Source organism: Pseudorca crassidens, chromosome 5 (genome assembly GCF_039906515.1).
Source record: "Pseudorca crassidens isolate mPseCra1 chromosome 5, mPseCra1.hap1, whole genome shotgun sequence".
In the NCBI taxonomy this organism is placed as follows: Eukaryota; Metazoa; Chordata; class Mammalia; order Artiodactyla; family Delphinidae; genus Pseudorca; species Pseudorca crassidens.
This window is the reverse complement of record NC_090300.1, coordinates 133,810,645-133,882,733: the sequence shown is the minus strand read 5'-3', so window position 1 is coordinate 133,882,733 and position 72,089 is coordinate 133,810,645. Positions and strand designations below refer to the sequence as shown.

General features: G+C 38.5%; 1 protein-coding gene across 3 annotated transcripts; it reads right to left on the bottom strand.

Annotated features, from left to right (window-relative positions):
• Window positions 1-30,927: 30,927 nt before the first annotated feature.
• MAP3K7CL (MAP3K7 C-terminal like) lies at window positions 30,928-70,778 on the bottom strand. 3 transcript variants are annotated; one of them, XM_067737291.1, is made up of 6 exons: window positions 70,437-70,778; window positions 69,847-69,900; window positions 68,324-68,432; window positions 54,901-54,962; window positions 44,145-44,260; window positions 30,928-32,091 (listed from the first exon to the last, which is right to left on the bottom strand). In XM_067737291.1, exons 2-6 carry the CDS (start codon window positions 69,880-69,882, stop codon window positions 31,911-31,913), a joined length of 504 nt encoding a protein of 167 aa, XP_067593392.1. In that variant the 5' UTR covers window positions 69,883-69,900; window positions 70,437-70,778; the 3' UTR covers window positions 30,928-31,910. The 3 variants fall into 3 exon arrangements, with proteins under 3 accessions (XP_067593392.1, XP_067593393.1, XP_067593394.1); XM_067737292.1 differs by lacking the exon at window positions 69,847-69,900 and having other exon boundaries at window positions 70,437-70,777; XM_067737293.1 differs by lacking the exons at window positions 69,847-69,900; window positions 70,437-70,778 and adding an exon at window positions 70,317-70,436.
• Between the last annotated feature and the right edge of the window lie 1,311 nt (window positions 70,779-72,089).

Sequence of the window (72,089 nt, the reverse complement as noted above, 5' to 3'; positions counted from 1 at the left end):
TCCTAGAAGCCTTAATGCCTTTCACATTTCTTACAAACCATAAAATTTCAGCACTGGGAGATTTAAAATGTTGAATTAATAACCTCATGCATTCAGCTTTTTCTCAGAAGTTTTCATGGCTTCTCTACTAAGCATACAATGCACATCTTTGTATTACATTCTTTTCCCATATTGGTCATTTTCACTTCCCTTTTGCATGATACATATTTTAATGTATTAATGCTACATTATTTGCTGATGTGGATAGATATTCATGTGAATATTACAGAAAAGAGAACTTTCAGGAACATTTTTGGAATTCTGTCATCTTAGAGTCTGATAAAACTAGAGACTTTTTATTTGCTTGGAACAAGAAAAATTATGAGTTTTGAATATTTTAGAGTTCATTATACAGCTCTTCTTCTCCACCAAAGAACAAGCTGAAGAAATCTTTGTCAGAGTTTAAATTTTTCTCTAATTACTTCCTCCGGAAAGACTTGGAAGATTGGGTCATCAAAAACAACATTCGTTGTCTAAGGAAGACATGTTCAAATCTCAGAAATTTTATCTAATGTTTAGCCAGAATATGTTATTTAATCTGTCCAGAGTGGGAAAATATGTGTTTAACCTATAAAGTCTCATTATGATTTTTTTTGAACTGTCAGCAGATTATAGGGAGACTGAAATGACATAGCTTCTTTATAAGCAATATGGCCGCCAACACAGAGCAACACTTCCATGTCCTCCTGGAGCACTGAAGCCCACAGGGAAACAATCTGGCTAGAGAATTCTACAAATGTACTTGTGTGATGTTTACTGTGGCTACCACTGCACGGTTCTGGCGCCAGACTTCTGAAAATAAATTATTGTGGGAGGACGAGGGGAAGATGGTGGAAGAGTAAGACACGGAGATCACCTTCCTCCCCACAGATACACCAGAAATACATCTACATGCGGAACAACTCCTACAGAACACCTACTGAACGCTGGCAGAAGACCTCAGACCTCCCAAAAGGCAAGAAACTACCCACGTACCTGGGTAGGACAAAAGAAAAAACAGAGACAAAATGATAGGGACGGGACCTGCACCAGTGGGAGGGAGCTGTGAAGGAGGAAAGGTTTCCACACACTAGGAAGCCCCTTCGTGGGTGGAGATGGCGGGTGGCAGAGGAGGAAAGCTTTGGAGCCACAGAGGAGAGCACAGCAACAGGGGTGCGGGGGGCAAAGCGGAGAGATTCCCGCATGGAGGATCGGTGCTGACTAGCACTCACCAACCTGAGAGGCTTGTCTGCTCACCCGCCGGGGTAGGTGGGGCTGGGAGCTGAGGCTCGGGCTTTGGTCTGAGCACAGGGAGAGGACTGGGGTTGGCGTCCTGAACACAGCCTGCAGGGGGTTAGTGCACCACGGCTAGCCGGAAGGGAGTCCGGTGAAAAGTCTGGACCTGCCGAAGAGGCAAGAGACTTTTTCTTCCCTCTTTGGTTCCTGGTGCGCGAGGAGAGGGGATTAAGAGTGCTGCTTAAAGGAGCTCCAGAGACGGGCACGAGCCGGGTCTAACAGCACGGACCCCAGAGATGGGCATGAGACGCTAAGGCTGCTGCTACCGCCACCAAGAAGCCTGTGTGCGAGCACAGGTCATATCCACACCCCACTTCCGGGGAGCCTGTGCAGCTCGCCACTGCCAGGGTCCTGGGATCCAGGGACAACTTCTCCGGGAGAACACACGGCGCGCATCTGGCTGGTGCAACGTCATACCAGCCTCTGCCGCAACGTCATACCAGCCTCTGCCGCCGCAGGCTAGCCCCGCACTCCGTGCCCCTCTCTCCCCCCGGCCTAAGTGAGCCAGAGTCCTCAAAGCAGCTGCTCCTTTAACCCCGACCTGTCTGAGCGAAAAACAGACGCCCTCCTGCGACCTACATGCAGAGGCGGGGCCAAATCCAAAGCTGAGCCCCTGGGAGCTGTGAGAACAAAGAAGAGAAAGGGAAATGTCTCCCAGCAGCCTCAGAAGCAGCGGATTAAAGCTCCACAATCAACTTGATGTACCCTGCATCTGTGGAATACCTGAATAGACAATGAAGCATCCCAAATTGAGGAGGTGGACTTCAAGAGCAAGATTTATGATTTTTTCCCCTTTTCCTCTTTTTGTGTGTATGTGTAAGCTTCTGTGTGAGATTTTGTCTGCATAGCTTTGCTTCCACCATTTGTCCTAGGGTTTTATCCGTCCTTTTTTTTCTAAAATTTTTTTTCTTAATAATTATTTTTTATTTTAATAACTTTATTATATTTTATCTTACTTTATTTTATTTTTATTTTACTTTATCTTCTTTCTTTTTTCCTTCCTTCCCTCCTTCCTTCCTTCCTCTCTCCCTCACTCCCTCCTTTCTTTCTTTCTTTCCTTCTTTCTTTCTTTCTTTCTTTCTTTCTACTTCTACTAATTCTTTCTTTCTACTTTTTCTCCCTTTTATTCTGAGCTGTGTGGATGAAAGGCTCTTGGTTCTGCAGCCAGGAGTCAGTGCTGTGCCACTGAGGTGGGAGAGCCAACTTCAGGACACTGGTCCACAAGAGACCTCCCAGCTCCACATAATATCAAATGGCAAAAATCTCCAAGAGACCTCCATCTCAACACCAGCACCCAGCATCACTCAACGACCAGCAAGCTACAGTGCTGAACACCCTATGCCAAACAACTAGCAAGACAGGAACACAACCCCACCCATTAGCAGACAGGCTGCCTAAAATCATAATAAGTCCACAGACACCCCAAAACACACCACCAGACGTGGAACTGCCCACCAGAAAGATGAGGTCCAGCCTCATCCACCAGAACACAGGCACTAGTCCCCTCCACCAGGAAGCCTACACAACCCACTGAACCAACCTTAGACACTGGGGACAGACACCAAAAACAACGGGAACTATGAACCTGCAGCCTGCAAAAAGGAGACCCCAAACACAGTAAGATAAGCAAAATGAGAAGACAGAGAAATACACAGCTGATGAAGGAGCAAGATAAAAACCCACCAGACCTAACAAATGAAGAGGAAATAGGCAGTCTACCTGAAAAAGAATTAAGAATAATGATAGTAAAGATGATCCAAAATCTTGGAAATAGAATAGACAAAATGCAAGAAACATTTCACAAGGACCTAGAAGAACTAAAGATGAAACAAACAATGATGAACAACACAATAAATGAAATTAAAAATACTCTAGATGGGATCAATAGCAGAATAACTGAGGCAGAAGAACGGATAAGTGACCTGGAAGATAAAATAGTGGAAATAACTACTGCAGAGCAGAAGAAAGAAAAAAGAATGAAAAGAACTGAGGACAGTCTCAGAGACATCGGGGACAACAGTAAATGCACCAACATTCGAATTATAAGGGTTCCAGAAGAAGAAGAGAAAAAGAAAGGGACTGAGAAAATATTTGAAGAGATTATAGTTGAAAACTTCCCTAATATGGGAAAGGAAATAGTTAATCAAGTCCAGGAAGCACAGAGAGTCCCATACAGGATAAATCCAAGGAGAAATATGCCAAGGCACATATTAATCAAGCGTCAAAAATTAAATACAAAGAAAATATATTAAAAGCAGCAAGAGAAAAACAACAAATAACACACAAGGGAATCCCCATAAGGTTAACAGCTGATCTTTCAGCAGAAACTCTGCAAGCCAGAAGGGACTTGCAGGACATATTTAAAGTGATGAAGGAGAAAAACCTCCAACCAAGATTACTCTACACAGCAAGGATATTATTCACATTTGATGGAGAAATTAAAACCTTTACAGACAAACAAAAGCTGAGAGAGTTCAGCACCACCAAACTAGCTTTACAACAAATGCTAAAGGAACTTCTCTAGGCAAGAAACACAAGAGAAGGAAAAGACCTACAATAACGAACCCAAAACAATTAAGGAAATGAGAATAGGAACATACATATCAATAATTACCTTAAATGTAAATGGAGTAAATGCTCCCACCAAAAGACACAGATTGGCGGAGTGGATACAAAAACAAGACCCATATGTATGCTGTCTACAAGAGACCCACTTCAGACCTAGAGACACATACAGACTGAAAGTGAGGGGATGGAGAAATATATTTCATGCAAATGGAAACCAAAAGAAAGCTGGAGTAGCAATTCTCATATCAGACAAAATATACTTTAAAATAAAGACTATTAGAAGAGACAAAGAAGGACACTACATAATGATCAAGGGATTGATCCAAGAAGAAGATATAACAATTGTAAATATTTATGCACCCAATATAGGAGCACCTCAATACATAAGGCAAATACTAGCAGCCATAAAAGGTGAAATCAACAGTAACACATTCATAGTAGGGGACTTTAACACCCCACTTTCACCAATAAACAGATCATCCAAAATGAAAATAAATAAGGAAACACAAGCTTTAAATGATACATTAAACAAGATGGACTTAATTGATATTTATAGGACTTTCCATCCAAAACCAACAGAATACACATTTTTCTCTAGTGCTCATGGAACATTCTCCAGGATAGATCATATCTTGGGTCACAAATGAAGCCTTGGTAAATTTAAGAAAATTGAAATTGTTATCAAGTACCTTTTCCGACCACAAAGCTATGAGACTAGATATCAATTACAGGAAAAGATCTGTAAAAAATACAAACACATGGAGCCTAAACAATACACTACTTAATAATGAAGTGATCACTGAAGAAATCAAAGAAGAAATAAAAAAAATACATAGAAACAAATGACAATGGAGACACAATGACCCAAAACCTATGGAATGCAGCAAAAGCAGTTCTAAGAAGGAAGTTTATAGCAATACAATCCTACCTTAAGAAACAGGAAACATCTCGAATAAAAACCTAACATTGCACCTAAAGCAATTAGAGAAAGAAGAACAAAAAAACCCCAAAGTTAGCAGAAGGAAAGAAATCATAAATATCAGATCAGAAATAAATGAAAAAGAAATGAAGGAAACAATAGCAAAGATCAAGAAAACTAAAAGCTGGTTCTTTGAGAAGATAAACAAAATTGATAAACCATTAGCCAGACACATTAAGAAAAAAAGGGAGAAGACTCAAGTCAATAGGATTAGAAATGAAAAAGGAGAAGTAACAACTGACACTGCAGAAATACAAAAGATCATGAGAGATTACTACAAGCAACTCTATGCCAATAAAATGGACAACCTGGAAGAAATGGACAAATTCTTAGAAATGCACAACCTGCCAAGACTGAATCAGGAAGAAATAGAAAATATGAACAGACCAATCACAAGCACTGAAATTGAAACTGTGATTAAAAATCTTCCAACAAACAAAAGCCCAGGACCAGATGGCTTCACAGGCGAATTCTATCAAACATTTAGAGAAGAGCTAACACCTATCCTTCTCAAACTCTTCCAAAATACAGCAGAGGGTGGAACACTCCCAAACTCATTCTACAAGGCCACCATCACCTTGATGCCAAAACCAGACAAGGATATCACAAAGAAAGAAAACTACAGGCCAATATCACTGATGAACATAGATGTAAAAATTCTCAACAAAATGCTAGCAAACAGAATCCAACAGCACATTAAAAGGATCATACACCAAGATCAAGTGGGGTTTATTCCAGGAATGCAAGGATTCTTCAATATACACAAATCAATCAATGTGATAAATCATATTAACAAGTTGAAGGAGAAAAAACATATGATCCTCTCAATAGATGCAGAGAAAGCTTTCGACAAAATTCAACACCCATTTATGATAAAAACCCTGCAGAAAGTAGGGATAGAGGGAACTTTCCTCAACATAATAAAGGCTATATATGACAAACCCACAGCCAACATCGTCCTAAATGGTGAAAAACTGAAAGCATTTCCACTAAGACCAGGAAGAAGCCAAGGTTTCCCATTCTCACCACTCTTATTAAACATAGTTTTGGAAGTTTTAGCCACAGCAATCAGAGAAGAAAAGGAAATAAAAGGAATCCAAATTGGAAAAGAAGAAGTAAAGCTGTCACTGTTTGCAGATGACATGATCCTATACATAGAGAATCCTAAAGATGCTACCAGAAAACTACTAGAGCTAATCAATGAATTTGCTAAAGTAGCAGGATACAAAATTAATGCACAGAAATCTCTGGCATTCCTATACACTAATGATGAAAAATCTGAAAGTGAAATCAAGAAAACACTCCCATTTACCATTGCAACAAAAAGAATAAAATATCTAGGAATAAACCTACCTAAGGAAATAAAAGACCTGTATGCAGAAAACTATAAGACACTGATGAAAGAAATTAAAAATGATACAAACAGATGGAGAGATATACCATGTTCTTGGATTGGAACAATCAACACTGTGAAAATGACTCTACTACCCAAAGCAATCTACAGATTCAATGCAATCCCTATCAAACTACCACTGGCATTTTTCACAGAACTAGAACAAAAAAATTCACAATTTGTATGGAAACACAAAAGACCCCGAATAGCCAAAGCAATCTTGAGAAAGAAAAACAGAGCTGGAGGAATCAGGCTTCCTGACTTCAGACTATACTACAAAGCTACAGTAATCAAGGTAGTATGGTACTGGCACAAAAACAGAAAGATAGATCATTGGAACAGGATAGAAAGCCCAGAGATAAACCCGCAAACATATTGTTACCTTATCTTTGATAAAGGAGGCAGGAATGTACAGTGGAGAAAGGACAGCCTCTTCAATAAGTGGTGTTGGGAAAACTGCACAGGTATATGTTAAAATATGAGATTAGATCACTCCCTAATGCCATACACAAAAATAAGCTCAAAATGGATTAAAGACCGAAAGGTAAGGCCAGAAACTATCAATCTCTTAGAGGAAAACATAGGCAGAGCACTCTTTGACATAAATCACAGCAAGATCCTTTTTGACCCACCTCCTAGAGAAATGCAAATTAAGAAAAAATAAACAAATTTGACCTAATGAAACTTCAAAGCTTTTGCACAGTAAAGAAAACCATAAACAAGACCAATAGACAACACTCAGAATGGGAGAAAATATTTGCTAATGAAGCAACTGACAAAGGATTAATCTCCAAAATTTATAAGCAGCTCATGCAGCTCAATAACAAAAAAACAAACAACTCAATCCAAAAATGGGCAGAAGACCTAAATAGATGTTTCTCCAAAGAAGATATACAGACTGCCAACAAACACATGAAAGAATGCTCAACATCATTAATCATTAGAGAAATGCAAATCAAAACTACAATGAGATATCATCTCACACCAGTCAGAATGGCCATCATCAAAAAATCTAGAAACAATAAATTCTGGAGAGGGTGTGGAGAAAAGGGAACAGTCTTGCACTGCTGGTGGGAATGTGAATTGGTACAGCCACTATGGAGAACAGTATGGTTGTTCCTTAAAAAACTACAAATAGAACTACCATATGACCCAGCAATCCCACTACTGGGCATATACCCTGAAAAAACCATAATTCAAAAAGAGTCATGTACCAAAATGTTCATTGCAGCTCTATTTACAATAGCCCGGAGATGGAAACAATCTAAGTGTCCATCATCAGATGAATGGATAAAAAAGATGTGGCACATATATACAATGGAATATTACTCAGCCATAACAGGAAACGAAATTGAGCTATTTGTAATGAGGTGGATAGACCTAGAGTCTGTCATACAGACTGAAGTAAGTCAGAAAGAGAAAGACAAATACCATATGCTAACACACATATATATGGAATTTAAGAAAAAAAAATGTCATGAGGAACCTAGGGGTAAGACAGGAAAAAAGACACAGACCTACTAGAGTATGGACTTGAGGATATGGGGAGGGGGAAGGGTAAGTTGTGACAAAGCGAGAGAGAGGCATGGACATATATACACTACAAAACCTAAGGTAGTTAGCTAGTGGAAAGCAGCCGCATAGCACAGGGAGATCAGCTCGGTGCTTTGTGACCACCTGGAGGGGTGGGATAGGGAGGGTGGGAGGGAGGGAGACGCAAGAGGGAAGAGATATGGGGACATATGTGTATGTATAACTGATTCACTTTGTTATAAAGCAGAAACTAACACACCATTGTAAAGCAATTATACTCCAATAAAGATGTAAAAATAAATAAATAAATTGTGATGAAGAATGTTATTTTTCATATATGCAGAATTTTTTTAACTCTTACGAAATTTTTTAAATGGAAAGGGATGATTCATACACCCCTCCACCCCCATTTCTTATAGTTAAAGAAAGACAGAGAGACTGACTTTGGAAAACTAACGGACAATATTCAACAATTTGCAAAATGTTTATTAATTTTCTAAAGTTTACTGCAGTCCTGTTAGTATTATCCCAGACCCGGCATGGCTCTATATAAAATAAACCACCAATGATATTAGAATCCAGAGGAAGGAAATAGTATCAAAAGTTTGGATTGAAATGAATGGTCAAGGTTTTGAATTTCCAGGAAGGGCAGTATTGCAATGAATTCTAGATGGAGTAGGCAGGGAGAGAAGGAGGTGACAGGAATGAGCTAACCTCTGTCAGGAAGAGTAATAATGCAAAATGCTGTCATCAGTGATTTCAGACTTTAGAGTGCACAGGAATCACATCTTTCCAAAATGTAGCTTTTGATAAAATAAGTCTGGTTTAGAGCCTGAGAGTCTACATTTCTAACAGACTCCCAGGTAATCCAATGCTTTGCTTCCATAGACCACATTTTGAGTAACAAAACTGTGATAGATTCAACTACAACAGTCACTAAATAACTCACATTTATATTGATGCTTTGTTGTCTAAGATTGGCTTTCACATGTTTTACTTCATTTGATTCTAAATGAATGAAACAGGATTCTGTGAGTATCTGCTCTTATACGTCATCTCAAATCTTCTACATTGCCTTTCCCAAACTGGATGTGATTAGATATACCGGCAATAAAAATGCTCCACACTCAAAGAAGTTTGAAAAACGTTGAGTTAAACACAGTTAGATAAGTTCCTTCACTACAAGCCTTTCAGAGCCTTAAACACAAATGTACATTATGAATCTTCAAGAAAGAAAATTGATCACACATAATGCTTTCTTCATCGTAAGGTTATTAATACTTCATGGAGTAGCTTCCCTATGCTGTGAATAATGAGGTTTTGAATACAAGTTCTGAGGTCTCATTGGTTCTTAAGTTCGTAGATACTACTTTGCTCAGTGCAAGTGGTGACCTATACTGAAGTGAAAGTCACTGATAAGAGAGTTTTCAAAGATGACCAAAGCATCAGGTTAGAAATAATGATCACCTTCGGGCCAGTCAGAGCAATCTTTGCAATCAATCAGATGAGGTTGAGCAGAGAGCGACTTCTGTAGAAAATACTGGAAAGAGCATGGTGCTGAGAATGTACAGAAGACATGTTACAAAATTAGGATGTTACCATTTCATAGGGTACAACATAGCTAGAACCTGTGAAGAAATGATGGTAGCAAACAGAACAGACCAGTCTTCTGTGTACCAAACAGAAATGGACTGACTCATGAAAAGTAAGGCACGAAGTGCCCAACCCAGGGATATGGTTTAAACAGAAGTTTTCCAATTGTGCTGCATAGTGCCTTGTAATCATTGCCTTTGCAAGCGAAGACTAAGAGCAAACGCTTTGCAGCACGAGATTTGGGAAGTCTGATCTCACCCCTGCCCACTATGATGACTGGATAAGAAGCTTCTAACTATATAAAATATGTGAAACCCAAAGCTTCAAGAAATACTCCTCTGGCATTTACTTGGACTGGTCATGTTGAACTAAATGGTAGATTGAGGGTTTGCCTACAACAAATGGACACAGGGTGCTGATGGGCCACTTCCTTCAATGAATTCTGAGTAAGCCAATAATGAACTTGTTCCTTTTAACATAAAAAATGAAAAGAGCTTCAACCAAACTGGCTTTATCTTTTCTGCGTATGTAGAATTTTATGCTTTCAAACTTCAGGAGGAAGTAGCAAATATACTCTCATGATAGCTAATGAGGATCCCTGATGTCAAAGTCTCATCTATATGGGACTAGAATGTGATGATTCTCAACATTTAACTGCATCAGAATCACCTGGAAAATTTTTTAGACACAGAGTACTGCAGCCCACCCTAGAGTTTCTGATTCAGCAGGACGGGGATAGGGCCTGAGAATTTGAATTTATAACAAGATCTCAGGTGACGCTGCTCTGCTGGTCCAAGACCCACACTTTGAAGAAGACTGCTGGAATGGAAGGAGCCTTAGTGATCACCTGGGCCATCCCCTTTACCTTACAGATGCAGAGTCTGAGGAACATAGAAGAACTTAGCACCCAAGCTGGGGCAAGAAACCATCCCCTTGACCACAAGTCATGTGTGCCATCCCTGCAGTATACCCAGATCTCTGCTGCTTCAGTCATGTCCAGTTTCTCAGAATGTCACACAGCTCCTGCCTACACTCTCCTTCTCTCCATTCCTGTATCAGGAAAAATTATGAAAGACTTTGATGTGGGCAAAAAATTACTGGGTGTCCTGTTCATCTACCTTTCTAGTCTATCTTTGCCTTTTAATGTCTTTCTGCTATTTTATGACTCTAAAAGTTGCAGAAAACTGATAATAATGCAAATGATTCTTGTCTGTAAAAATGCAAGTGAACTGGGCCTTGTGAAATAAAATTGATCATTGTGTTATTAACCAGATATGCCTCTATTTGTAAAATTATTTCAGCATTCTCAGTTGCCTGTGTGTATGTGTGTGTGTGTGCGTGCGTGTGTGTGTGTGTGTGTGTGTGTGTGTGTGTCTTTTAATTCTCTCTTGATTCTGTAACACCTTACTGGGTCCCACATTAAGTAATGAGTTAAGTAAAATCACTGGCATGTGCTCATTTCATATTTGTATGATTTGTGTATCACAATTTTACTTTTTTTAAAAAAAATCTTTTAACATCGTAAAAAGGGGGAGTCCTCTTGAATGACAGATTAAGGATCTTCAAAAATAAGCTACTTCATAGAAGCAATAAAAGCAGTGGCAAAAATTGTCCAAATCAACTTTTTCCGGAAGTCTGGAAATTAACTAAAGGATTGCAAAATTCTAAGGAGTGTTTATCAAGAAAAATCGTTGAATTTTGGTAAGAACAGCTAGCTGCTTTGTGGCATTTTAACTTGACCTAATCCCATCTTCCTCTCCCCATCTCCATGGTAGCCTTGAAAACAAAAGGCATCACAACTATGGTAGTTGTGCAAACTAGCAGTCTAGCAACCACTGGACAGTGTAGAACGGATTTAGAGCTTCCCAAAAGCCCTGTAGTTGTTAAGATTTGACCAGTGCAGCAGCTCATTGAAAATCCCCATTCTCAGGGCTTATATTTATTTGACCTGACTCAGGACATGCTCTGGGCCAACAGTCCCATCTCTAGGGAATTTGCTGGAAAAAAACAATCAGTGACAATTGTTTAACAGTGCAGCTGCCTGGGATGATGTTACTGGGTAGAGTTAACCAAAACACTTAAAAAGAACAACTGGGGAATGAGAGGTCCATGCAGGACTTTTAAAAGCTCACGCATATTCTTAGGAATCTAGAAGACCATCATAGGGCTGTGTGTTTGCACAGGAAAGACCAAAGAAAGTTCTAAACTCTCATTGTTAGCTTGCCTTGAGGCTCTGCACAAGCAGAAAGTAAAGGCTAAGGTAGAGTTGTAAACTGCCTGTAGGATCATTGAAGACATACCCCAACACACACATATAGCCAATCAACAAAAGCTGGGAGAGTTACTGGTTCAAAGCATTTATGAGAATCTCTTCTAATCATTAGCTGAGACTTCAATGGCCACACATGACAAAGAATACAGACTTTATAGAATTAGTCCAGGAAAGTCACAAACAAATGAATAAACAAACAGCAACAATAATAACAAAAACAAAACTAGCAACAACAACAAATCCTGGGGACAAGACAGTGTCTGATTGTCAGAGTCACAGCAATACATTATTTTAAATGTTCAGTTTTCAACAACAACAAAAAATGAGATACACAAAGAAATACAAATGCATAGCCCATTCAAAAAAAATAAATAAATAATCAGTCAATTCTCCCTGACAAAGTCCAGATTTGGACTTACTAACCAAAGACTTTAAGATGATTTTTTTTAGTGAACTAAAGGAAAGCATGTCTAAAGAATTAAATGAAAGTATAATAATTCAAAAATACAATTAAGAAGACAATTCCATTTAAAAGAGTATAAAAAATAAAGTATTTAGGAATAAGTTTTTTTGAAGCATAAAACTTGTACTGAAAATCTGTAAAACATCATTGAAAGAAATTAATATCTAAATAAATGCACAAATATCCTATATTCATGGATCAGAAGACTCTATCCTTAGGATGGCAATATTCCACTAATTGATCTATAAATTCAACTCAATCCCTATCAAAATCCCATCTTCTCTTTTTTGCAGAAATTGACAAGTTGATTCTAAAATTTACATGGAAATTCATGGAAACTGAACTACACAAAGCAATCTTGAAAAAGATGAAGAAAGTTGTAAGATTTAGACTTCCCAGTTTCAAAACTTACTACAACATTACAGTAATTTAGACAATGTGGTGCTGGTGTAAGGATAGACATATAGATTAATGGAACAAAACTGAGTTCAGAAATAAACCCTTACATTGATGGTCAATTGGTTTTCAGCAAGACAATTCAATTGATAAACAATAATCCTTTCAACAAATGATGCTGAAACAACTGGATGCAAAAGAATAAAATTGAACCCCTACCTAAACACCATATATAAAAATTAACATAAATTTGACCATGACATTGGGTTAGGCAATGGTTTTTTAGATATGACACTAAAAGCACAAGCAACAAAAGAAAAAATAGATTAATTCAATTTCATAAAAAGTAAAACCTTTTTGTGGTTTTATTTTACAGTAAAGAAAGTGAAAAGACAGCCCACAGAATTATAGAAAATATCTGTAAATCATATTATATATCTGATAAAGGGCTTATATCTGGAATAAAAACAAAACAAAACTCTTACAACTCAACAATAAAAAGAACACAACAAAAAAAGGAGGAAGAATTTCCTCCTTGTAAATGATACTCATGAAAAGATACTCACTATTAGTCATTAGGAAAATGCAAATCAAAATCATAATTCGATACCACTTCATACCCACTAGATGGCTGTAATCAAAAAGATCAGTAAGAACTATTGAGAAATATGTGGAAAAGTTGAAACTGTCAGACATTGCTGGAGGGAATGTAAAATGGTGCAGCCACATTGGAAAGCAGTTTGGTAGTTCCTCAAAAAGTTAAACATAAAGTTGACCCAGCAATTCCTAGCTATATACCAATTCCTACTCCTACCCAAGAGAACTGAAAACATAGGCTCCCCCCAAAATTTATAAATTAATATCCATAACAGCATTTTCATAATAGCTAAAAAGTAGAAACAACTCAAATGTCCATCAACTGTTGAATAGATAAAATGTGGTATATCCATGTAATGGAATATTATTCAGCATGAAGTACTGATACATGCAACAACATGGATGAAACAATATTTTTCTAAGTGAAAAAACAGATTCAAAAGGCCACATATTATATGATTCCTTTTATATGAAATGTCCAGAATGAGAAAATCCATGGAAACAGGAAGTAGATTAGTGGTTGCCAAGGGTTGAAAAAGGGGGAGTAACAGCTAATGAGTACCAGGTTTCTTTTGGGGGTAGTAAAAACATTTTGAAATTGAGTAGTGGTGATAGCTGCATGACTCCATGAATATACTGAAAATCACTGAATTGTACACCTTATTTTTTCCAGGTTTATTGAGATATAATTAACATATAGGATTGTTTAAATTCAGGGTGTACAGTGTCATGATTTGATACAACTATGTACTGTGAAATGATCACCACAGTAGGCTTAGTTAACACCTCCATCACCTCATAATTATCATTTCTTTTTGGTGATGAGAACACTTAGATATACTCTCTTAGCAACTTACAAGCATATAATATGATACTGTTAACTATAATCACCGTATGGTACAGTAGATTCCTCAAAACTGATTCATTGTATAACTGAAAGTTTGTGCCCTTTGACCAAACTCTCCCCATTCCCCCGCCCCCTGCCCCTGACAACAATTCTACTCTGTTTCTATGAGTTTGATTTTTTTTTTTTAGATTCCACATATAAGTGAGATCACACATATTTCAAGGTCCATCCATGTGGTCACAAATGGCAAGATTTCCTCCCTTCTCTGGATAAATAATACTATATATTACAGCTTCTTTATTCATTTATCTGTAGACAAACACTTGTTTCCATATCTTGGCTATTATGAATAACGCTGCAATGAACGTGGAAGTGCATATATCTCTTCAAGATCCATTTCCCTTGTCTATATGCCCAGAAGTGGGATAGATGGATCATATGATAGTTCTATTTTTAATTTTTTGAGGAACCTCCATACTATTTCCCATAGTAACTGCACCAATTTACATTCCCCCTAACAGTGCAGAGGGATTCCCTTTTCTCTACATCCTTGCTAATATCTTATGTCTTTTGATAATAGCCACTCTAACTTGTGTGAAGTGATACCTCATCGTGGTTTTGAGTTGTATTTCCCTGATGATTAGTGATGTTGAGCGTCTTTTCATGACACTTTTTGGAAAAATGTCTATTCTGTTTCTCTGCCCTTTTTCTTTCTTTTTTTTTTTTTTTTTTTTGCTATTGAGTAGTATGAATTCCTTATATATTTTTATATGAACCCCTTATCAGATATATGGTTTGCAAATATTTTCTCCTACTCTATATGTTGCCTTTTTATTTTGCTGAACATGTCCCTGTTAACCAAACTGGAACACTGAATGTATCTTCCCCACAGAAATAATACTACACGTACTTCAGCCACTTGGCAGTAGGATACGCTTGGTGGGCTAACCCTGGAGCCCTCCTAACAATCTTAGAGGATATGTAAGAAACAGAAACTGCATTCCCACTTCCAAACAACCAGTTTATAAATAAACGTTTAGATCAAACTCATTCTTCTGTTCTTCAGCCAAAGATTTTTTATGTCTGACCTTCTTTCTGTTTGTAAGCAAACTGATGCTGCAGTTCTACAGGAAACTCCTGAATATATGTTCTGAAAACTTGGCCAGAGAGAGCACAAGAGGAAGATGGAGCAGGGGTTTTCCTGAGGGTGTGGCAATAGTAATGACTCATGCTACTTCCTTATTCTAACATTTTTCCATCAGTGGGGTGGAGAAAGCCCAGTCAGGCCTGGGGGAAGCCATCTTTATTTAGAGGGTGCCCTTTGTATCATGACTGCTTTTTGTTTTCCTTTTGCCACAATGCAAAGCAGGGAAATTAAAATGCAGAACAAGATAGAGTTTAAGATGACAAGAAGAGTCATCTGTTAAATAAATGCAACATACACTAAAATTAATTCCCTAGTGTATGCAAAAAAGAAAGGCAAACTCAGCATATTTTTGTGTGTGTTTGTGTAGTCAGGTACTAAATGACTCTTGAATCATACAAAGCCAATAAAGAGAAAAGAGACCAAGAGGAAAAAAGAAGAGAGAGGAGTGCAAAGAAGAGGATAAGTGTGAACATAAATTAGCTTTCCAATGTGGGTAGTCTAGATAGTATCTCAGTTCCCCAAACGATGTTTGTTTTGTAATTTCACTGCATTAGTCTTTCAGATGTTTTCTCTCTGGATGGCTAGAGGTCCACAGCTCCAGACTCTAAATCTGTCTGTTAAAGTAAAGCACTGGTGTCCTTTCTAGGTCACTCCACTCATAAAAAGAGGGATAATTGAGGTTTTTATACCTTGAGAGATTTCTCAAAGTATTGCACAGAGATTAAACATCAGCAATTATATAATGCTATCCATAGCTTAAAACTGAGGGGAAAGAAGCCAAGCTGTTGAAGAAACCAAAGCCAAAAAATGATTGCCCTTTTGTTCATTGAACCATACTGGTTTTGAAATACTATAACTCAGATCATTCAGTGAAAGAAATGTTTGCTTAACATTTTTTCTTCTTTATTAAAAAGAGAGACAGAGTAAGGAAGGCATGAATTGCTGTTCCATAAAACAGGTATAATTACACCCACTGTATGTGATGTTATAAAAATTAAATTTTAAAAATTATAGGTAAAAAACTACAGATAAAACAGTGTCTGACACATGTATCAGTAAGACTTGTCTGTCATAGTTTTTACTTTTATTGTTCTTACTCATTGTTATTATTATAGAGGTGGATCTGAGAGTGACAGAGTGCCTGCAGTAAATGGATGACTGATCCAAATCATTCAGAATGCTTGTGTTGTATCTCATGGACCATGTACAGAAAAGAGAATGATATTTCAGTTTGTATTTGAAAGTATAATTAGTTGATACCAGACCCTCAAAAGAATCCTTTATGTTCATGTTATTATCCAAAATGAGTTTCAGTGCCAAATTCCTGTATGTGAATCTTTGACCGCCCCCAATAATGAATTGTATTCACTAGCTAGTTTCTGAATCTTGAATTATTTATAAATACAAATATGTAAGATGCACCAAAAGCACTTTTTAAAGAAAAAATATGAGAAAAAAATTGTGAAAGATTTTGAAATTTACTAAGTGTCCTGTCCAACTCATATATCTGGGTTATTTAAGCCTTTGTTTGCCTCTAACTAGGCTATTTCACAACCTTTTAGATACAGAAGTTAACTTAGAGAAAATTAATTGTAGTGCAAGTAATGCCTGTCCATAGAAATGCAAATTGTGTTCCTGTGGATATTGACCAGTTTTACCAATTTTGCATCTATTTATAAATTCACATTCTTTATCTGACTATAAATGGGTGCTTCTCTTTTGCACTGCTTGTAGAATCTATTGGTCTCTCATTAATTCCTGAATTAATATTTGATACATGTACATTTTATATTGTATGAAAGTCATGATTTTATCCTCATTGAAAATTTATCCTTTAATATGTATAAGCTTCAAATTTATATGACTCTCTGAGGAGCACATCTGAAATTCAATCAAGTTACCTCCCTTGCAAACTGGCTAGCCAAGGTCAGAATTATCTTCTTGTGGTTCCTGAACAGTCATTGTTAGAAAATCAGTAAGTCAAACATGGTTGTCTGAGCTTACTAAGTAAAGAGCAGTGCTCTGGGCATTTTGGGATAGCTTCTTCTACACACACAAACACACACACACACACACACACACACACACACACACACACCTGCAAAGTTTCTAAGGCAACATACAAATAGTTTAACCAAAATGAGTTAAGATCTGTCTAAAGGACTTCCTGGAGAGAAGATGTGGAAGCTACATGTAAGTTAAAAGAGGACAGCAATATTTGCCCATCTCACAAGACTTTATTCAAGGCTACTACTCTTTGATGTTTTAAATTAAATTTTAATTAGTGTCTTCTGAGATAGAAAAACATTGAAAACATTTTGTTCTCATATTTTATTATTATAGTTGTATTTTTTTAATATAAGAATAGAACTCTTCAGCCTTTCTCTAGGAAATAGGTTGCTAAAACTTCAGACCTTTCTTTTTACTTATTTTAATCTTACATAATTACAGAATTGAATATTTTACAACTATAATACAATTCCAGTTAAGTAACATTTTATATAATTGAAATAATTATATGGGAGGAAGTTGGTCAACCCAACTATATAACTATTCCTGTAGGTTAAAGAATTGTAAAGACATTTAAAACATATTTCTATGGGAAGGTGTAGTGTTTCTAACAAAAGTGGTATCAAACTATAATCATATGAGTAGCTGAAGATTATAAATAATGACCTTTTAATGATTATGACTAATGATATTAGTGGGTGTTTAATAGAAAAAGGGAGAAAGTACGAGAATTTAATTGTGTGTCATCGATGTGGAGCACTTAATAAAAGATTACAGAAACCTAGAGAGAGCTTTTTAGAATGAGCTGCAATATCTGTTTCTAAAATTATTAATACTTCTTTTACTTGTGAGTATTCTTCATGCATTGCCTGTTATTAAACTTATTAGAAGGTGAAATAATTTTGTCAGTCACTACTCAGGCATCACTTCCCCTGCAAAATAATCCTTGATGTCTACAAGACAGAAATGTTCTTTCCTTTCTGCTCACACAGTGTATATGCCACAAGTGCTCAGTAATTGCTATTTATACGTGGGTCTATATCTATAAGCGTGGTATAATGGAAACAACATAGAAGTTGGAGTCAAGTCAGAATGAATTCCAAAATAATTGCTAGTTGAGTGATCATAGATGAGCAAATAAACATTATGAACCTCAGCAAGATGTGCATAACAATTGTTATAGTATTATTGTGTATACTTATACATATATACATATATACAATAGTATTATAGTATTATCGTCAAGATTAAGGGAAATTACATATGTTGTTACCTGGAGCATAGTGAGTGCTCAATAAGATTATACAAGTATTTCCACCGTACTTATTTACATCATAAATAAGCTATTTTTGTCTGTTTCATTATATATTTTCCATAGAGCGTATTACCATATTTACTATAAAATGCTAAATAGATATTATAATAGAAAATTGGAAAAACCTAACATTACAACATTACAATACTAACGTTGTTAGTATTGTTAGTATTTCTCACACCATCCCTCTTGTTTTGATAAGTCATCATTAGTATTCATTTTTTCCTCGCCTTCACTAGAAATGGTGTTTTGACACCAGTGTTTGAAACAAATGAAAATGGTTGAGAAATTCATGATCATTGCAAAATGCTCCTGGTGTTTCTTCTTCATTATTTACAGAGAGAGACTAATGCCCAACTTGCTGAGCTGGGTAAGGATGAAACTTTCACCCAGGCTCCATCCTGCCTGTTCACAAACTTTGGCCTAGGTGAAGGGGGCAGGGGTGGTCAGAGGAGTGAGACTCTGACATGTGAGGAGTCACCCAGCCTGACTCAGCCATCTAGCTGGGTGGTGTCTCACCACCCAGCTCATGCATTCTCATAATGGTCAAACCAGATTCCAGCCAGTCCTGAACCTGCCACTGTCTTTTCCCCTGAGATGTCGTCTACCTGAACTCCATTTCCTCACATTTCGGCCTGCGTCCTTTGCAGCTCAACTTACTTTCCATCTTTTCTAGAAAATCTTTCCTGAATTATCTCCCTTTCTCTAATAACCCCCTTGCGCTCCCCACCCCACCACAAGAAACAAAAATAATCTCTTGTAGGCCATATTCCTTTCTCGTAGTGTTGACAGAATACAGGAAGTCCAGTCAAATCTTAATTTTAATAAACAATTTAAAACTTTTAGTATTAGTATGTCCCCAATATTCCATGAGATGTATATATACTATTTGTTGTTTATCTTGAACTCAATTTTAATCGGGCACCCTGTATATTTGTTTAGTAAATTGTGTGCCCCTATTCTCCTGTCTTGCACTATAGTATGGTACTATGTCACTTGTCTTGTATCACACCATGAGTCATAAGTGTTATCCAGGCTGCAGGCTCTTGAAGGCCAGGAATAGTGTCCAATTCCTTTGTGTCACCACCACTTTTACCTCACCCTTCCTGATGCTTCACACCAGTGTCTTAAATGCCACTGAGAGAGCAGGACTAGGGTCCTCATTCATTCTTTCATTCCTTCCTTCAGTTAACAAATATCCATTAAATACCTACCAGCTGCCAATCACTGAAGTATATTCTGCAGATACAACTTTAAACAAGATACAACTACTGTCCTCAAGGAGCTCCCAGCTCATTCAGGCAGACAGGCATGTCAGGAAGCCATTTCAATCAGTACGATAAATTCTAAAATAGGGTAAGATGTGAACACAGGGGAAAGGCACCAAACCCAGTCTTCAGGGGTCCAAGGAGACGTCTGAGAGGAAACAGCAGGGAGGCGGAGACCTAATCATTAATAAGAGTTAACCAGGGGATGGCAAAGAAGGCTTTCCAGACAGAGAGAGTGGCATGAACAAAAGCTGAAAGTAAGAAAGAACATGGCATCAATGTTTAATCACTTAATTAAATCTTCCTTTTAGTTCAAGTTTTTTCTGACCCATGGATACCACTGTCTTTTGAGGACTCAAGCCTCTTAACAGGTTTTCTCAAGGAATTCAATGATGACAGCTTTTCTTTCTCTCTTACCTCATCACCTCTAGGCTGGTTTCTTTTCTCCTTGTAATCCAAGCATTTTGTTCAGTAACGTAGAGCTAAAAGTGACCAACTGTCTTGGCTTCCTCACCTTCCTTTCATCAGTCTCACTCTCCCTGCTCCATCCAAGGTTCTTTCTTCTTTTTCCCTCTGTTTACTCCTTCCAGCTCTTGTTCTCCCATGGAGACTGATGCCTGTAACCATGCTACTTTCTAATCCTCTTTAGGTGATTCCACTCGCCCCTCATTCTCTCTTTTCTACATAACCCGACCGTACTCCATATAGTAGTGGTGAGACATTTGTAGGGTTCCAACACTAAAAGTGCAATCACAAGAGAAAAGAAAATCACATCCCAGGTGAGAGGGATAAAAAAAAAATGAAGAAAGGAAGTTTTCAGGTGAAACCCATTGAAGTAAAGCTGCTTCTTGACAATGCCTTTTGGATTAATCAGCTGTTCTTAGGCATTTCCACAACCCTAGCTTGTAGCACAAAGCAAGCACTCAGTAAACTGTTGATGTGAGAATTTACCTTTTTCTAATTCTCTAATTTACCTTGTTCTAATTAAATCTTCAGTTATGGCAAGTGGTAGAATTGAACAAATATGATGAACAGTAGCTAGCTGTCTGTATAAGTGTGAAGCTAGGAATTTGAATATAGAATTTGTGATGACACGGTATTTGTGATGGTTAATTTTATGTGTCCAGTTGACTGGGTCGCAGGATGCCCTGATATTTGGTGAAACATTATTGTGGGTGCTTCTATGGGGGTGTTTGGGGATGAGAGTAACACTTAAATTGGTAGACTGAGTAAAGGAGATTGCCCTCCCTAATTGGGTTGGCTTCGCTCAATCACTTGAAGGCCTGAATAGAGCAAAAAGGCTGACCCTCCCCCAAGTAAGAGATTCTTCCTGCCTGAAAGTTATAAAATTGGGACATCAGCCCCTCCTATGTCTCAAATGTGCTGGCCTTGGACAAGAACTACACCACTGGCTCTCCTGGTTCTCAGGCCTTCAGACTCAGACTGGGATGTACACTACCAACTCTCCTGAGTCTGCAGCTTACAGACTCACCCTGAAGATCTTGGAACTTACCTGTCTTCATAATTGCATGAGTATATATATATATATATATATATATATATATATACACACACACACACACACATATATATGTATATATATATGTATATATATATATATATGCTATTGGCCCTGTTTCTCTGGAGGGCCCTAATACAGTATCACAGGAAATAAGGTAATCAGAAGCTACTTTGATTATAATACCTGCCTCTAATTTGTCTTATAGATTTTTCATGATCCAGGTACATCCCTTCTCCCTGGGTAATTAGATCACTCTTTACTACATGTGGGTGATTTGATTCTTATAGGCCATTTTTCCATACTAAATGTCAAGATCCTTTGAAGAATATTCTTAGTTTATTTGGCAGGAATCGATCCCTTACAAACAGCTCCACAATGTTTGCCACTTGTGTATCCATGACAATAAAGCTGCCTCAGGTACCGCATCGTATAAGGGGTGGTCAGAAGACAGGGAAATGTCTGTGAGTTCTGATATTCAGGAATAGAAGGTAAAAAACTAGGTTAAAACCAAGTAATACTTTCTCATCAGACACTCTTCTGTCCCATACTGTTATACAAAAGTAAAGATTGCAGAAGTAATAGAAGATGCAAGGACATGGGATGAGGGGATGAGGTGAGAGTTTAGTGAGGACTTCAAGGACATCAAAGTGCTAAACGTACAATGCTAAGCAGGGCCAACATCACAGAAGTGCCGTCTGCACAGATGCTCAGAAGGGCCCTGCACTGACTTTAGTGCTCTACTGTCACCATCTTGAGACTCTTAATAAGTTTTGAAACAAGGGGCCCCAAATTTTCATTTTGCACTTGGTCTTGCAAATTACAAAATTGGTCCTGATGCTAAGTAAATCTTCCTTTAAGTTTGGTAACCAGTTATAAGTTCAAAGTAAATGTTTATTCAACTTTCCACCTACTGATTATTCTAATGGTCTTATGTTAGGATCTAAGAATAATAGCAAACCAAACTGAAATCCCATCATCCCATGCTCTTCCCACAGATGGAAAGAACAGCAGGCAAGAAAAGGCCTTGAGCAACAGCCATGAGGAACTACGTAACAACCAGTCCTCATGCAGAGCTTGAGAAGAGATGCAAGTTAATTAGCAGTATTTACAAGAGCTTGGATAACTGCTTCTAAAATCAAGGACTGAACCTCTAATAATGGGATGATATTGGCCCCCCGCCAGTGAAATAGCTTCAAAATGCCCAGTAATTTGGCACCATTGTCAAAACCTTCTTTTGCCATCCTTCACTCTTGACAAACTTCCCTCGGTGTAAGAAAAAAGAACTGCCTACAATCTGCAAGTGTATTACTTGCTATACAAAAATAATCACCCTGACTTCCATTTCAGGCATTAAAAGAGACCAAATATCGTATTTCCAGGTTTTAGACAACACATTCATATAAACACAAATGTGCATCAGAGCTTTCCATTTGTTGAAGCATTTGTATTTAACATACTCTGCATAGGCATTAAAAGTGAAGGAATTTGTATATGATTAATATCTTCCAAGAACTCTCATCTGGTGGGACAGAGGATGGCACTGCCACCCAATTTGATAAATGGAGAACTTGGCCTGCTGATTTGGCAATACTTCTGACCAGCTACCAAAATAAAAGACAGCACCAACATCACTGCTGACTCACAACTGTCCTGAAGGTTTGAGTTTCCCTCCTTTGGCAGAATATCCTACTTGTACCCTACATGTTTCACCCCCTATACTTCTCTCCTTCTTCAATGCTAAGTTCCAGGCAATAAGATTGTATTAGTCAGAGTTTGCAGAGAAACAAAACGAATAAACATACATATATAGAGAGATTTATTAAAAGAAAATGATTCAAGTGATTATGAAGACTGATAAATCACAAATCTGCCATCTGCAAGCTGAAGACCTAGGAAAGCCAAAGGTGTAGCTCCCATCTGAAGACCAGCAGGCTTGAGACTCAGAAGGAGCCAATGTTTCTGTTCTACTCTAAAGGCAAGAAACAACCGTTGTCCCAGCTCAATGCAGGCAGGCAGGAAGAGTCCTCATAGAAAAGTCAGCCTTTTTGCCCCATTCAGGCCTTCAACTGCTTGAGTGAGGCCCACCAACATTAGGGAGGGCAATCTGCTTTATTCAGTCTTCCAATTTAACTATAAATCTCATGCAAAAGCACCCTCACAGACACACACAGAATAATGTTTGCCCAAATATCTGGGCACCCTGTGGCCCAGTCAAGTTGACACATAAAATTGACCATCTCAGGATGGTCATTGGAAGCATATTGTGGCAGCTCCCAGGATAATCAGTCCACTCCTAGACTGCTCCCCTTCTTTGTCTCTTCCTCCTCCAGCTGCCACCATCTTGGACCATGACAACAAGGGACATACCTAAATAATGGCAGAAAAATTGGGTGCTCTGAAGATTTCATGGAGCAGAAACACCATGTCAGCCCAGGACTTTATATCCCCAGTCTTCTACATCAGAGAAGAAAGAAACTTGCACCTCGTTTAATCTGCTGTTATTTGGTGATGATGTTTTGTGGAGAAGGAGGGGATCTGTGAAAGCTGATGCTAATCCTAACTGATATATCTCCCTTTTTCTCCCATTTCACACTGCAGGAGAGAATGATGGATTGGGCAACAAATTAGCTAAAATACCTATGACTAGAAAGAGAGAAAACCCTAAGACCTGTGTAGCCCTCAGCTCTACAGTGAAGGTAACAATCAAACTTTATACAGCACAGTAAAGCTTTTGTGCAGCCTTTCATGACATTATATCTTTCCAAAAATAACCTTGTGAGGCAGAGAAGCCTTATGTTTTAATCCTCATTTTTCTCTCTGAAAAACCTAGGATTGTCCTTGCTTAGATGATAATTTGGTTTTGAATTCTTCATATTAAGCTAAGCAAAACCATGCAGTATCAAGTGGGCAACAATATCTTATTCAATAGAATTCTATCCCTTTACAAACATTTATGGGGAGCTTTAAAACTTCTTTATAAATGCAAATTAAGTCTTAAAGCAAGATTATAACAGTGAAATTCTGTTTTAACCTGATGGACACCAAAATGACTTTGCTAAATTTAAACTGCATTTCAATGGAAACCCATGGTCACTGTGGAACCAAAGGGTATTGAGCCTGTTGTTTGTTTGCTGTGATCGTTTGCAGATAAAGCAAGGGAACACTATTATTTGTGTCACAGTGCATGTTAGCCTTAAATGCTGGGAGAAATCCTACAGCTGCAAGAACTCTTTAATTGAGCCCAGAGTTTCTCAAACTTGTGTGACCATGAATCAGTTTTTTGTTTTTTATTGCTTTTTTCTTTTCTAGTTTTGTTTTTTATAAATACTTTACATTTCAAACACTGGTGTTGCAAGAGCGTGTTTTCGGAAGCACTATACCACTTTCTACTTTGAGGGCATTTTCTTCTCACTAAACATACTGCAGGGTAGGACAGGGTTGGAGGGGGCAGGGGACGGAGGATTACGTGGCTGCACTTGCGGATTTTTCTCCATACCACCCTCCTTAATTAGGATTACCAGTATTAGCCAATAAGAATACAGGATTCTCAGTTAAAACTGAACTTCAGATGAACAGCAAAAATGAATTTTTTTTTGTATAAGTATGTCCCATGTGATGTTTGGGACCTACGTATACCAAAAATCTATTCATTGTTTACCTGATTTCTGAAATTCAGTTTAACTGGGCACCTTGTACCTTGTCTGGCAACCCTACCCCTAATCCATCGCCAGGGAGGAGGAGCTTCTGGTCGTCCTGGTTCATATTTCGAGGCATTTAATGGGGCTTTATGACTAAGAAGGAGTGCTGGAGTCAAATCACAAGCCTCTGCCCCCAAGTTTGTAAACAGTCTCTCCATGAAGTTCTCTTATTTCGGCCTCTTTTTGTGCTACGCTTCCTTACAAGGACCATGAGTAATATCCTGTAAGACTAAGATTTAGGACAAATGGAGATGCCTTGCCTGAGCCTTAATCCTAAATCTCAAACTCAAACCTAGGTTTGCAGAAAGTCTTGCTTTGGGGGTTTTCGCACCAACAATAATGAGGTGCCCTTTTTCTTATTTCTGGACCAGCTAGCTATAGATCAATGCATGCCACTCAGTAGGCTTAATATAAGCTATTGCAATCCCTACAACTATTATTCTTATTAGCACCCTAAATATCTGTATTGACAATATTGCAATGGTTGTGTAACGGTTTGGGGGTGGGAGTCAGTGTACTCAAATGCCATCAACACTCATCTCTCTCTACTTTAGAGAAAAGGAGAACAGACCACCAAATAGAGATTTGCACACAGACCACAATGACCCCGTGGTAAGTCTTGGGTCTTCTTTCTTGCCTGGGATCTGGGAATTGACCACTGTGTTCACCGTGTTAATTTCTAGAAATCATAAAACCCCAAAACTTGATTGACTGACCAGATGTTCTAAGAATACTTAGGGCTGGACACAGGAACAAGTTAATTTTTTTTTTAATCTTAAAAAAAGAAAACACCCCAACTTACCCATAATCGATTTCTTACTTTTTTTCCCAGCTATTTTTAAATAATCAAATCACCATAGTCTCTATAGCATTCTGGAGATTACAGGGCTTGTGAGTCATATCCTTATTTACAGGAATGATGAGGGAAAGTCAGCACTTCAGCATTTACTCCATTTTTGAGAAGTGAACAGGAATTAAAAAGCTCAGGGTGGCAGGAGGAAAGCTGTTTAATACATAATTTTACCTTGTCCTACTATTTCTTTATCTTTCCCTTTTCAAGACTCAGACCTGAGAGAACTGCCACTGCCCAGACACGTCCAGTGACAGATACAATATGTTAGTGTAGCAGATGGCAGACACATATTCTTCCTTGTTTGGCTGTTAAAAAACTTGATTCCTCCTTTTTTTCACACTAGCTCAGTCCTTCTGCTCAGAATTTCTTGTCTTAAACTTCTTAGTCCAAAAGAACAAAAAGTTTTTAAAAGAGAAACTGCTTGGGGAAAACTTTATTTTCCAGCTTGTGTGACTCAGACCATCACCTCATGGCCGTTACTTACTGTAGCCTCAATAATCTACTCTCATAAAAGCCTCTTCTTTTATCTCCCTTCCCCAGAGCTGTCTGAGAAATGTGAAAATAGGAGGACTGATTAGGAACATTTTCAAAGTTTCAGGGAGCAAATTGAAATCGATATGATTTTAACACTAGAACTTAAAACCCCCCTGAGTATATAAGACACTTTTCTTTTGGGGAGCATTTGTTTCTAACCATGGGAAATAATATATTCCCCGTTAATTAAAACATAGAAGGTTAGAACTGGAAGGGTGTTCAAAGAAGCTAAAGTTTAAGGCTATCAGCTTTGTGGGTGATTTCATCTCTGCCTTGTGAACATTTCACATGTGTGACATGATCTGCACGTCCATCTTTGATTATTACCATTCTTTAAAAATAACATGGACAGGTGGAAAATATTGTCTCAAAAGTTCTAACTGCTTAAGAATATTCTCTTACGAGCTGTGAGTTTGGCAACTTTGAAACATGAAATAAACATTAAAAAACAGATCATAGAAATCTTCATTAAAAGGCAGGATTATTAGTGTCACTCAATTAAATATGTTAATGATGACAGCGGAGGTAAATTCTGTCTTCTATTCTAAGCCAGGCCACATGATACAATTAAGGGTTTACCTTCTCTCTAAGGAGAAAAATAGTCACTAAAATGACTTCTCAAGTAAAATGTATATAATACCCTATACAAATAACCCTATCAACTGTATAGCTAGCTAAATCTGTATAGTATAAATAACGCCATACAGTATAGCACTCTAAGCAACTTAAAATGAAGTAACTTAACAAAGAAAACCCTTGAAACATGTTACCCTAGAAGATAATGTGTTAACATGTTGTCCCTGTCCTTGAAAGTCTTCAGTGGCCTCCTATTGTTTCTAGGATTAAGGCCAAAATTCTTAATGTGATCTTCAAGGTCCTGCCTTATCCTGCAACCTCATCTTGTACCACACTCTCCATACCTCTTGGGGCTCCCTCCAAGTCTTTGAACATGCCCCAGGGCCTTTGCACATGTTTCACTCTGTCTAGACACCTTCCTCCTCCTGCCTTCTTTGCCTCTTTAGCTCTTACTCATCCATCAGATCTCAGCTCAGTAGTCACCACCTTGAGAAAGTCATCCCAGACTCTAAATCTCAGTTAGATTCTCTTTTGTATATGAACTCATAGACTATATTTCTTTTCTGTTTGGCACTTACCTCATTTATTTGTTGTATTTTTTTATCTATTGCCGCATAAAAAATCACCCCAAAATTTAGTGGCTTAAAACAGCATTTATTATCTCAGAGTTCCTGAGACTCAGAAACAGGAGCAGCTTGGTAGGTGGCTTTGGTTCAGAGTCTCTCACGAGGCTGCAGCCATTTGCAGCTTCACCTGGGATTGGAGGACTTGCTTCACAGTTCACTCATGTGGCCTCAGGTCCTTACCACATGGGCTTCTCCGTAGGCCTGCTGGAGCCTCTTCAGAACACGGCAGCCAGCTCATCCAGAGCAAGTGATCCAAGAGAGAAGGGAGGAGAAGGAAGCTCTGTGTCTTTGTGACCTGGGCGTAGAAGCCACATACTGCCACTTCTGCTTTATTCTGTTTGTCACAAACAAGTTAAGTCCACCCCACACTAAAGGGGAAGAGAAATAAGCTCTACCTTTTGAGGGGATTTTTGGATATATTTAAAACTACCCCAGGTAGGTAGTTAAGTAAATGTTTACCTTCCCTACTAGACTAAGGATTCCTTGACTACTAGACCCACATTCCTGTTGTGCACTGTTGTGTCTCTGACATCTTCCAGAATGCCTGGCAAAGTACAAGCATTCAGAGAAAGAAAGAAGGAAAGAAGGAAAGAAGGAAAGAAGGAAGGAAGGAAAGAAAGCAAGAAAGAAAGAAAGAAAGGAAGGAAGGAAGAAAGAAAGAAAGAAAAGAAAGAAAGAAAGAAAGAAAGAAAGAAAGAAAGAAAGAAAGAAAGAAAGAAAGAAAGAAAGAAAGGAAGGAAGGAAGGAAGGAAGGAAGGAAGGAAGAAAGAAAAGAAAAGAAAGAAGGAAGGAAGGGAGGAAAGAAAGAAAAGAAAGAAAGAAAGAAAGAAAGAAAGAAAGAAAGAAAGAAAGAAAGAAAGAAGGAAGGAAGGAAGGAAGGAAGGAAGGAAGGAAGGAAGGAAGGAAGGAAAGAAAAAGAAAGAAAGAAAGAAAGAAAGAGAGAGAGAGAAAGAAGGGAGGGAGGGAGGAAGGAAGGAAAGACGGAAGGAAAGGCAGAGTGAGGGAAGGAAGGGAGGCAGGGAGGGAAGGTAAAAAGTCAATTTGCATTTGAATCCCAGCCCTGCAAAACACTGTACAAATTATGTAACCTTAGTTTCTGGCTTTGGGGAATGGGGATAATTATAGCTACCTCTCAGGCTGTTCTGAGAATTAAATAATACAGCCTATATGATGAACCTGGATTTTTCTGGTACAGAAAGGGCTCATTAAACATTACTTTTATTCATCTTTTTGCTTCAATGACACCTGCCATCCATCCCAAGGCACGTGGATTCTCCTTCTCATTTTGTCTCTCCCAACCCTACTAGTCTGTTCCTCCAATCCAGTTGCTGCCACTCTCCCTTGTTGCACAGTCCTTCCTATTAGCCTGACAATTTCTGGTATCCATCCATCCTGTACACCACAACCCTATTCATTGTCTTCAAGACCAGACCTGACCATTCACTCCTCTTTTCAAAATGTTTATTTTGTCCAAACTCTCCCACAACCAGGGCCCAGTGGAACTTCTCAACTTAATTTGTCACTATTCCCCTACATATACCCTCTGAGAAGACTATCTACTGCCTCCCAAAGTGTGGAACACTGGGATTGTGTCATTCATTTTTGCTGTTATTCTGCCTTGCACTTGGTAAGTAAATAGTAAACTTCTGTTGAATTGAATTTGAATTCCAGATCCCTTTTAGTTCCTTGTTTGTACTGAGTTAATGATACATCCAAGCCCAGGTACCAGAATGACATCAAGATACCAACATCAATGAGAAGAGAGTGGGCTTTTAGTCACCTGTAACCACATTCTTTTATGTCTATGTAAACTAAATGGCCCACAAATAGCAAATTCTTTAACAGAGCAGTTACACAGTATAATGTGGGTTACATTTTCTTAAATTCTCTAAAGCAAGCACTTCATCTTAATACTAATAGAACCTCTGTGCTCATTTTTAATGCTCTATAAATTTTTCATTATTGCTAATAGCAAGAACATTGTAAATATATTTGAAGATATAAAATTCTTAAATGATTCTGTGTTATACAGACGATAGGCAGCGGTAAATAAGATTGGAGGAAATTTGTCAAATGAATGAAAAGATGAAACTGACAATATAAGAAATTTTGCCTTTAGGTTTCTCTGACAATGCTACAAAAGTAGATGTTTTTATATTTTTAATGAATAAAAGTCTGCTTAAAACTCACCCTCCTATGTTGAATCACTATGCTGTATACCTGAAACTAATATAATACTGTAAATCAGCTATACTTCAATTAAAAAATATTAAAACACACACACACCTATAGAAATGCTTACTTTTGAGTTATGAATAGATATCTTTTGGAAACAGTAAAATTCCAGGCTGAAACTAGAACAGATATGAAAACTATTTACTCAGTGTCTCCTTGACATAATAACAGAGTGTTCAAATATTTTGACCTTGTAAAATTATTTTCATTCTAGTAGAGCAGAGAGATTTTGCAACTATATTTCCATGCCCTCCCCTCCCATTTTCTATAAGGTGCCATGACTGCTTGAATTCTGTAAATACGTGTAACCCTCTTCAGATGGGCAGTGATCAACAACTAATCGTTGTATTTAAAGCTAGGTAACTTACCCTTCATCCTTCCATTCCATTGGCCTTAGATTTATATAAATTTAGTCAACAAGTCCTTCTTTATATTAGTATATATAAGCCTTGGGGTTCTTTTAAAAAGAAGGCGCTACCAGGATAATAGGGACTTTCACCTTTAGTTAAATGTTAAAGCAGCTGAAAGGTGAATAGGCTCACATAACATTCAAACGTTGAGAGCTATTGAAAAGCTTCATTTTACAAATGAGGAGACTGAGGTTAAGGATGCTAAGGACCTTATGGACACACACCATATGACAAGAAACCCATGGCCCTGTATCATGTTTCCACTTGGCATTTGCCCAGCTGCCCAGTGATTAGTCTAACCCAAGGTGCATCAACCTCTGTGCCATTGGCATATTGGGCCAAACAATTCTTCTCTGTTGTGATGCTGTCTTGTGTATTGCAGGATGTCTAGCAGCATCCCCAGCCTCTACTCTCCAGATGCCAGTAGCACCCACCCCCTCATCCTTGTCGTGACAACAAAAATATCTCTAGACTTTGCCAAATGTCCCTTGAGGGTAAAATCACCCCCAGTTGATAACAACCAGTCTATCCCAGGCCATCTTATTGCTTTAATCAGCTATTCTCTTTTATGTTTTCTGGGCAAATACTTTAAGACACTAATGACCATATTCAGTATAGAGCTCTGAGTTATTTATATGAGAAACCACAGTCTTACAAGAAAAGGGACTTCACCGCTTTTTTGGCACTTCCAAATACAACTAAGAACAAATTCTGACTAGGGTTAACCCATCCCAACTTTTAGCATAAATTGAGGTTAAGAAAGAGACAAAATACAGACTGAGGGTTTTGATCTATGTTTAATGAAAAAGAAGTTACAGGAATAGAAATGGACATAAAACAAAGAGATCAATTTGGAAAACTATGGTGATAGATAGAACAAGGGAAAAATCATTTTAATCTTAAATTTACTCATATATTCTTATTAATCATTGATCCAAAACATCTCCTTAAATCCAAAACAGAGTAATAGTTAGAATTTTACTGTTCAAATTACTGGGCTGTTTTCATGGGAACTCACCAAGGTAACGTCCAAACAATACTTTTCCATTTCTCCCAGAACACACACAAGCAAAGGCAGAGATGTTTACCACGAGGTAACGTAGCATGGAGAAAATGCAGCCTTATCAGCTTTTTATTACAACAGCAAGTTAGCACTGGCAAATGTGCTTCTGGCACAAACATGCTTTCCGCTAATATTTTCATGAGAAAGATTTTATGATATGCAACCATTTATTCTTAGTACAATCAATCATTGAGGGATTAAACCTAACTCTGGTGAACATAAATATATTTGGAGAAGTTTCTGACAGTTCAGATTAGAGCACCGTAGAAATATTGAAGATGTGAAATTTTAAAATACACAGATAAGAAACTGCAGTGAGCATCTTATTAGTTTGTTTCATGGCTGAATTCTGTTCATGATTCTTAGTAGAATCAGTCAATGTTCTATCTCTATCGTTTTCTACCCAGATCTACAGTATGATCGTATCTTGTTAAATAAGAAAAAAAAATATCTTTGGAAACGAATTATGATCTCTGAAAACATCTGGTAATAGGTTTGTTTCAATTACCTTATTTAAAATAAAATAACCCTTCTCTCAAACTATATCAGGCAAGCATTAAACTCGTTAGTATAGACGTTGGCCATGTGGGTAATAAGGAGAAGCAATAGATTTTACTCACTATCCCTTTAAAATAAAAATCTTTTGGCCAGTGCATAGCAGCCACCAACCTCTTATGCTCACATTGAATAATTTCAAGTTAGGACGAGCCCTGTCTCTTCTGATACTGTATTCTAAGTTTCTCCAGTTGTTCTATACATTGGGACTGGGCCAGCTTCAATGTCCGATTCTCCTCTGTCAGTGCCTCAAATTCCCGAGCCAGCTGAGCGGCATCCAGCTTCTCCTTTTCTGCCTGATCCAGCTTGGCAATGAGCTCCTTTCTGAAGATTCAGGGGGGCAGGTGAGGAAGAAGCATAAAACATAATGCAAACAAATTGAATTATACGCAACAGCATAATGGAAGTCGAATATGTCGTTCTACTCTTCCAAATTTTACCCATCTCTGCCTGCCTCCTTACTTTTATTTTTCCAACTTCACAAATGTTAGATGCCTTTATTTTATTCCAGCACCTCGTCTAGATATATCCAAAATATTAAACATATACCAGCGCAGATACAGAGAACAAATGTATGGATACCAAGGGGGAAGGGGGGAATCAGATGAATAGGGAGATGGGGATTGACATATATCCACTATTGATACTATGCAGAAAATAGATAACTAATGAGAACCTACTGTACAGCACAGGGAACTCTACTCAATGCTCTGTGGTGACCTAAATGGGGAGGAAATCTAAAACAGAGGGGATAGAAATACACATAAAGCTGATTCACTTTGCTGTACAGTGGAAATTAACCAAGCATTGTAAAGCAAAAATACTCCAATTAAAAATAAATAAATAAATAGAAATAAAATAAACATATACCAGCAAAAGCTCAATAAGTCCTTTGACAGTCAAAAGGGGTGATCTTTTAAAGAGTACAACAAATTGTAAAAAATTATGACTATTTTGTAGGAAAAAACCAGAAAAATTTGTTTATAATTTAAGATGCTATTGTCTTACAGGTAGGTGAATCATAGTTTGTCCCTTACCTAAGTTTTGTCCTTCAAATTCAGTTATTATCTTCTTTTGTTTTCTATTTCTGAGTTTAACAAATCTTTACTAGGCAAAGTAACAAATCTTTATGAAGAAATTCCAGTTGCCTCCTGCAGATATTATTTTCCATGTCTTTCCCTAGCCCTTATATATATCTTGTCGCCCTAACTAACAAAGCAATATCTCTATGTTTGGTGCTGTCCTGACTCCTGAATTTAGGAAGCAAGCTAAGGTTATTGGAGGGAACTTGTAGTGATAACGCCTAAAACAATAAATATTTGTAAATAATTCATTGATGTAAATACACATAATAAGGAACTAAAGATTTGCAGTCTATATTTAGATTTAATAAACATGACAACCCAAAACAGGTCCATTCCCCTTATATGTGTCAGTTAATCCTAAACTAGACTTAACTGAATTTTCCTTTGCCTCAACATAAGGGTATGTCATATTTCTTTCTCCTCTGTATGCAAAAGTGCAGAGACCTGGAAGACCACTTGAACCAAGTGATTAAACTTGACATCATTAGTAATGAGACCAATAGATGCCCCATGCATCACAAAAGACACAACATCTTTTCTGTGGTATTCCTGCCAAAAAATGCACACATCAGACAACCTCAAATTGAGGGAAATATTACAAAAGCATTTGAAGCCTGTATGCTTCAAAATGTTAAAACTGCTTCATATTTAGAAAAACTAAAGAGAAATGGCAATGAAATGCAATGTGCAATTCTGGATTGGAAAGAAAAAAGCTGTGAAGGAAATTATTGGAAAAGTGATGCAATTTAAATATGGCCTGTGAATTAGATAATACTACTGAATCAACGCTAAATTTCTTAATTTTAATTATTGTATTGATGTCAAGTGAGAGAATGTCCTTGTTCTTAGAAAATACTCCCTGAAGTATTTAGGGCAATGGAGCATGAGATATATATATATATATATACACACATATATATAATTGTATATGTGCATGTGATATAGATAGACGGATAGACACCCCATCTCTCTAAGAGAGAAAGAGAGAGAGAGCCCCAGTAGTATGTAGCTTTGGGAGAGGGAGAATAAAGCACAACTGGGGAAATTCTTCATAATTAATGAATGCAGTAAAGGAAGTATGAGGGTTCTTTTTACCATTTTTGTAACTTTTCTGTAAATTTGAAACTATCACACAGTTGCCCCAGGAAAAGGATAAAAAGCAAATCAGAATAGAAGTTCTAGTATTTTCTTCCTGCATTCAACAGACTGCTTTGTGTACACAATTTGGTGACCACTGAGCAAAACCAGGCACGGGAAAGAAAATGCCCAACAGGGACAAAGGGAAGATAATCTGGAACATTCATATGCATATACACAAGGTTCCTTTGGGCTCTTATTGATCTTTGAATCTTCCATAGTATTTGGAATATAAAGGCTCCCAGAGATAAATTAGAAGTTTGGGATTAACATATACACACTACCATATATTAAATAGTTAAACAACAAGGACCTACTGTATGGCACAGGGAACTATACTCAATATCTTGTAATAACCTATAATGGAAAAGAATCTAAAAAAGAATTTATATATATATATATATGTATATATTTGTATAAAACTGGATCACTTTGCCATACACCTGAAACTAACACAACCTTGTAAATTAACTATACTTCAATTTTTTAAAATGGTTTAAAGAAAGAATATAGGGAATTCCCTGCTGGTCCCGTGGTTAGGCCTCCGCTTTTCCACTGCAGGGGGCGTGGGTCTGATCCCTGGTCAGGTTCAGTGCGGCCAAAGGGGGGAAAAAAAAAGAATATAAAGTCTCCCAATAAATACTTATTGAATAAATATAATTGAAGAGTAAGGTACCTCAGAGACAACGTATATTTTAAAGATGAGGAAACAGAAACTCAAAGTGCTTAATATAATTGGAAAAAGTCACACACCTAATAAGAAGCAGCCATGAATCGAACCTATCCTTCTGATTAAATGCTTAAGGTTCTTTGCCTCTAAACATAGTTTAAGCAATAAATGTCAATAATTAAATATTAGTAACGTTTCTTATGTAACTATCTTAAAGAAATTGATTAGTAAAATTTATGTAAGTAAAAAGAGACATGCCTCTAAATCCCTCACCCATCAGATCATCTACTCCTGTTCTTTTCTTCCTTTCAAATTAACTGTGTCACACAAATAATGGCTACTGTCCAGGCTCCATATCTGACCTCATTTAAAATTCCTGAGGATATCTGTTATTAGTTTTGACTAACAGGGAAAATAAATCACAGATTTTACAACTGAAAGGAATGGTCATGATTGTCTAATCCAATCTTCTTGCATTGGAGAAAGTCAATAATAATTTCTTCCTTACTGGAATCAAGAAGACTCAACTGATAGGTTTCTAAATTAATTTCATGTATTTGATAAGCAGTTACACATCTATTTAATGAATACTGTCAAAACGTCTGTTGCCTCCTGTCCAAGACCTATTTATATAGAAAAATTGATGCTCATTCATTAGCAATTCATAATTAAACCCCAGCACATCAACCTACAAAGATAATCTTATAAATAGATGATCTGGGGAGCAAGTCAATATGTACAATTGGCTAGAATGTGGTCCTGCCTTTGATTTCTTGTTTATCATTTCCCTTCAGTGTAATGTGATAAAGGTGTAGAAGATCATCATTACAGGAATCTTATTTATACCATAGTTTTCCAGATGATGTACCTCAACAGTGAAAAGGTCATAACCTTGGGTCCACCATAGATCATCTGCTGGCCCCATCCTAAGCCACATGCCTGGATAAGTTTTTATTTGCTAAAACAAATGGGGGAAGGGGAAATCCAAGTGAGTTGGTAAAGAGAACTAAAACTTTCTGCAAACTAATTTCAAAATTAAGGAGATTCCTTATGTTGTAGGAGGTTGGGAAATGGATTCATCATTAGTACAAGTATTTCTCTGTTTCTGGAAAGACCAGAACTCTTGGAACTTTCTAAGTTAACTAAAGACTTTTATTTGGAAAAGACAAAATCCTAGGCAGTTTAGTCCCCAGGAGCTAAAGCGTTTTGAATAATAATGTAACAAAGGGTCTTCCCTGGTGGCACAGTGGTTAAAAATGCACCTGCCAATGCAGGGGACATGAGTTCGAGCCCTGGTCCAGGAAGATCCCACATGCCGCAGAGCAACCAAGCCTGTGCGCCACAACTACTGCGCCCGTGCTCTAGAGCCGCGAGCCACTACTACTGAAGCCCACGCACCTACAGCCCGTGCTCCTCAACAAGAGAAGCCACCGCAATGAGAAGCCCACGCACCACAATGAAGAGTAGCCCCCGCTCGCCACAACTAGAGAACACCTGCGTGCAGCAATGAAGACCCAATGCAGCCAAAAATAAATAAAATTAAATTAATTAATTTAAAAAAATAATAGTGTAATAAAATACTATCTTCATCATAGGAGAATTTTAGCTTAAATTGTGATTTAGACTGTACTGTTAGTGGTTCTTGAAAGATGTGTGTTCTAGCACCAACATTTATACACAGGAGAGGAGTAGATGCTTCAAGATGACATAAAGGATGTGAAAGTTCACCATCATCTTATGCAGGTGAAGAAACAATAAATGGTATTGAAATGGAATTTCCAAAACACAGTCTAGACTTTGGTATTGAAGCCCTACAAATGAATGATGCAGGAAGAATAAATTTACCCTATCTTCTGGGAGCCAAAGGGCAACACCTTACCTTTGCAGGAAGAAGTAAGATTTGCTCTAGAGTTTCTCAGCCTTGACACAATTGATCTTTTGGGCCAACTCTTTATGTTGGTGGCTGTCCCAGACATTGGCATTATAGAAGGTTTAGCAGTATCCTTGGCCTCTACTCCCCAGATGTCAGTAGCACCTCCCCTCACCCCACATCATCACAACCAAAAATGTCTCTAGACATCGCCAATGTCCTAGGGATAGGAGGCTGAGGAATCAGTCTAGTGAAAAACCCCTACTCTATAGGAAATGGAGATTTCCACTATCAATCACCCGAAAAAGAGTTAAATTCTGGGTTAGGAATAAGGGGAAAGGCAAAATGTTTTCCTCGTTCTGTTTTTTGTTTCCTTATTTTAATTAATTAAGTAATTTTATTAAAGTATAGCTGCTGTACAATATTATATAAGTTACAGGTGTACAATACAGTGATTCACAAATTTTAAAGGTTATATTCCATTTATAGTTATTATAAAATATTGGCTATATTCCCTGTGTTGTACAATATATCTTTGTAGCTTATTTTATACCTAATAGTTTGTAGCTCTTACGTGCCTACCTCTATACTGCCCCTCCCCTTTCCCACTCCTCACTAGTAACCACTAGTTTATTCTCTATATATGCTAGTCTGCTTCTTTTTTGTTATATTCTCTAGTTTGTTGTATTTTTTTAAATTTCACATATAAGTGATATCATCAGTATTTGTCTTTCTCTTAGACATAGACTTAAAATAACTATGATTAATATATTCAAGAAATAGAAGAACAGATGATATATTTCAATAGAAGACTGGAGTCTACCAAAAATATCAACAGAATACATTAATTGAAAAATTAGATGAATTCCAAGTAAAATCTAGAGTTTGTTAATAGTAATATATCAATGTCAGTTTCTTAGTTTCGACAAATGTACCATGGTAATGTAACATGCTAACGACTGGGGAAACTGGCTGAGGGAAAAATGATTCCTCATTCTGCTCCCCTAAAGATTGGAGTTTCTTTCCTTAGCAAGAGAGACAAAATTAAAGGCACTCTCACTGAAGAGAGGTAAATATTCTGTCCCTTTTAATGTGGTTCCAGGCAGAGAGGATTAGGTGGAGAGATACCTGGGAATGAGATTCCAGTTAAAAGACTGGACTGCCTATAATTAGGTATAAAAGGCCCAAATCATTATGACTGGGGCATAAATGGAAAGTGTAATCTTACAGTCTAATGAAATCTGGTATATTGGGATTTCACATAAAACTAAATCCTCAAACAAAAGAATCCCCTTGTCCACACGGGGAGGGGGAAGGGTAAGCTGGGATGAAGTGAGAGAGTGGCATGGACATATATACACTACCAAATAAAATAGATAGCTAGTGGGAAGCAGCCGCATAGCACAGGGAGATCAACTCGGTGCTTTGTGACCACCTAGAGAGGTGAGATAGGGAGGGTGGGAGGGAGATGCAAGAGGGAGGAGATATGGGGATATATGTATATGTATAGCTGATTTACTTTGTTATAAAGCAGAAACTAATACACCATTGTAAAGCAATTATACTCCAATAAAGATGTTAAAAAATAAAAAGAATCCCCTTGTCCACACCTCTGCCTCTGAGTGAAGAGCCAAGACAGTTCTTTGGTCCTTCTACTCATTCACTTGACAAGTATTTGTTGAAATCCTATTGCAAACCAAGCCCTGTCCTCAATTCTCTATAGACTGTTAGTCTCGGGGGGTGTATCTCCACTGTTGGAAAATGAACTCAAAACCTATAAATTATACAAAAGGCATCTTATCCATATTAGACATCTTAGGAATGAGGATAGAACTTTCCACACATTACTACATACCCTGCAAACACTTGTGGAGAAATACCTCAATTTATTGTTTCTTTATGACAGTGGAAACCTGCTTTCTGAGGGCTGTGTAAAGATTTAAGAAAAATGTGCCTGGAATAAAAAAGTGAGGTTTGGTTTTCAATGTTTTCTAACTGCGGTATCGTTTTGCAAAGAAAATTGTACCCTGAAGTGAAGCAAATAAAACACATAAAATTGAACTTCCCCTGTTTGGCCCTTGTACAGTACCCCGCCCCCCCCATCACGCTCACCATCCCCAAACTCTGAGAGGTTTCCTAGAACCCAGTTTAAAAGCCTCTGCCTTCAGGAATGCCCATAAAGAAATAAATGTTTCTGATTAATAATAAAAACCACTTGTTGGAAATTTCAGGATAAAGTAAATACCATGACTAAAAACAAATCAGAATAGGGCTATTTCTAGACTATGCCTTTACAAATTACTTGTGCTCCCTTTTCCTCCATCCTGATATGTTCCCCTCAATGAAATGTTGCTCCCTCAATCATCATTTTGTGTATCTTAAAAAAGGCATGAAAATACAGGTCTTATACTGATTGTGGTACTCTCATATGAAAACAGTTTTCTAATGTTTTGCAACTAAAATTATATACAACATTTTTAACTCAATAATAAAAAGACAAATAACTCAACTTAAAAATGGGCAAAGGACCTGAATGGACATTTCTCTAAGAAGTCATAGAAATGCCAAAAAGCACATGAAAAGGTGTCCAACATTTTTAGCTATCAGGGAAGTGTAAATGAAAACCAGAAAGAAACATCATTTTACACCCACTAGTGTAGCTATAATCAAAAAGACATAATAGGTGTTGGCAAAATGTGGAGAAATTGGAAACTTCATACATTTCTGATGGGAATATAAAACGGTGCAGCCACTCTAGGAACAGTCTGGCAGCTCCTCAGAAGGTTACATATTGGGTTATCATATGACTCAGTAATTCTACTCTTAGGTACACACCCAAGTGAATTGAAAAGATACATCCACACAAACACTTATACATAAATGTTTGTAGCAGCATTATTCATAATAGCCAAAAGTACAGACAACCCAAATGTCCATCAACTGACAAATGGCTAACTAAAATGTGATATAACCATATAACGGAACATTATTTGACAATAAAAAGGAATGAAGTACAGTCATACCTCATTTTATTGCACTTTGTTTTATTGTGTTGCACAGATATTGTGTTTTTTTACAAATTGAAGGTTTTTGGCAACCCTGCAATGAGCAAGTCTATTGGCACCATTTTTCCAACAGCATTTGCTCATTTCATGTGTCTGTGTCACATTTTAGTAATTCTTGCAATATTTCAAACTTCTTCATTATTATTATATTTGTAATGGTGATCTGTGATCAGTGATCTTTGATTTTATTATTGGAAAAAGACCATGATTCGTTGAAGGCTCAAATGATGATTAGCATTTTTTAGCAATAAAGTGTTTTTTAATTAAAGTTTGTATGGTTTTTTTTAGACATAATGCTATTGCACACTTAATAGATTACAGTATAGTGTAAACATAACTTTTGTATTCACTGGGAAACCAAAAAATGTGTGGGACTCTCTGTTGTAATACTCGCTTTATTGTAGTGGTCTGGAACCAAACCTGCAGTACCTCTGAGGTCTGCCTGCACTGATGCATGCCACAGCAAGGATGAACCCGGAAAATATTATGCTAAGTGAAAGAAGCCAGTCACAAAAGACCACATACTGCATGATTCCATTTATCTCAAATATCCAGAATAGGCAAATACATAGAGACAGAAAGTAGACTAGTGGTTGCCAGTGGCCGGCGGGAGGGAATGGGGAGTGACCACTCAGGGGTACAAGGTTTGTTTCTGGGGAGATGAAAATGTTCTAAAATCGTGATGGTGGTTTCACAGCTCTGTGAGTCTACTGAAAACCACTGAATTATTTTTTAAGCCCCTGAATTATTTCTTTTAAGTTATATAACATTTTTCAACCTGACTTTTCTAAGATTTTATCTTTTTCTGACAGTCTAAGTCAATCTTTTAAACACCGGAACACCTCGCACAATTTTTCATATATAAAGCAGAAGAGTGGTCTCTCCTCTGAACAAGATAAAACACAAAGCAAGTTTTACTAATGGTAAATCTATTTGTAGAACTAATTATAGTTTAACCATATATTTTTTAAACTGCCAGACAATTCAGTGATAAATATCAAATGCCATAAAATATCTGTACCTCACTTCCATGAGTTTCCATTACATACACAAAACCTATATGTGTTCTATAAAAATGCTTAGAATATTTATTGAAAAAAGTATGTATACATTTTATGTTACTATATAAGCAATTATATAAAAAATACCTATTCACATCCAAAAGGCCTAGAAAAAATAGACAAAAATGATAGTAGGAGTTCTGTAAAGATGTCAGAATTCTTGGTAAATTTTTAAAGCTTTCAATAAAATTGTCATTTTTTTTCAGTTAAGAAGAGAAAAATTTCCAATGAAAGTAAGAACAAGCTTTTTGCATATCACTGGTCAATAAGCCAGAAGCTATTCTTTAAATTAAATTCATCCCATGCTGAATTTGTAATCCCAGAAAATGTTTGACTGTCTTTATCCACCCAACAGACATGATTTAAAACAATAGTTATAATCAACTCTTCTCCCCTCCCCTCTGCGAAGTCTCCCAAACTAGGTCCAGGGAGACCCCCTCTGGAGATGAGAGAGAAGTTCAGCTTAACCTGTGCCCACATGGCTCCAATATTCAAAAACTCTCTTTTAAAATACCTGATTTAGTGACTCTCTGTGTGTCCAGCATATGCTAGCCAATCACTGGAAGCAACATAATCAGCCACACTTTATTAAATGATGGGGAAGAAATTCTCATCCAAATCATCAAAAAAATGGAGAGTGAATTTACTTGGGTCAAATCCATTTGGCCCAATTTATCTGGCTTGAACACAAAGACTATTCAGGAAAATACCTGTTGTAAGATGAATTTCTGCTTCAGTAAATTGTTAATGAAAACACGGATCACCCATAACCCTTGGAGGACCAAGTTCATTTATTTATAGATATAAAATATAACCCTACTTTGAATTTTAACAATTTATCTTAGCAATTCTTTATTGCTGATATTGACTCCATATTTTAAATACAGACAATACAAATTACAAATTTAAAAAATGCATACATGGAGGATATAACAGTTTCCTATCATCCTATCATCATCAGCTACTGTAAATCACCCCTATTCGTATTTTACCCTACGTGCAGCTCCCTATTCAGTGATTACGATCCAAAGAGATGTTAAAGGTGATCCAGGTCTGCAGAGAACTATACATAGTCAGAAAGGACAGAAACTTCAGTGGATAGCTATTGATAACACTAGCCCACAAAAAGTGCCCAAAGAATCATTCCAGTGAATTTTCCTTCATCCAGGAAAAGCACGGATCACTGTGGGATGGTTGGGCTAGGGATACAGGTTAAGCTCTTTTCAAGGATAGCATTTGGACAGGTGAAGAGGAAGGAGGGAGACTCTATACTGAGAGCCTGGTGTGAACAAGGGCACCGAGGTGGACAAAGTGAATAGGTCAACGTAGCTGAAGACGAAGGATGAGCTAGAACATTCTGCAGAGGTACTAAGGCCCAAGGTAGATCTTTCAATCCAGGCCAAGCACTGGGTGCCCTTCTCTAGCAATAGGAAACCATAGGTAGGGAAAGCAATTATAATATTACATTGATCAAGATTTGAAGTAACAAGTCCTGATCCCAAATGGCAGAAGTGGGAATGAAGAAAAGGAACTTGAGAGACTTTATAAAAAAGAAAGGAAAAAAAAAAATCAAAGAATTTGGTCTTTGTCTCTTATCTAGTCAATTATTAGGAAGAAAAGAAAAAAAAAAAAGACAACATCATGGTTTCAAGAAAACTCCAGAGTTCAAAGAGGTTTAGAGAGGAAGCAAGATTAGTTTTGCAGAAACAGCAGGAATATGTTTTAATAAAAGAGCAGATGAATCACTCTCATATTGTTATCCTATTGTATTTTTTAATGCAATATACAAAAATATAAACTTACAAAATATATAATTTAGTGGGTAAGTCTTGCATTGCCCCCACCCAAAAAAGCTACACATGGGGTTAATTTAAATAACACTGTACTTCCAGCCTAAAGTGTTTACAAATAAATACATAATTACCTGGGGCTTTTTTTCCTGTCACAACACCACAGTTCTCACACACACACACACACACACACACACACACACACACACGTACACCCGCTGGAAGATACCTTTATAGGCTACTGATTATACAAGTCCTCCTTTAACTTAATCACTGGTCACATTATTAGTAAGCTTCCTCTGTTCCTTTATGAAACTGTTTTTAGGGCTCATATTGTGTGTAAATGGACAATCTAAGCATTCCGACCAATTTATGAAAACTCTTAGACCAAAAAGAAAGTCTCAGACATACAAAGGAAAAGTTGTATTTCTGATTTCCTCATAAGCATCCTTCAATGCCCTATAACCAAAAGTCCAGGTAAGACTTTATGTTTGAAGCAAGGAAGTAAGAAAATAACATGCTAACTGTGGTCTTACAGTGAATGTAGAAGTCTGACCCTAAAACCCATGCTGCTCCCTAGCATATTATACTGTGCAACCACTATTCTGGGGAGTCTCCAAAGAGTCCCACGAATTTCATAAATCTCTCAAAACAAAATATATTTCATTTATATTTATTTAAAAAATAAGTTTTATATAAATATAAATACTAAGTATAAATACTGATATAAATATGGAGTGATACCATGTATCACTCCAGTAAGAAGAAGGGAAGAAGCAGAAACTTACAGACTCACAGTATGTTTGGATTATGTGTCACTCATTCAACAAAAATTTATTCAGTATCTACATGCCATGCACTGTGCTAGGCTTCAGGAATATGATGGTGAGAGACACCTAACTATCCTCCCTTTTATGACACTTACCACTTGCCAGGAGATGCAAATATTCATCAAAAGATCTCCCTAATAAATGTGTAAGTACAAACCGACCAGCGCTATCATGCTTTGAAAGTATGAAAGAATGGGGATCACTGGGTAGACATCAGCAGAATTTAGTGCAATCAAAAGGAGAATTCTGAAGCATAAAGTGATGAGTAAGTAAAGTGATAGTGTTTTAATTAATAGAACTGCCTAATTCCCTATAGCAGAACTGTAATGGTAATAGAAGCTATCAAGATAAAAACTTACTGGACTATTGGGCTATAAAATGTAGTTAGGCAACTAATCCTTTTACATTATTCCAAAGAGCCATCACAGTGACTTCTTTGCTTCATGTGGGTACTCCACCATTCAAGCATTAATTAAAATTCACCCCAAGACAAAGTGCTCTGGGGCCTTTGGGCACATTCACATGGAACCTAATGTGGCTCTAGGTGGTATTTTGGCATCTTTAATTTCCTGAACTAAAGAATGCTTATTAAAAAATTAAATTTGAGTAGGAAGCACTCCTGTGGTTCCCCTCACTACTCTGTAAAGCCTTTCATCTAGCGCCGTTCCATTTGGATCATTTCTAGAATCAAACATGACATGCGTGTAACCTCTGAACTACAGAATGTCAGTTCTCCTCCCTGTATGTCTCCCTCCCTCTTGCTCCCATGCTCAGCCTTTTCCTCCCCTGCCACTCCCAATCCATGACCCCTGGTCCATGACCAGCAGTCAGGATTCAGGGCTGAGGGTGCTCAGGGGGACAGTACTTACTTTCTTTCCTCAAGCAGGGCGATTTCCTTTTTAACTTCACGGTATTCTTCTGCTATCTGGCAGTGCTGTTTGAACACCTGCATGGATTCCATGGAGTCATGACAAGGCGGCAGAGGCTTCACAAACAACAAGAAGAAGAAATCAGTCCATTTCCTTGTAGCAGAATAAATTACCAACCATCGTGCTCTACTGATGTTCTTTAGAAGGAGAGTTTTTGCATGAGAATAGCACTGTCAACCCTCATTGGACAGAGTTCAGCTGATTCTACTTGACTACAAGTAGAGAAGTGGTCTGATCCTCCCCACATGTATCTTTCTGTGTTATTCCAGGGCATTCTCAGGCCCAAGCCAGAGCCATAAGACCCATTACAGATCAGTTACCTGCCATGCGCTGGAGGAAAAATAAGTCCCCTAATAATTCTGTACTTTTCCCCAGAAATCTTAGACTCTGCTTTAGAGAATTAGTGATGGGGAAATAGTTCAGTCGTCTGTTTCAATCCCCCCCTTGTTTTCTGTTCCTGTAGCTCTATCAAATCTTGTAGAGTGGAAGAGCCCTACAAGAAAGGAATCCAATGAACTTATTCATAAAACAAAAATAGTCACAGATATAGAAAACAAACTTATAGTTACGAAGGGAGAATGGGGGGGGTGGGTAAATTGGGAGATTGGGGTTGAGATATACACACTACTATATATAAAATAGATAACTGGGCTTCCCTGGTGGCGCAGTGGCTGAGAGTCCACCTGCCGATGCAGGGGACACGGGTTCGTGCCCCGGTCCAGGAAGATCCCACATGGCGTGGAGCGGCTGGGCCCGTGAGCCATGGCCGCTGAGCCTGCGCGTCCGGAGCCTGTGCTCCGCAACAGGAGAGGCCACAGCAGTGAGAGGCCCGCGTACCGCAAAAAAAAAAAAAAAAAAAGACAACTAATAAGGACCTACTGTATAGCACAGGGAGCTCTACTCAATACTCTGTTATGACCTATATGGGAAAAGAATCTAAAAAGGAGTGGATATATTTGTATATGTATAACTGATTCACTTTGCTGGACACCTGAAACTAACAAAACATTGTAAATCAACTATACTCCAATAAAAATTATTTTTAAAAAATGAAAGGAATCCAAACTGAAAAAATGATGCTGGCCTGGAAATAATGCTTGCAAGAATTAACAAAGCATATGAAAGACCAAACCCCAAATAAAACGATGCTTATAAAGCGTGTGGCCAAAGAGAACAAGGCTTCCTGTCTTTGCTTCTCTCCCATCCATGAGGGAAACAGAGGCCAGCATTCAAGCCTTTCTAACCGAAACATGTTGAAAATCTTCTTTCCAGAAATTATTTTTAAAGAACTAGCTTTCCCTGAGTTTGTAATCCTTAGTTCTAATTAGTGGCACATTATTTCTTTTTTTAAAACATCTTTATTGGAGTATAATTGCTTTACAATGGTGTGTTAGTTTCTGCTCTATAGTGGCACATTATTAAAAGCATTACTTGGAGAAATATTAGCTAATAGTCTATTAGCTAATAGTCTAAAGAGTGTTTTAATCACCTTTTTCAATTATTTATAGAAAAATGTTATATAATATCTGAGAAATATGACTTAATTGTTAAATAGGCTCTTCTGTCTAATCCTCTCTTCACAATAGTCTTTATATGTAAACTATGTGTCTGACTAGGTCATAGTATCACTAATTTTATATTAATTAATTTATACTAATGAATTTCTTACTACTTGCTCCTCTCACTATATATTCTTCCAAGACACAGATTTCTTTGGGTGTCATATTTAGTGACCTCACCCAGGATGCAAAAGAAATTCTAGAAAGTTCTACAAAATTCTATAAAATCTGATTGATAAGTAAGATGACCCTTCCTATTTATCATGAAGCCTCTGAGTAGAGATCTTCTAAAGGAAATAAAATTTGAAATAGACTTGGATGAAATTAACCTTTATGTGGAACATCTGTTGTGTTCTAATCCATGGAAATTCATCTAATAATTATATTATGTAGCATCTTTCGCTACTGCCCCATGAACATATTCACAGCATAAACTCAGCCTGTTGGAGCCATTATCTCTTTCTATAGTGAAATAAATTAAAAAGTAGTGCCGGGAGTATTACAGTACAACTTACCGCAGGAGATAAAGGCATTGCCAAAGGCATTCAGAACTCCTAGGTCCTCCAATCCTAGAAATCACCACCCCCTCATCAATTTTCACCTGTTACACTGGCAAATGACCAGGTATAATAGTAAGGGGAATGAAAGCAATTTACTCTGGGCACCCTCACCAAGCTGCTATTAAACCATCTGTGCCCTGTTAAAGGACTTGCATACTGGTAAGCCCCAAGACTCAACGTATCCTATTTCCTGTCCTCATGAACACTCATAAACTACACCCAGTTCAGCCCATAACTTGCCACGTGGAGGTACCTGAACCATGAATTCAGCATAGTTACCTATGTGACAGCCAGAAGATTTTAGGAGTCTGTGTTTGCATGCCTAAGAGGATACAGATGAGAGCAGCCATGGAAAGGGAGAAATACCCTTTGCTGCTATAATTTAAAAGAAAAACTGAAAATTACAGATAATAATTTTCTTAAGAAGAGAGAGTCCTCTTTTCCCCCTTGGCTTGCCAACCTGCAATGCTTTTTACTAAGGGGGAAATGTTTTCATGACTTCTTTTTTCATTGGCACTATTTAATTGTGGGAAATTTGAAGATGTTTTTATGTACAGGTAACATGATCATGTTAAGGGGACATTAGGATATAGAGTATTTCAGGATATATTCAGTATCCTCATATGTTCTCAGCAGGAAGATCATGCTATACGTCACAATATTTTCAAGATTGCCCACAATTAAGAAGTAGTGCCAATTTTTAAAAAAGCCAAAAATACTTAGTGTTCAGTGTTTCAGGGAGTAAAAGGATGCCAGGTGTCACTTCAGTTTCCGGCTCCTAAAAGCTCTGTCTATACCCAGCCTGACATGTAACTCAGCAGCAGTACATACATGTTCTTCCAATTTGTATGAAAGCATTAAAGAACAAAATTAATTATTTTTTAAGCAAGAAGGGAAGTTATATTGCACAACACACCACAACACTGTAAAATTATCTCATTAGTTGCCAGGGGCTGGGGGTGGAGGGGAGGTGAGTAAATGAGGAATTATTATTTAATGGGTATAGAGTTTCAGTTTTGCAAGATGAAAATGTTCTGGAGATTGGTTGCACAACAATACGAATAAGAAAACAAACAATATGAATATACTTACCACTACTGAACTGTACACTTAAAATTAAGAAGAGAACATTTGTGTTATGTGTTCTTACCACAATAAAAAAAAAGTTTAACGCAAAAATAAGTATCATTAGATCCTTCTGCTGCCCCCAGCCCATCTTCTAAGCATTGCTACCAGGATTCCCTATCTGAGACTCACTTCATTCACACCCTACCTTTCTCTCCTTCCCAAATTTCTCCCCAGGAAACTTAAAATTTCTCACCCCTTTATAATTTGGAGCCATGTACCACTAAACCCAAACGTTGCTGGACAAATCAAAGTGCCCTCTGGTCAGCAGGACCCACTGTTCTTAGAAAGCCATTTGACATCATTGGATGTTTACTCCATTTCAGGAAACTCATCAAAGAATTTTTTAAACACATATTGTTCTCATCCCAACAGGAATTTACCTGATATAAAAAGTAGAACTACAGAGTAATGAAATGTATTGTCCTGCATGACATAGCATACTCTCATTGTTTCATGATATAATGTGGGTTTGTGTGTAGCATCATAAGGTCCTCACTGAGAGTGACTCTCTCTTACCTTCTTATAAGCCCTGAAAACAGGAGAAAATATATGACCAACAGGGTTCACTGAATAAAGTGTTTACCCGAGGAAATAGATTCCTAAAATTCAAGCACAAGAATCAGGTTTCCAATTTAAAAATGGAACTACTAGTAGGCTTACATCATGTGACATTTAAAACACTGGCACCCATGAATTAATCAACTGTACATGGATTTAAGATACTATTTAACATGTGTTCACATTAAAAATAATAATAATAACATAAAACAATGCCTGTGATAACCCAGATGAAAACAGCTATTAACATCTTGGAATAAAAATTAATACAGTTTTAAAAAAAATTTTTTAAGTATAGTTGATTTACAATATTTTATTAGTTTCAGATATGTAAAGCAAAGTGGTTTGGTTGGTTGTATATATATATATATATATATATATATATATACACATATATATATATACACATATATTATTTTTTAGATTCTTTTCCATTATAGGTTATTAAAGATATTGAATATATTTCCCTGTGCTATACAGTAAATCCTTGTTTATCTATAAAACTTTTTATTTCAGTTCTCATTGCTTGATTTTGACTATTTCATCCAAGAGATTTTCATACTTATAATCCTGTGCTGGGAATGGGCAAGCAATAAATAAACTCCATATTGATAGTGAATTTCTTTTCTCTTCAGGAAGAGAAAGTTTCCTTGTTATTTTCTCCACAATTACCCTACATCCTCCCATGGTTTGTATGCATTTATCACACGCTCTTGCTTAAAGAATGAATATTGAATTTCAAAGAAAAGGAAGCCAAAAATATTTCATGTGAAAATGAAAAGGTAAAAGTATTCTTCAGGCACTAGGGGACAAACTCTGTAGGGTCACAGAAACAACTTTTCCGGTCCACTCGATGCCATGGTATCTGGTCTACTCACAACCCAGCCAGTTCTAAGAAGGTTAAATTAAGACCTTCCCTTAACAGTGTCTCAAGCCAACTTTGAAACACATTTTCCCAAGACACAGATTGGGGTTTGGATGAGGTCAGAGCCCAGGAGGAGGCACTTCCTCCACACCCCCTTTCCTCTATCCCCCCTTATCCTGCTACTGCCTGAGGATGGAGCTTGCAAGGGCTTTAAATTACATGGCAGTGTGAGAGAGCCGCTACTATCTCTGGTATCCACCCCAGTCATCTGGACCAATTTAACAAAATGAAGTAAGAGAGAAACCACAGGCTCCTGTTCCAAGAATGCAGGCTTGAGCCACACCATCCCATCCACCGGTTTATAGCAAGCTCCTCCCGAAATGGACTCTGTCCTCTGGAAGGAGCCCCGTGGGAAAAGACCCAGCCAAGCATCTCTCCGCAAGAGGCAAAGCCAGCTTAAGCGTTTCCGTTTTCTACTTGGCTTCTTCAAATACTACTGGCCCCATCCACTTCAAAAATGTAAGAATTTAATTTTCCTCTCCCAGCTTCCCACACAGAAGATATATTTAGGAAGCTAAATATTCTACAGTTGCTGAGCAGACTGTATTTGTATTTATTCCTTGATTCTCGGTGTTATCTTTATTTTGGAGGCAGAATGGGGGTGACTGGCTTAAATTCATGTTGCATTTTAATGTCCCCAAATTAACAAGCATAATTTGCTAAAACTAAATGGAAAAACACAGACAGGACTAATTGCAATATTTGAAAACTCTGTTATCAAGAACTGTAAATATTTTTAAAATATACTATCTACATTATGGTCAAAGTCAGCACTAGTACTAATTATACTACACATCTTATACATTATATAATATTGGAATGAAGGTATTTAAGTCATTTCTATCGATGTAGGCAATATTAAAGGGGGCAAGAACTCGAGCGCCCCAAACGCTTCTAACAATGCATATCCTAATGAACTGGGCTTCTCAAAAAAAAAAAAAAAAAAAAATTAAAGAGATCAAATTAAGCTCCAAGATATCTATATATGTTTTCTGTGTGGTCCCAGCAGCCAGAAAAACAACTGTAAGATACTTTTCAACGTGTGCCTCAGAGAGAAAATGGCAGACATTTTTTCAGTGTTTTCTCTAGATGTTCAAGACTAGTGCAGTAGAATCTTAGAATGCTAAGACTCCTCCATTTTCTACCATTTTTGTTTCCCAGATAGCAAGTGATACACTGATGTAAGACCTAAAGGAAGTTTCTGGAGTGACTGCTCGGACAACAAGATACTATAGTACACAACCAAAGCTACGAAATTGTTTATTTGTGGAGGTGACATCAGTTTCTGGACTTACCAAACTCTGTCTGAGAAAAAAGCAAGTTCAATGTGTACCACGGAGACACCTGTTACTGTCTTCTCAGATTAGATGGGAGTACTTTAGGAGGGATTGAAGCTATTGCTCAATTTGGTTTGAAAAAAGAGTCGTATTGTTTTCCAAGTACCTTAGCTTAAAGAAGAGGGCATCAGCATCTCTGTTCCTGACCCAAGAATCCAAAGAGATGTTTCTCTCATTTCATTTTACACATATAAAGATACTAGTGCTTAAATATTTCATTCAATAAACAATTTCACTAGGGAAGGAAATTGACATTAATTGAGCAATTATTTTGCCAAGCACCATGCTCGATCTGTTCATTATCACATTTAATTCACACAACGATGTGAGATATTATGTCCACTCTGCAGGTCAGAAAAGTGAGGTTTACAGAAAGTAAATAACATGCCCAAATCACAAAACTAGTAGGTGCGGAGCTGAGGTCCAAATTCATGCCAGCCTAATGCCAGTGCCTATGCCCCAGTCACTGTCACTCCCATTAGATTTATTACAATCTAGTTATCAGCATGTCCTCCACCTGATTACAAATAGAACATATTCTTCTTTCCGAGGCAACAAAGACCACAAAGCTTAGCTTTGGATCATCTATAGGTCAAACCACAACCTCCAAAACATTACAATGTGGTTAAATTTTAAGACAAATTTGGTTCTGACCCAGACCTTGAGACTATTAAAGGATTGTGCCATCCTTCAGAAAAGGGAGGGAGGTCCATCATTATCTTTTATTCAAATAGAAGGAAACGGAGGCCTAAAGAAAAGTAGTGATTTTTCATTCATTCTTACAAATGGACATAGAATTGAACCTCCTTTCTTTTGACTGTATGGTCTAAACTAGCTCTACCCAAACATTGCCCCTAATGGACATGAAGAATTTAGAAGCCAAATTCCAGGAAAGGAATCCGCACAAAATAGAACCAACCTACCACCTGCCCCTGGGCTGAGGCCTATAAAGAGAGGTTCATTTTAACACCTACCTTAGCCCAAGGTCTCTTGCCCAACATTTTGCATTAATAGAGACATCGAGAAAAATGTTTGTCACTGCTATTCTTGCCCAAGGCTTTTTTTGGCTTCTGTGAAAATAGAAGCCCCACGAATTACATGCTTAAACATGTCCACATTCTTGACAAAGCAACCGAAAACTCTGGGGGGGTCAAAGTGGTGATAGCGTATCTACCAAACAGATACTTTATAGCTGCATTTTATAAACTATGAAAGAACGTGTAACGGATATCAGGAAGCCAGAATAGATTTTACTAGGTTGTTCTATAACCACATTATGGCAACTTCGCAAGCCAGAAACCAAAAACCCTCCACCTATCAACATAATGTAAGCAGGCCATAGGTTCCCCCAAAGCTGTAAAGAAATGAAGGCTACCTAGATTCAGAATCAGGGATCTAGTCTGAATTAGCAAATTTATGTAGACCAAACTTTGACCTCATATTTCTCATCCCTAAAGTGGAGACATAATAGTTAGCTTACACAATTGTTGCGGGGATCAAATGAGGTCATTTGTGGGGAAACCCCCCTTGCCTAGCAGTACTCAATATGCATGGGTAGGATTTAAATCTGAGGGTATTCAGAGAGGAAGGCCAGCAATAATCACCTGGCATCAATTAGTTTTCACTGGGCACGTTTCTAAGGCTCTAGCAGAGATAAGTAAGAGTCAGTTCATCCTCAAGCAAATAGTAACAACCACAAGGCACTTCATATGCCTTTGTAACCTAACTTTTATTTTTCTGTAGAGGATTATGATGGTTGGTTAAATCCCAAGAGTCATTATTATGTGATAAAAGCACACTGGATTGACTGTAAAGACAGCCTGCTCCATGGAATGGATTTTTCCTTTCATACATAAAGCATCTTCATTGCTTTCAATAGAGACTTCCTGCTGCAGAATGGCTTAAATTTATATGCTTATGCTAAGCATGGAAACAAGAGTCTGCTTTTAGATGTAGCTTTCTGTGTTATCTTTCCCCTCTCAATCCCCTCCATCTTATATTTTAGTTACTCACACCCTGGAGTGTAGAATAAAGGTAACTGACAACAGCCCTAGACAGAGGCAACCCTAACCAAATGGCTTGGCCACTGGTAAATGTTTATAACAAACTCAGTCATATCGTTCAACCAAAAAAACAAGCCCTTACTGAAATGCTTTTAGTTATAGTGCTGGGAAGGTCCTCTCTGTTCATGAAGAGGCAAAGCAATACCATATTTTAGGGTGGGGAAGTTGGGGGTATCATAACCCCTGAGTCTGAAATCAGCTTCTCAACTGACTAATTCATTAAGGATCAATGAAGATGAAATAGTCTCATTAGATTAAAATAATTAAGTAGACTTAATTTCTAATATATGTCAAATGGAATTAAAGCTATAAAATTCAAAGGGATCTTGTGATGCTTTAACAGAAAAATTATCTGGATAATTGCCAGAGGTGCCATGAATCCTGGGAAGAATGATCCATGAGCCAGGGAAGACCATTAATGTTCCCAAAGGAAAAAAACTGTCAGCACAAGAAAGTAGAATTAATGATCCATAATAGTGGTGGGGGAATATGAATCTAAACATGCTTTCCCTCTTTTATCTGCAAAACGCATTAACTCCTTATTTTCAGCTGACTCCTAAGATAATAAAATAGCTTTGTGGTGACAGTAAAATAAAGGGGAAAAACTGTGACTGGGAAAAAAATATAGTTATTATTTTGCAATCCCAACTACACCATGAGCAGCACACATACAGCCCATCAGTGAGGACAGAACCCGAGCAAGGAAGGTTGTACGTCATGTAAGCACACCAGACGGAAAAGCAGAGGAACAGCTGAGTTGTCCTCCATGGTGAGAAGAAGAGAGGTTGGGGGATATGGTTAGACAGCAGGAACCAGAGAGCTGGGCTGAAGACCCTGCATGGGGGACGGGAGAGGAAGGAGATATGATGGCTGATAGCTGCAGAGGAAATTTTAGAGAACAGAGCTGTCTTTTGACAGCTGCAAGGTCATTAGTATAACCTCCTGAACAGTCTTCAGAAATCTCTACATTACTGATATTGCTCTGTTGGCAGGCTTTCTGTTGGAGGGCTGTGACGATGCCCAGGCCTGCTCAGAGATGAGACAAGAGCTCCTCCAAGAGGTCTGGTCACACCTGAGTTGTGTTGGATAGATCTTCAGGGGACCACCCCAGCAGTGAAACACCAGCTCTTCAGACCCAACCTAGTTGCTTCCAGGTTTTAATTCAGTGCACTGGGCACAGAGACAAGAACTGGAGCCAAAAAAAAAGGATTCTATCTTGGGTTGCATAAGGGCTCATTCCTGGTTCTTCCACCTCTGTTAAGGGCTGTTCTGGTCCAGGGGTCCCAAACTCAAATGACTTCAGGATGCCAAGCACACCCACACATGGGAAATGCTACCAAGTGTAAGATAAGAAGAAACGTCAGTTGGGAACTGGAGGTGGCAAACCCCTCCTAAAAGCTTTCAGAATCAGTATTTAGAGAAAAAAGTGGTGACTAAGCAAACATCTGTGCACAGGATTCAAAACCCCTATTAGACTGGTCTAAATGTGACAGCAAAGTGAAGTACTCAGGTGAACATTTGACCCAAGGCCAGTATCCAGGTATTTTAAGCAGAGCCTCTTCCTAAAGCCATCTTTCTGGGATCACCATATATCACCTAAAGAAAACGAAAGGGTCATAAATTATCTTCTTTCAAATAATTTTGGTGTATTAAAATTAGATATCTTTGATAGGTCATCCATAGACTACACATACAAAATATTTTTCTCATAGGTCAAACCAGACAGGATTCAGAAGGCTTAACTTAAAATAATTACATTCTACTACAAATTGTCAGAGAACTGGGGAAAGGGTGAGCGTGGAGAAGAGAAAGGAAGATTATTCTGAAGTCTCGCCACACACGACAAGTGTCCCTTGTAGTTTATCACTAAATCACTAATCCAAAATGGGCCAAAACTACAATAGCCCAGAAACATCCATAAGCAAGGAGAGCAGGGACCAGCCCTGTCCCCAGGCTCCAAAACTCCTTAAAAGTAGGAGCTTACACCCTAAGTTCTTTTTTTAAAAATTAATTAATTAAATATTGGCTGCATTGGGTCTTCTTTGCTGCATGAGGGCTTTTCTCTCTAGTTGTGGTGAGCGGGGGCTACTCTTCGTTGCAGTGTGCAGGCTTCTCATTGCGGTGGCTTCTCTTGTTGCGGAGCATGGGCTCTAGGTGTGCAGGCTTCAGTAGTTGTGGCACATGGGCTCAGTAGTTGTGGCTCGTGGGCTCTAGAGTGCAGGCTCAGTAGTTGTGACACACAGGCTTGGCTGCTCTGCAGCATGTGGGATCTTCCTAGACCAGGGCTTGAACCCGTGTCCCCTGCATTGGCAGGCGGATTCTTAACCACTGTGCCACCAGGTAAGTCCCCTAAGTTCTTGCTATTCTCATGCTATAGCCACATAAACAGACAGGGGCATTACCTGAGGGCTTCATGACCTTGAAACCCTAGAAATGCAAACCTTGATGACGTGAAATGTCCCCCACTCTGTCTCCAGGTCAATCTTTCTCAATTAGACCACTTTTCCACTCACTGTATTTTGTGAAACTAAGGAGGAAAGAGTAAAGACTGCAGAAAAATCCTTACCTGTAGCTGCTGGTCTAATTCTGGAAAGACCAGAGGAATGGCGTCTTCAGGAGGTGTATCATCTAAAACATGAAAATAAAGTGATTCTTCACTATTAGAGCCCTTTCTCTCAGGAGAGTTTTCTTGCGTTACCATCTTTGGACTTGCACCGTCAGTATACATCAGTTAGGAACAGAAAGAATGCAGAGGCAATTTGGCTCATTTTTTGGTACAAACAGAAGCACAGAAGGTGTAGTTGGTTTGACCAAAATTTTGCAAACAAGTATCAGAATCCTCAAATGTTCAGTCTAGTAGTTCTCCAATTAAGAAGTACTGCTTATCTTTCAATACTCCTACGTTAGCCAAAACCAAAAAATATGATATTCAGGAAAGTGCTTTATTTAACCAGGTAATAATGAGGTGACCAGAACAACCTCACTGGGACAGAAGAACGTGTTAGTGAAAAAAAGTGTTAGTTCTGCTCTGAAAGACTCCAAGCGTGGCAAGCTTTGATGGGTTTGCCCTCTGCTCTTACCACAAACCACCACTGACAGGCAGTTGACCAGAGCTTCCTCTGGGTTACAGTGGGTGACAGGCAGTAACCTGATCAGGGCGTTTCTTCCCAACGCACCAGGCAGCAATCCCAACCCGAGGCCTATACACTGTCCTGATGCGGGAGAGCCCGCAACTCTGTCCTCAGCTGCCTTCATCTGGCTGACTGGCAACAGGCAGGTGTTGCTGGATCAAAAGAGGTGGTTCACAGAAGCATCAGAGGAAACCTGAGAGAAGTTTATCCGAATCTCTTCAAGAACATACTTCTGCTATCCTTGCCATAGCCATAAGGCTGACCTCCTTAGACTAAAAAGATGTTGAGAATCGTACCATTCAATTATTTGGCAAGGAGGAGAGTTTTTCTACTGCAGAATTTCTAATGGAATTCATGCCAATTGAATTCATATGGCAAGAAAAGGTAAGAACCTAGCTTAAGAAATAAGGTGAGTGGAGACAACTCTATTCCCCTTCTACCTCTTCATATTCAGAAGTAACCACTATCCTGATTTTAGAGGTTATCATGTATATGTATGCATTTATATTTTTATTATGTATGTATACACCCACAAACTATATAGGTAATATAGTATTACTATGCATGGATGATTTTAAACTATAAATTGAATCACATTGTAGATATTCTTCTAAAATTTGTTCTTTTTTTTTGATTAACATTATGTGTTTGAGATTGAACTAAATAAACTTAGTTTTAGTTTGTTCATTTAACTGATATACAGTATTCACTCATTCACTTATTATTTGAATGTATTTGTCCATTTTCCTATTGGTGAATATTGAGTTCCAATTTTTTGTAATAATAAATAATGCTGCAATGAAAAAAAAAGAAAAGGAAGAAAAGCTGTGCATACAGTCAGAATAAAGTGCTTCTCAAGAATAATATGATCTTGAAGTAGAGCATTTTGACCCTCACTAGGAAGTTTAAAGAGTTATGGGATCTAGAGCAGTGAGTAGCTATTGGTGTTTATTCCATTATTTTCTACAGATAAAGATAGAAGTGTAGCAGTTCAGGTTGGAGTTTAACTAAGTAATTTTAGCACTAATAAAGACTGTCCTTGGAAATTTAAAAAAAAAAAAAAGAACATACTGCTGACCTAGCTCTGGTACTAGAGGACAGCCCTCTTGTCAGCAGAACCTCTCTATCTGGCTCTGTGGGTCCACTGGCCATAGATTTCCAATCCTCTCCTTGTTGACAACCACAGGTACCACAGGTATGACTATGAGACTATGATGAAATACAGGCTACATGAATAATTTCAATACCAAATCTATTTTAAATTATAAGAAAGAAAGATCATGCTTTTTATGTTCTCACTACCATAAATAAATTTATTTATAAAAACTGTTGAAGTCCTCTTTGAACGAGAAGAAGTAATACGGGTCATGCACAACGCAGAAGCAAGCATCCTCTCCCTACTCACTGACAGTACTATCCACAATAAAACACAGCACACGAGGAGCTCCTGGCTTCTAAGAGACTACGTTTCTTCAAAGGCACCCAAGATAATTACCAGAAATATCATTCAAACAAGGACAGTATTCACCTCTTCCAAACACCTTAAGGGCCTCTGCTATAATTTAGTCAAGAGTAGTGTAATAATACTCCCACTTGAGTGGCTTCAGACAATGGCAATGGGGCACCAACTGTGAATCCATTTGTTCCTGTACCTGCCAGACAATGGATGCCCCCAGGTTCACCGACGCTATGTAGCTGCAGAGAGCAAGTAGAAACAGGGAAATCTTCCCAAGACTCTCGCTGCAGGTTGGAGTGCCATCTCACAAGGAAACAAGGAGAGTCAATCCCTTGGCCCTTGGAATGCCTTCTTCTACTCGGAGGTGACAACTTCTGCCAAATACTGTGGCTTTTTCAATCCACCCCATCATTTGCAAAGAATTGCACCAAAAAAACAGAAAAATTTTTTTAAAAAGACAGAAATAACCATTTGTTTCTACTGACCCTTTGGAGATAGCCTTTATTATAAAACCTATAGTTTGTATATAAAATGGACTTTGGTCTAAGGTGCATTTCAATTTACTTGAACAAAATATCAACAACCCAAACATCATGATTATTTCCACTCATTGAGTTCAAGGCTGAAACAACTTGGTACGGGTAAATGGGAACATATTATACTTTGGCACCCCAACCTTAATAGTCACAGATGAGCAGCCACTTTTTAGAAGGAGAAACCACTTCTACAAAGTACAGAGCAGATAGTACATTCTAGAATTCTAAAAGACAGCCAGGAATGGAACTCAAGTCTTCCTGGGACTTAATCCACCTTGTTCCCCATGAAGTCACGCTCCTTCCTGCTTAATTATAAAAAATTTAAAATAAAAAGGAAAAGAGTTATTCATTTGCATTACTATAGTCAATAGCAAATATCTGGTATGACCCAGAATTAATAAAACCCATTATAAAAATCTGTCATTATTGATAGTCACACCATGTAAAGGCATATATATGGGACCAAGCTGATAATTTTGCAGATAAGTAAAGGCTTAAGATTAGATTCCTCGAGTTGGAAAAAATAAAAGTCTAATTGATTGACATAGAAATAAACATAGAATAAATATTTTAGAAAGGCAAAATAAAAGCAAGAGTTTTGTTAAAGTTGATTTAATCCAAGCAGGAAATGGCATTGGAAACAAGAAAACCAAAGACAGATGTAAGGAGATGACTGAGTTTGAAAGCCAGTCCGGTATTTCACTGCTTGATGCCATCTGGTTTAGCTGGCATCCCTGCCAGCCAGAAATTTCAGGGCTTGCAAAGCTGCTTACAAAGCTGCTCCAAGTTGATGTGTGGTGTGTTTACTTTTAAACAGTGGCTGCCTTCTTTGACTGGTTTTAAAAATAGGCAAATATTCTAAAAGCAGAATGATGAATCACAGGATTGGGCCAAAAAGAAAGAAGGAAAATGACTTAGGCAGACTAGTAGCACAGCTGTTCCACAAACATTTGGCCAAATCGTTGTAAAACATTTTGACAGTGATATCAGATCGGAGTTCCTAAGAGCAGTTAAGTTTGTTTTGACAATTCCAGAAGCACAAAGTAAATTGTACAGTAGCTATGCAAGACACCCCCTTGGAAAATTTAGCTTTTTTAAAAAAAGGAGAGTAGTTGCTAGATATGTTTATAATGTGATAAAAAATCAGAATGCAAGTACTTTTTTGTTAAAATTTATTTATCAATCAAATATTTATTAAATGCCTATTACATTCAAGGCAGGGACTGAGGTTCTATGCCAAACCGGCAAATCACTTTACCACACTTTTTAATGCATTAAGAAAATAATTCATAGGCTTCCTTTCCAAAATGACACTGTGGGCTTGATGGACCAAGAAAAATGTATCCTCAGGAATTTGTTAAAGGACGAAAGATAAAGGAAAGAATGAAAGAGGAATTTTTTTTTTTAATAAGCAGATGTTCACTGCTTGTTTTGCAAACACAATGTGACTAAGTCAATGGTACTTAATATAGAACTTTCTGATTGGTATCCCAACCATTATGACATACCATAGTACATTTTATGATGGGCTTGTCTCAGTGTCTATTTAGCAGCTGTTGGGTTGCTTTGGTGGTTATCCTGCTTCAGGTTTCCTTAAATTGTCTGCTTTGTGCTTCTCCATGAATCAGATAAGGGAGGCCCATTGGGTCTGTAATCCAAATCCTCACTGTTATTTAGTAATTATGCAGCCAGAGCTCTCAGATAATGCTACAGCTGGAAGGAACTGCTGGTCATCTGGTCCCAGTCTCTCAGAGCAGAGCTGAGGACAAGGGCCCCACGAAAGGAAGAGTCTCATAAGACTAAGGGGTGTCTCCCCGCCCAGGGCTCTTCTCATGCTGCCCTGTGCTTCTTCACCTTCTGCTTCATGGGTTCCCGTGCACTTGTATTTCATGAGCCAGTAAAATTTTCCTCAAAACTTTGGGAATCATGCCCTTAGACTGTCCAAATTTTTATTCAGCTAGTGAAGATTCCAAAACAACGACCACGTATCTCTAACATCTCTTTATGACAGAGAACATTTTAACACCAAAATTATAAGACAAATATAATCTGAGAATGCAAGTGTATCCATCATAATGGATAAATTTAGCTTTATAGACAAACACACACACACAACCTCACGGTGCTGTCCTTATTTCTTTTGTTTTACATCAGAGAGGAAAACTTCATCAGAACCAGACCAGGTCTGTGAACCAGTATTTGAGAACAACTGCCCTAGACAACATCTTGACTGGACTTTGGAGTCAACTCTCTCCCCATCCCACTGTGCCCTCCATCCTAAATATTGTACAACTGGGTCTGTGTTGGGAAACTCTAAATCCTTGATAGAATGAGTGTCGGTTTCCACACAGAGAAGAAGACCTCGGGAGAGGGAGAAGTCACGTTCAGAGAACATCCCCAAACCTCACTCCACTCCCCAACCAGGAACTTCGAGAGGCAGCTGGCCCAGAATCCGTTCAACCCGTCTACGCTTCCGGCAGTCAAAGCCGGCTTCGTGGGAATGCACCTGCGCAGTCGCAGGAGCTCTTCGCAGGCGGGTCCGCGCTTGGTTTAATGATCCGGGTACATTGTCTTGAAATTTTTAATAATTTTTGAAGAGCCTCAGAATGTTTGCACTGTGCCTCTACACATTATGGTCCTGCCTCCAGGACAACCCCTGAGTGCTGGTCTCCTGGAGACTGTCCAGGGCACCAGGGGCAAACTGACACTTAAGAGGCAAGTGAGTTGGGCAGTGGCTACACTGCAGAGACTCATGAAAAACCTTTCCTGGTAACTGTTTGCCTGTGAAGGCTCCTAACCACTAAGGACACAGCAGGTTGGTGCCATTTGGTAGGATGGATAAACCTGCCTTTGAATCTCTGGGTTGACCACTATTTTTTTTTTTTTTTTTTTTTTCTTTTTGCGGTACGCGGGCCTCTCACTGTTGTGGTCCCTCCCGTTGTAGAGCACAGGCTCCGGACGCGCAGGCTCAGCGGCCATGGCTCATGGGCACAGCCGCTCCGCGGCATGTGGGATCCTCCCGGACCGGGGCACGAACCCGTGTCCCCTGCATCGGCAGGCAGACTCTCAACCACTGCGCCACCAGGGAAGTCCTGGGTTGACCACTTTTTAATTGGTGAATGTGGACAATCAACATAATCTCTTTGAGACTCAGTTTTCTCCTCTGCAAAATGGACGTGACATTCTCTGTCTCAGAAACTTATTAGTAAAGGAATGCATATGTCAACCATTTCGCCTAAAGCCTGGCACCTAGGAAATAATCAGTAGTAACAATGAATGCTTAATATAATCGAGTTTAAATTCCTTTTCACCATAAACTCAATCAAGTGGTAATGGGGAGGCAAGACGTGTGCGTGTGTGTGTGTGTGTGTGTGTCCGCATGCGCATATGTATGTGTTTAATGATGGGGGTTAAGGGTATCTTCCTCATCCGAATAATCCACAGAGAACAGCTAGGGTCAAGATCACTGACTCTAATTACTGAGTTTTCCCCAGGCCAAGTTAAGGGAGATTTCCCTGGTGTGGCCATAACCTCAGCTCTCTTCATTTAAGTCTGAATTTTAAAAGTGTTTCTCTTTTACTTCCTTATCAAAGCACTTTCTATATAAAATATTGTAAAAAAAATTTTTTTAACTTACACATGAAAGGTCTTTGAGTACTTTTCCTTTAAATCTAAATCAAGATTCACATTTTATTTTTAGAAATAAAATAAGTGACATAAGTTTGCAAATCACATTACCAATACATCAAAAAAACTATTTTAAACTTTCTGGATACCTTGGTTCTTGTTAGAGCATCATATCATTTTGAAACACATCAAAAGCTTTTTTAACCTTTGCTTTCTGCTTGTTAAACATTAGAGATGCGAAGCTAATACACATTGAATTTTCAGGGCCCATAAACTTAAAACTATAGATATGGATATGGATAAAGGGAGAGCTTTCGTATGATACCTAGCAGATTGTCAATTGTTTATAATTAATAAAAATCACCATGTTACCTTAACCAGTACCTAAAACGATCAGGCAAACAAGATCATACATCAAATAGACTGAATGATATTTCTCTGCATGGAGAGACCTGATTCAGTTTAAAGACAGATTTTTTGTTTCTTTGAAACACTCATCTAGTCACTATTATTGTAGCTATAATTTGGTGAATCTTATTGATTTATCCTTTTGTAAGAATATTTTGACTTATTCAGCTTAAAAACATACTCCCTCACCCAGAAACATCTGCTTCAAGATGAACTCGTTGGAAGTATATTTATTTGTCAGACACCACTAAATAAAATTTACCTCTCCCTTTCTTCTTTCCTACTCTATGAAAACATATCAGAACTAACTTTCCTCCATCATTTCCCAGGATGATTGGGGAAGCTATTTGCTGACAGGAACAATCATTCTTTTCTCTTATTACTTGGATCCTGCCTCCAAATGGGCAATAAAGTAAAAACAGCCCCAAGAGCCTGGCTTTGAATCCCTTCCCATTATTTATTAACTGCTTGATTAGAGGCAAGTTATTTAACCTCCCTTAGCCAATGTTTCCACATCTGTAAAATGGGTATAATAACATCTTCCTGCAGAGTTATCACCTATACTAAATTGATGAGATAGTACAAGTAAAAGCACCTAGGGACTCCATAAGCATTCATTTCCTTTTTGACCTTTCTTTACAGCCTTAAGCAAACGATTCCAACCAATAAATCCAGTTGTATCTCAAAGAATCTTCACCCGATATCAGAATAACAAACTCAAAGGGGTTATAGATACTGTATTATTGATTTTATAGTATTTGATAATTAAGTTCTACTGTGGTTCTCAACTCTGTAAAGGATGTAACTATAGAAGACCCCCCCCACTCCCACCCCACTCTTGAGTGGTTTTCAACTTATTGTTATCAGTACATGCTGAGGCAGCCCTCAAGGTAGGGTCAGAGTTGGGACAGAATGCCACCTGGGAGAGTTCAAAGAGGCTCACCCAGCCCATGTCCCCAAATGCCATCCTTACCAAGTTGGCTGGTAGAATTCCAGTGGGAACTTTATCCCTAGACCTCCTACTGATACACAAAAATACACCCTGAGAGAGATAAAAAGGTAAACCTCGACACTTATTGCTTAGCGTGAATGAGGTTTTCCAGAGTCTTTCCCAAAAGCAAGGATTGAGACTGCGAAGAGAAGAGAGTACAGAAACTTTGGGGCCCTGAAGAGGGAGAGAGAAATAACACCAAAAGGTACCACAGGGAGGAAAAAGTTGAAGGAAGGGGACAATGACAAGAGACATTTCACCTGCATCACAATTTTGCTGAGAGCCAGTTTTGCACATGTATGCAAAAAGACATTCACACGATACCCAGTTAAACTAGATTCAAGGATAGCTATTTCAGCTATTCCACATAGTTCCCACTGCCACACAAAACACCAGATGTGTGAGGACAAAATAGTATTACTTAAGCAGAGTGGGTCTTTAGTTTTTTTAAACTAAAGGTCTTATGATTAATTCATGCCCAGATAGGAAAAATTCTAATAGCTTGAAAAAAAAATTTTTTAACAAATTGTTTAAAGCTACCAGCTAAGGCTGATACCACTATCCTTGATTCTAAATAACAACCAAAATTTTTTAAAAAAAAATCCAAGGTCTAGATTTACACAAGAATGTGCCAGATTTTGGCTCTGCTGAAGATAAAGAAAATTCTCAAGTAATTAACATCAAATCCTCACATCTGTCTAACTCTAAATTCTCTCTAATTGGAGAAGGGCCAGTGAGTCTCTAATAACCCAAGAAGTGGGATTCCTATTTCTCTTCTGCACATTTTCTATTGAGAAAAGTAACTTCATGAAGCTCCCAATTTAGAAAGTCAACTCTTTGGAATTCCCAGTTTGGAGGTAATACCAGTCATATCATAGTTTATTAAAGACAAGCATTGCTGGGAATTTCCTGGCGGTCCAGTGGTTAGGGACTCCATGCTTTCACTGCCGAGAACCCGGGTTTGATCCCTCGTTGGGGAACTAAGATCCCAAGATATCGCAAGCCTCTCGGTGCAGCCAAAAAAATTAATTAATTAAATAAAATATATTCTTAAAAAAAGGAAAGACAGGCGTTGCTGCCTCTGGGAGGTATGGCTAGCTAAGTGTTACTTAAGGATGGGTTCTAATGGTAGGCTAGAAATGGTGATTGTATTTTAGAAGGCTTTTTTTCCCTCTAACAACTTGCTTCCTTTATTTAAGCCCCTAGAGGTCCCTAGTCTTTCTGAAAACTTGTGGCTCATTCTGCTATCAATGATCAATGATCAATTCCCCATCTCCCAGGTCAGTCTGTCACCAAGTCCTTTCAACCCTTCCTTCCAAATGTACTCTGAATTCAATCATCCCATTCCATTCTCTAATCCAGGCTTTCATCACTTTGTCTGTGTACCATGATAAAAAGCCCCTTGCATTCTCTCATCTCCCCACATTCTAGACTATCTCAATTGAACACTCATCATTTTCATCATATTACTCCCTTGCTCAAGGACTCTTGAAACTCTATTGCTTCTGATCAAATCCAAACTCTTTCACTGAACTTTTAAGATTGACTTGGTAACTCTAGTCTACTGCTATCTAAAATACACATTCTACCTAAGACTCCAGCACAATGCCCAGCTCAGAGAGGGGCCAAGTAAATGGCAGGAACTCTTCCACAGTTCAGACCTCTGTTCCAGCTGAAGAGAGTTTTAGTATTTCCTGAACAAATCGTGCTCTTCCTGACTTAGGATTTGCTCACACTTTCTGTTTGAAGGGAAAAGGAAGAAGAATTGTTAGAAGATGTGTAGCTTCCTTTTCTTATATGTGGTATCCAGAAATGGCACCTTTCCTACACTACCCGCCTTCAAGCCCAGGATGACTATTACATCTTCCAAGAAGCTGTTCCCATCTGCTCTGGGGGACAGATTTTTCCCCACAGGAGAGATCATATTGTACTTCTCTTTGCACATATCACCAGCCTTTGGCAGAATGCTAGAAATATAGAAACTAAGTAAAGCTCAGCTAACTGCTAAGAGCAGAAGGAGAGGTACCCACAATCCAGCAACTGGATAATTACTCCCTAAATAATTACAGCTCAGTTATACTATAAACCCTACCTTGACAAGAAGTAGAAGTGTGAGATGAAACACAAAGCTGCTTCATGCTTTATACTTTCCTTTATTTTCCAGAATCAGTCATCATAAACACAGGGCCTAACTGAGTCCTTAATTTATGTCAAGTGTTATGCTACATGTTTTATCTATATAGTGTCATTTAATTCTCACAAGAACTCTGTGAGTTATTACTATACACATCTTATGAGAAACTGAAGTTCAGCAAAGTTGAGTGACTTACCCAAGATCATACAAACAGTGATGGAAATGGATCTAGAAACCACAGCTCACTGATTTCAAAGCCGTATTCCCTTAACCTCTACACTAAATTGTCTCAGATAAATATGCAAAAAAAGAAAAAAAAAAAAAAAAGAAAAGAAACGGTCCTAACATGACCAGAGGAATAAGCACTGTATTAGGCTCATAAGAAATGAACAAGTCAACGTTCACAGGCAAAGACATCTCCTTTTATCATGGACTCTGCTTACTCCTCAAGAATAAATTCAATAATAAGGAATTACTCCCTAAAAGTTTACCTTAGTTTTCCCATTTATTGTAAAAGTCTAGGATTTTTCCTTTCTTTTCCCCCTAAGTGTGTGGTCTATGGACCACATGCACTGGAATTCAAAAGGCATGCATAGTGTGTATGATGGCAAGTGTTGCTTGGTGTGACACTCCACACACTCCTTATTCGAGAATTCAGAGGGAGTGTCCCCAGATATCTGCAAGGCATCTTTCTGTGCACTTGTAAGCTCAGGTGCATGGGAAAATACAGATTGCTGGGCTTCAGTCCGAGCCTACTGCAGGAGGAGTGGGGCCATGGAACATATGTTTTTGATAAGTGCTCTCTGGTGATTATTTTAAGAAAGATGGAGAAACACAGAACCCCAGCTCCTGTCTTGGATTCTCTAGTTAGGTGCCCTTTCGAGAGATATGGGGACACACTGATCATTTTACAAAATTTAGTTTTAGAAGGTTCTTCATAAGGCTTCATGAGCATCTTTCTGTAGAACTGGAAGTCAGGAATTAACTTGAAATAAATGACAACCCTTATTTGAAGCTACTGTATCAAAAACTGTGAATTTCAGAAGTGGGCATTCTTGGGACATTTGAAAGAGACTGGAACAAACCAATCGAAAATGACTGATGAAAAACATGTAGGAATTCCCAGTCAGGGGCCAAGAGGGTTCCAAGGATGGTGGCAAATTAATTACAAGTTGTACATCTTGTACTTCAAGGAAGAGTCTTTCATGTAGCCCAAAGAGAAGATCCACCTCTCCATGGTTCTTTTCTGTACATAAATTAAATTTTGTTAAAATGAATATGAGGGACCAATGTGTTTATTTGTGTTGCCCAAAATTATGATATAATAATATTGTTTGAAATAAACAAGCTTTATATACTAGATTTTTTCTGTAACACTGTTGATTGCGACAGGACTTGTCCTGCTCATGTGGGACACGAGCACAGGGAAGAAAATTGTACATCTTCTTTCTCCCTTGGGATTTTGTGTTTACATGTGTCTGTCTTGAGAGCTAGCCACTCAAGCACTGATTATTCCTCAAAATCTTGTATTTATGAAATGCGTAAAAACAGAAGGAGCGGGCTTCCCTGGTGGCACAGTGGTTGGGAGACCGCCTGCCGATGCAGGGAGCACGGGTTTGTGCTCCGGTTCGGGAAGATCCCACATGCCGCGGAGTGGCTGGGCCCGTGGGCCATGGCCGCTGAGCCTGCGCATCTAGAGCCTGTGCTCCGCAACGGGAGAGGCCACAGCAGTGAGAGGCCCACGTACCGCAAAAAAAAAAAAAAAGAAGGAGCTTTTCTTTTTTGTTTTGTTTTTAATTATTGACTTTATTTTTTAGTGCAGTTTTAGGTTTACAGATAAATTGAGCAGAAAGTACAGAGAGTTCTTACATACTCTCTTTCCCTACAAACATAGCTTCCTTTTCTTCCTAGAGATGCATGATGGGATAATGAAGAGTTCAGACAGTCCAGTCTAGGGACCTGAGTTTAAATCATAACTCAGTTACTCACTAACAGTGGGGTCTCTGGACCTTGATCTCTGTCTCTGCAAATTGGAAATAGTAATGCCTACATTGCATGGTTATTTTAAAGATCAGAAATAATATAAGTGAAGATCTAATGCAAAGACAAATGCAATTAGTGGTAGTTGTCATTTCTTAGTTGAGACGGATTGGTTTGCCTTTTGGGAGGTTTCCCCTTCATCATTGTCTTGCAAGGCAACCTTGATTGGGAATATAGTATAACAGCGGCCATGGGAAGACTGTTAGAAGAACAGATGATGAAGAGTCAAGGCTTCACCTCTTCCTACTCTAGAACGAATTCTCCACTGGGGGCTGCATAGTCCAGGAACCCCAGGGCAGAGGTGTCACCACCATAATCACTTGGTATAATAAAGTCTAAATGGGTTGTGTAGTGTCAGACTTCACAAAGCCCAGATCCTTACTTTGCATTATTTTGGGGAGGAACCTGTCCCTTTTCAATCATTACTTTTTAAAGCATTCCTTCCTACAGGAGCATTGTAGGAGGGAAGGAAGGAAGGAAGGAAGGAAGCAAGGGAGGGAGGGAGGGAGAGAGGGAAGGAGGGAAGGAAGGAAGGAGGGAATCAATGCTCAGAAGATGCAAGGTTTAAATGATAATGTTGTTTAAGCGTATGACTATGTGATTTTAACAGATGACATTAGACTGAAAGCAAAAGATGACACCAGTGGAAGAGATCCAAGCCTTCCCTTCCTCACTGCTGTGACCTCACACCACCTGAGGTCCCCTGTCAAAGACGGTGGAACTGAGTATGTGTGTTAAGAGGTCATTGAAGGAAGCCATGACAAAGGGCTCTATGTATGGCAGCCTCACCTCAGACCATACTATTTCAAGAAGGTCTGCCTCACCTGTCTCATTCATCACTCCCGCTGAAGTCTGTTTATTAGCCGGAAGTGTGGGAGCACCAGTGAGAAACCAGCATTTGGAACTTAGGCTTCAGGAAATGCTGCTGGAACCGGGACAGTGATATTTTTATATTACCTAGCCAACTGCCAGCTCTTAATAAACATTTCCTCGTGCAGTTTTAACAATGACATAATTTGTTCTCATTAGAAATTGTTATAGCTCCATGAATTTTATAATAAAAGAAAACTAAAATGGAAAAAGTAAAAAAATAAGAAGAGGGACTTCCCTGGTGGTCCAGTGGGTAAGACTCCGTGCTCCCAACGCAGGGGCCCCAGGTTTGATCCCTGGTGGGGGACCTAGATCCCGCATGCATGCTGCAACTAAGAAGTCCACATGCTGCAACTAAAAATCCTCATGCCACAAGGAAGGTCCCGAGTGCTGCAACTAAGACCCAGCACAGCCTAAATAAATATAAATAAATACTTTTTTAAAAAAGAAGAAGAAATGCGCTCAAACGACCAAAGGTTTGGAGATGGAAGCGTCACCAGAGGCATTTCTGGAAGCCACTCTCCAACGATGCATGATGAAGAATCACTCTCCCCATCATTGGCTCATGCCAGGCATGCATTTTTATTTTTTTGGCCACACAGCCTGCAGGATCTTAGTTCCCCGACCAGGGATCGAACCCGTGCCCCCTGCAGTGGAAGCTCGGACTCCTAACCACTGGACCACCAGACAAGTCCCCAGGCATGCATTTTTAAATGCCCTTTGTGGAACTAGAAAAAATGATGGTAAGAAGGCGGCAGGCTGAGGAGGCAACACTTTCCCTCAAAGCAGAGCATACCTGAGGCATTATCGAGGCTGAAGGCAATGCGTACTGGCTTATCTGCAGGTACCCTGGCTGTGCTGATCATGTGGGCACCTGAGCCTTGGCCTTCCTCCTGGTCTTCCAGCTGTAATGACAAGAAAGAGCCATTGTCACTTTACCCAACATTACCCCTCGAATACTCAGAGGCCTTTGGAACTTAGAGGGGAAAGTTAGTAAGCACTGCTTTCTTATTTGAAAGATATTCCTAGCTCCTAGCTTGCTTTCCCTACACCTGTCCCATTTATAATTCTTTTTCTGGCTTATAAAAACATTTGCTTTGGAAATACATCTAGAACAAAATATAAAAGATGGGGCAAAATCCCCACCCACCTCACTTTTTTAGCACCCCTTACACTGACCAGTCCAACCCTGGCCCTTTGAGGTCTTATATAGTATTTTATTTTTAATTGAGGGGGATAAAGAAGTCTTAATAAGGCAACAGACATCTTTTCACACTCAAAAGCCTAAATTGGATCTGAATTATTGATCTGGGAGTGGTAACAAATACCTATCATGGAATTATTTCAAGAATACCAAAGACTATTTTAAAATATCCCCCAGTTATATTATGAATAGTATGCGCTTTACATATCTGATTAAACTACCGATTAATCTGCCAAACATTTCTAAGGTTGTGTGATATGAGCAAAAGACACATCCTAAAAACCTCCTATTCATGATCTACATCACCTACTAATTTATCATTTAATAAACTAAGATAGAATGAATGGAAAAGCATGCTACAGATAATATGGGTTGGGGTGGGTGAAAATACATGAAAATTTCTTTGTATAATAATTTAACCAAGATATTTGATAATTTTTGTTCAATGGGTCTGGGAAAAGATATAATTATAAACACAAGATATCTTTGTCATTTAAATCCATATATTTAACTTTTCTATTTTTAGTCATGCTTTCCCCTAAGCCTTCTACTTTCCTTCTCATGGAGACAGTAAACCAAAAACTCTGAATGATGTTTTAAAGAAAATGTCTCTAAAAATGGCAAAATATAAATCATCTCTTTAACCATCCTTAGCGAGATTCTGGGAACTGCTTTAGCAGGACATTTTCTCACAGCAAGGTTTCTGATTCTTTCCCATAACTTTTCTCTATCTAAAAATAGTGTCTAGAACACTGAATTTTGTTTTTACAATTATTTATAGAGCCAAAGCGAATGCATATATACATATAATATATATATTTAGACATACATACATATGGAATCATCTTATCACCAGTATATGAAAAAAGAACATGCTTATATTAAACACCTAGTATAGCTTTGGAGAAAAACCAGCAACTGTTCATCACCCAGTTAGAATCATATTTGGCCCATTCATTGAACACTACAAGTAGCAATGAACCATAAAGCACTCCAAGTCATGTCATTCTAAGTTAGAAAAGAAGTATTAATGTGAAACATTCGACTCAAGAAAAGGGTAATATAAAATCACTGTTACTTGACTCAAAATTTGTTTTATCTTAGCTCTGACATACATTTCTGTGTAGTCTCGTCTGCTTAGAATCAACCATCTTGTTAGCCACCTGTTCCTAGGGAATAGAACAGACTGTCTCAAATTTAACAAAACAGACAATAAAAAACCCCTTAAAGTTGTAGCGAAAAGAAAAAAATCTTATTGTTACGCCCTGTACCATCACCAAACCATTTTATCATAACATCTAAGGATGAAAAGCTTCACTCCTCTTTTGGCTAAATCTCCCAATGCTCTCCTGCACCAAGAAATAAACCAGAAGAGGTGGAAGTTTGCCTCCTGGGATTTTGTAAATAGATCTCTGGCAGTGTTTCCAGCCACGAGAAATGGAATTGATCAACACAGCTAATTAGAGTCCCTCCCCTCCACACAACAGAGAACATCTGTCCGCCTCCCAAAGGATGGCGGCGGCAAAGTTGGGTGGATTTTGAGTTCCACACGGTGTCAGCCACAAGAGCCCCTGAACCAACTTGCCTTTTCATCACACCGCCTGGGGAAATGGGCCACTGATTCCTCCTCTCGGCGGTAGCAGAGCTTTGGTTAAGTTGCTGGTGCTCTGAGCATTTAGTTGGGTTTTCACACCTGTCGCCTTACCTCACTTAGTTGAGTGTCTGCACTTGTGTAATCGAGGGCCAGCCACTGCCTTGGCCGGTCGTTGCCTTTGTGGAGTACAGACCTAGTGGCAGAGCAGGCTGCACCTGCCGCATAGCAGCCGCTGACAATCTGAGGAGCAGTGACAGCTGGGAGGGCGGCTCGCTGCTACCTGCTGTCCCCCAGACTCCGGCGTCCCACGGGGCCTCCCTGTTGCACTTCCCTCCACGACCCCTCTCTCTTTTCCTTGTCTCTCCAACAGCCAGGATGTTGTCATGCTTCTAGAAAAAGCAAGAGCAAAAGAAATCCCTCCTCCTGTCAGAGGCATTGATAAACAGCAAGTCGTGGAGAGTCCAAATGTTTTAATTCATTAGTCCTGGCAAACCTAAAATACAAACAGACTTGCTTCACAAGACAGGAATGTCTTCAGCGTGACCCAATCGGTGTCTGTGTCTATTCCAGCAAACTGGCAAAGATAGCATGACTCCAGTCAGCAAAAATGTCGGCCGCTCTAGTCAGCTCCCCGGGACCCAGCCAACTTGGACAGGCCACAAGCCGACTCTCAGATGATGGCAGCGATGATTCGGCTTAAGAACGTGAGGTCTGAGGTTGAGCTGCTGTTGGGCTTGATGACTTGATCCCATCTACGATGCAACCGACCGCAAACTGAGTCAATGGTAAACAGGAAGGGAAAGTTCAAACTGTTCAAACTTTTTAATAGCTATCAACCTGAAGATGGGTAGAACTTTAAAAGAGTTGGATGTTGATGTTGAGGTTAAATAATTAAAGATAAACAAGTATCCAGAGAATGCACAGACTGGGAGAAAATCTTTGCAAAATACATACCAGGTAAAGGATGGCTATCCAAGATATAAACAGAACTCTTAAAACTCAACAGTAGGAAAACAACCCAATTTAAAAATGGGCAGGGCTCCCCTGGTGGCGCAGTGGTTGGGAGTCCGCCTGCCGATGCAGGGGACACGGGTTCGTGCCCCGGTCCGGGAGGATCCCACGTGCCGTGGAGCGCCTGGGCCCGTGGGCCATGGCCGCTGAGCCTGCATGTCTGGAGCCTGTGCTCCGCAATGGGAGAGGCCACAGCGGTGAGAGGCCCACGTACCGCAAAAAAAAAAAAAAAAAAATGGGCAAAAGATATGAACAGACACCTCACAAAAGAAGATATAGAGATGGCAAATAATCATATGAAAAAATGCTGAACACCATACGTCATGAGGAAATTGCAAATTAAAACAACATTGATATTCCACTACATCCCTCTTAGAATGGCCAAAATCCAAAACACTAACAACACCAAATACTGGTGAGGGTGAAAAATGGTGTGGCCACTTTGGAAGACAGTTTGGCAGCTTCCTACAAAACTAAATATGTACTTACCATTATGATCCAGCCATCACACTCCTTGGTATTTACCCAAAGGAACTAAAACTTATGTCCACACAAAGACTTACACACAGATGTTTATAGCAGCTTTATTCATGATTGCCAAAACTTGGAGGCAAACAAGAGGTCCTTTCATAGGTGAATGGATAAACAAACTGTAGTACATCCAGACAATGAAATATTATTCAATAATAAAAAGAAATGAGCTATCAAGCCATAAAACACATGGAGGAAACTTACATGTATATTACTAAGTGA

Bases quoted from the DNA above. Each gene is read 5' to 3' on its own strand.
- MAP3K7CL (XM_067737291.1), bottom strand. From the start codon at position 69,882: ATGGTTGATTCTAAGCAGACGAGACTACACAGAAAT. The intron at 44,261-54,900 runs GTAAGGATTTTT...TTGTTTGTGAAG, and splicing joins AATTAGACCAGCAGCTACAG to CCTCTGCCGCCTTGTCATGA. The intron at 32,092-44,144 runs GTAAGTACTGTC...CTGAATCTTCAG, and splicing joins GCCCTGCTTGAGGAAAGAAA to AAAGGAGCTCATTGCCAAGC.